Here is a 70,315-nt window from a genome sequence, read left to right on the forward strand (position 1 = left end):
TTTCTGCTTGGTTGAAGGCAGTCCACTTCTTTGTGCCTCATGCAAAAAGTGACTCTTAGATTTTTTTGGTGGGTGGTGAGAGGAAGAGGAAGAACGGGGAAAGTTGGTACAAAAGAAAGCCTTATGGGAGGGATGGACCCAAAAGCTGCGTCCATCCTGAGGAATGGCTCTTTTCAACATCTGCAGGAGGAAAGCCCACACTGTGTGGGTTGGAACTGAGGGTGGATACCCCCTCTCTGCTCATCAAACACTACCAAGCATCATATAAAAATGTGTATACTAGAAGCAGGATAAGCAATCAGACAACTTACTCCTTGTAAGGCTGGGATTTGTTTTGTTTAAAGGATTTTGGAGAAGAAAAGTAGAGAGAGTGTAAGTTGAAGGAAGCCTGTACTCCCCGCAGTGATGCTTTGGGCCCTTGGGTGGAAGCTGGGCTGTGAGCTGTGAGGCCAGAGGGGTCGGGGCATCTGGGGGGCTGAGGGTCTGATTGCAGGGCTGCTAGGTCCAGAAGACCCGCTGTAACCATGTGCAATGAAGTTTTCTTCTGATTGCTTCCTATTGCTGTAGACTTCCTGTGTGAAGTAGGATGTTCTTAAACGTTGAAATGCTTAAATGCAGATCCACATGTGAACGCTTTGCTGGTGAGGTGTTTACTCAGCAATCTCTAAAGGCAGCATGGGACCATATCTGAAGTTTTCTGTGCTTTGTGCATTCCTGTAGCATAAAATGCTCTCTCTCCACTGGACCAGAAACCTCGCTCCAAACCCATCGGTGACAAGTATGGCAGTTGGTGCAGCTGAGCAGCAGTGCTTCTAAATGCAAGACCAGGAATGAGTCCCTCTGCATCCAGCGTTAGAGAGCTGGAAAACCTGGTAGAACTGCACTGGAGAAACTGTGTAAAACCCACTTTTTGTCTAAATAATGAGCAGCAGAGCAGGAACTGGGCTCTTTGTGTCAGTTCTGCTGTAGATTTCCTGCATGGGAACAAAATGCTGTTGAACAAAGATTGAAGGAATGGGCTCCTGGAGTACCGCGGCCTCTTGGTTGTGTGTCTTGTGAGCTCCATTGCTTTGGGTTGAGAGCTTGAAAGCATTTCTGAGCATAAAACTTGAAAGGGAGACAGGCAGCTGCCAGCCCAGGCAGGGCTCAGCTCTTACAACAAGATGCTCGAGTGCACTCTGTGGGTTAGCAGTGCTGGTGGCTCACTGCCACGATTCCGTGTTTATTGGGAAGGGCAGGGAAGGGAAGTGCTCCTACGTGCCCATCTCCACATCCCCTGCCCTGGGAGAGGGATTTGGCCGAGGGAAGCTGAGCTCTGACGCCATTCCTGGGGGGCAGAGGAAAGATGTGGAGATGTTTATTGGAGTCAGGCTGGTCCCACCTTCAGACGCTGGGATGAGTGCTGTCTGCAGCGCACAGTGGTGGCTGCTTTGAAATCCAGGCAAGCAAACAGGCTGTTTCCAGAGATGTTAGTGATTAAAAAGAGAAAGCTACATCCACAGGAAGTGTTTGTTTGGAGGCTGTCTTGTTTATCGCCTTGCTGAGGCTTCTCTCCTGCTGTCCCTTACCTTCGCTCCTGATTTCCAGAGCCGTGATTCTGCCTTTTTGTTTTTGAGACAGCAGAGCACTTCAAACGCGTGTTTTGGTAACGGTTCTTACAAATGCATTTATTCAAAATAAACACAGAGGGAAGCAGCAACTAAGCATCCTGTTGGGCAGCAGGTGCTCGGCTGTTTGTTGGGCGCTCAGGATAGGGCAGTCCTGCAGCATGGCAGGGAGCTGGCTGACTGCTGCATCTGTCAGCACCTTTCTGTGCATTGGGACTCCACAGCCTTCTTGAGGGGCCTTTTCTGCCTTAACCTTGCAAAAACAAACTCCTGCAAGACTTCTTTGAAAGTTGAATGCTGAGGTCACTCAGCCTTTCCTCACACAGAAGATGCTCCAGGCTCTTCATCACCTTTGTGGCCCTCCGCTGGACTCCTCGTAGGAGATCCGTATCTTGTTTCAGCTGGGGAGCCCAGAACTGGACACAGTATTCTAAACGTGGCCTTGGCAGGGCAGAGCAGAGGGGGGGGGGATCGCCTCCCTCAACCTGCTGGCCACACTCTTGAATTTCAATGCATCCCAGGATCCCACTGACCTTCTTGGCCACTGATATCTCGTGGCCAACCTGTTGGCCACCAGCTCACTGCGTGGGCAGCTCTGCATATGGTCTGGTGCTGCAAAACCAGGCTCAAACGAGCCCCGTGGCTCATTCCCAGAGTTGGCTGCTGTGGTTGGGTGAAGGGATGGGATTTGGGGGGTTTCAGAGATCCTTTCCCAAATGCAGCTTAACCCTGGGTTCCACTGCTGCATGGTCAGATCCCACGGTTGCATCTCTGCTGCCCGCAGTGCCCAGCAGGCTGCCAGGGGTCCCCTGTGGAAAAGCAGCATTGCTGAACTCAGGAATTGTGCATTACTGGGGAAGGAAAGTCAGAGCAGGTCCCTAATGCTGCTTTGTTATAAACCACAGCTTTAGCAATAACGTTAAGCTTTTGCATTAAATGCAAGGTTAGAGAGCTTTGGAAAGCTGGGGAGGCTTTTGTCTTTTAAGCACTCTGTTTATTTTGACAATTAGTTGGAGCTAAATTAAGATTGTTGGCTGCACCGATACGTAGGAAGGTGCCATCTCAACACGTTCCTTAAGTTTGTGCTCTGTGGCAATGTTTGTGTGCTGAGGTTTGGGCTGGGGGATTGGGAGGCATATTGGATTATATGCTATTTGCTCTGCGTAAGCAGTGGCAATTTATTGCTGCAGATACATGTGATGCAGTGCACAAAGATTAGTTCTATCCTCTCTAAAGCATGATTATTTTAGGGCCTCTTTATACCTTAAATAGATATTCCCCGCATGTGATTTCCATCTTTTTGTGTCAACAGCCCAGGCTAAAGTTGAAATAAACATTGCATCAGCTTAATAACACAGCTCTGAAGAAATCTGCTCTCCATTATGGAGATTGTTTGGAAGCCTTTTAGTCTTAAATTTTTCAGATGTTTGATGGTGCAACGCAGAGGTCTCATGAATCCCAAAGTGCTCTCAGCCTCTTTGGGTCTGCCTTGTGCTGGGCAGGGTGGTGTTTGTAAGTACAGCTCCGAGCACAGCAGTTGGTCCTATTTTTGCACCCCCCTTTTTAGATCGTTTTGAGGTTCTGCAGCCTGTTTCAGGCTCATGTAGATGTGAGGAACGCAGGTGGGTATGCAGCTCCTGACCTAACAACAGCTCCTGTTGGCTGGGTGGGCTCTGTGTCAAGCAGCAGATTTTCCCTTCCCATAGCAGCTGGGCAGGGGGATGCTGTGAGTGCTCTGAGCCCCTGTGGGCCGTGTGGGATTTTTGCATGGCTTGGTAGGAGGAAGAACAACTCATCACGTGTGTGTCCTCATCTGCTCCAATAATGTCCAGGCACTGTGCAAGAGGGGAAGGGGACTCATGAAGGAGTGAACCTCGGGACAGCCATGTGGGCTCTGCTTCCCCTTTGCCTTGTTCCCAGATTTTAACCATTCTTGCTTGCCCAGCTGTAGATGTGATGCCAGGGCATTAGCCAGCATTGTCCAAGTGGTGAAGGATGCATGGGCGAGCAGCCATAGAGCTGTTTTCTGTCAAAACAAGCAGAATGAGTTATTTGTTGCCTTAATTTGTAGACTGGAATCAGCAGGGCAGGGCGGTCATGTCCTGTCCCCAGAGGTGTTCAAGGCCAGGTTGGATGGGGCCCTGGGCAGCCTGGGCTGGTATGAAATGTGGAGGTTGGTGGCCCTGCGTGTGGCAGGGGGTTGGAGCTTCGTCATCCTTGAGGTCCCTTCCAACCCTGGCCATTCTGTGATTCTGTGTCTGCTTGTGCATGGAGCCGCTCGGCCCTCCTACCCGCAGTGTTTGACCTCTCACACCTCTCTTACAGCACCACCATGACAACAGAGAAGAGCCCAGCGGCAGACCCCGAAAACTCAGAGCAGCAGCAGGTGAAGGAGGAGGAAGGGGCTGCCAACACACAGAAGCAGGAGGCGTCCCCAGAGCAGGGGTCAGGGCCCAAGCAGAAGGCATCCAACGGCAACACACCCACGGCTGAGGAGCAGGGCCGGAAGGAGCGCCGTGCCTCCGAGGGTCGGGGTCTCTCCCGCCTCTTCTCCTCCTTTCTCAGGAGGCCCAAGTCCCAGGTGTCTGAGGAGGACAGAGACACCGATGTGCCCAAGGAGGGCGGAGGGGACCAGAAGGACTCAGGGGTAGGAGCCAACCCTGACGAGGAGGAGGAGATCCTGGTGAAGGCCCCGATTGCGGCTCCCGAACCGGAGCTGAAGACAGATCCATCTCTTGACCTCCACTCCTTAAGCAGTGCAGAAACGCAGGTAAAGCACTCCGCTCGGCCTGGCAGTGTGTGTGCTTAGGCAGAATTATAGAACAATTCTTATCCACTGATAGTAAGCTAGAGAAAAAAAACCCCTGAGATGCTGCAAAGTCTCTTTGTCATCTCCATGTATTGCAGAGCTTGCTCCGCTATCAAACCATACACAAAGTCTCTTTGTCATCTCCATGCATTGCAGAGCTTGCTCCACTATCAAACCATACTGCCAACCACCTGAGATTGTACTCACTCTTCAAAGCATATCTTAAAACACCCTGCACTGGCTCAGTGCTCTGCTGAGGCGTGGAAATTCCCTCAAGAATTTGGGTTTGAATTCATCGTTCTCAGCAGAGCAGTTTCTCATTTGGATGCCCTTGGTGTGTGCAGAATAAAGGCAGGTTAATGGTACAAGGAGGGAACTGCAAGAGAATGTGAACCTATGGGAGGGTTTCTTGGACTCCAGGAGGTGTAACTGTGGCATTTCAGGACTTTGTCATCTCTTAGTCTGGGCTGTTGCTGCAGTTGCTGAATACAAGTGTTTTCTACAAAAGCATCATGTAGATAGAGGTTTCTGCACAGCACACGTGCTGAGCCCAGCTCCTAGCAGCTAAAGCATGGTAGGAACCGAGGGAGAGATAGCCACAATGAGACATTCACTAAGCAGCAGCTCATTTAGGCTGTCAATTGGCCCCTCTTACTCCTTGGTGGGATCTTGGGGGGATATAGCCCTGTGGGCACCAATCTAGCTGCCTGGAGTTACAGAAAGGCAGGGACCGCAGCTCCTGGGACCTCCTAAAGCCCAACCAACCTGTGTGTGTCGATGGAGACACAGCAAGTTAATGGTAAAATCTGAACTATGTGTGCTGCTGCTGTTGGGTTTTGAGTGGTCTCCAGTGATGTGTGACGTTTGAACTGCAAACTCTGGGTTTTTAGAGACTTTTTGAGAAATACTGTCTGAGTTGGAGTGTTCCCAGCCGTAGGCAATAGTTGTAAATCCAACTCCTTAAGTTTACAGCGTTGCAAAGAAGGCAGCAGGTAATGTGGTTTTATTTTTCCAAATTCCCGAGCTTGTAAAAAATACGGGATGATCCCTGCTTTGTACCTACCAGGGCTGGGACATGCTGAGCAGCTGGAGGTTTACATTCAGTTTCAGCCCTGAAGTTGCTTTTTTGGGAGGAAATGCATGATTTCTTTCTCTGTTTAACTTCGCTTTGCACGTGAGTGTGCGCAGAGAGCAAACCCACAGCCTTCCTTCAGCAAGCGCCGTTTCAGACGAAGCATTCAGGGCTTTTTTCATTTTTTTTAGTTCTTATTTCAGATTGACGTTGGTGGCTTTTTGAACTGTGACACTCTGCAGATATTTCTGCCGTGAAAGCATTTGCGCGAGGTGCTGCCTGTTTGATAAATGCTGACCGACGGGCATTACGAGCTTTGATTCTCTGCTCCCTATTATCCCAGCCCTGCTGGGACAGAAGTCAGCGGCTTGTGGACGTTATTGAGTTCCTAAATACCACAGCCAGCAGTGCCTGCGTGCGGCTGTGCCTGGCTGTGATTTCATGAGAGGCGATGGGCTGAATTAACAGCTCACCACCGGCTCAGACCAGCGTTTGGCTTTCCCTTCCTCTGCCACATTGGGGCACTTCCAGCACTTGTTCGAGCCTGCTGTGGACTCATTTAACCTGCTGAAATGGCTGTTTAAGAAAAAAACACCACTTCCTTCCTTCTTCTGTTCCCAAACTGTGTCGTTTTCTGCTACTTGAGTGAGTTAAGCTGGCTCCTGAAGTGCTTCAGTGGGCAAAGGGAGAGGTTGTCAGGGCCAAAAGGTGACTTCCCCTTTTGGTGACCTGAAAATTGGCACGATCTAACCTGCCCCAATTTCTCTAATCAACCCCTTTTTGGTTTTTTTTTTGCATCATTTATTAAATGAAGAGAATGACTTGAAGCACTGTGCAGATTACCATTGCTCAGTGTGCTTATTGCACTCCTTTGTGGGTTATGCATCTGGGCTGATAACAAACATTGGGGTGCAGAGCTTGTTTCATGGGCTGGGTTTTTGTTTGCCCCATCTAACTGGCTGTGTGGATGTGCTGGGGTTTTCAGCCTGCACAGGAGGAGAGGAGGGAAGAGCAGGAATCGGACAGCAAAGACCTCGAGGGCAAGGAAGGAGGTGAAGGGAAGGAGGAGAGCGCTGAGGCAGAGCTGAAGCCAGAGGTTGCAGAGCCCAAAGCAGACAAGGATCTGAAAGCTGCCCAGAGATCCATAAGAAGACACAGAAACATGTACTGCAAAGTTGTCTTGCTGGATGACACCATCTTTGAGTGTTCTGTGGATGTAAGTACATGGAGAGTTTGTTTCTTCTCTTTTCACTTCTCCTCCAACTACCACCACCACTATTTAATGGGGATCTAATTTGCTGCCAGTGATTTACACAACAGCCTTTACTGCACAGCCATCTTGCTGTAAGCTGCCATAACTTATTCAGTGTGTTGTGAAAATCTCCGCATTTCAGCCCAGCAGTTGGTCTTGTTTCTTGTTCTGTGATTTCCAGGCACCTTGTTTTTAAAGGTGGGTGGAAGTTTAGAAGAATGTTACCCCTCTTGCTGCTCATCTTCTCTCTCATTTTCATACCAGACGAGAGTTGGGTTTATTGTGCCGTGTTGGGATTGTCTAAATATCTTCTGCCTCTTTCATCTGAATAAAATGTGTTGTCATGTTAATCTGTGCTTTTCTGTTCACCCACAGTGCCTTTGACTGTCAGGCTGCTGGCCATCTCCCGTAGCTTGGATGTAAAGAAAAACAAGCTGCATTTAGCTCAGGGTTTGAATATGTTTGCAGTAAACAATTTAAAATTATTATGTTGCCTTACAGCACTGCAAAGGGCTTTTATTCTGCTTTATTTTGTGCGTTCTCTCGCTGGGCTGCCTTGCTGTCAGGGCAATAAAAAGCGAGCAGAAATGCCTATTTCAGTATTGAAGTGCTTGCCCGGAATATTAATAATCAGGCACTCACCACACATCCACCAGCTTGTTTTCCTCGTCCCACTAGCTAAAAGGTATCTGGGCACAGGGCTCCTTGCAGGAGCGTCACCTCGGGTGATCCTGGGCAAGTAGGTCAGTGCTGGCAGTTTGTGTAACAGCACAGCCGTTGTTGCTGAGCAGGATCAGCACTGAGCCTTGCTGCAGCACTGGGTGTTTGTTGGGAATTTTGTGTGTAGCCCCCCAAAAAAGCCAGCTGCTGTGTGCCAGGGTGGTGCTGGCAGCCCCTCTGCTGTGCTGGACTGGCACAGCCATCCTGCATGTGCACAGCATGGCAGTGGGCTCAGAGCAGCGGAGAGGCAGCGGCTGCTATTGATGAGCAGCTCTTAACTGCACGAGTACCCTTGGCTTCGATGCCAGTATCATCTTATAGAGGGCTGGAGCATCTCTCCTTCGAAGACAACAGGCTGAGGGAGCTGGGCTTGTTTGGAGAACACTCTGGGGAGACCTCATTGCAGCATTCGGGTACTTAAAGGGAGCTTATAATGAGGGGAGAGACCATTTGCACAGGCAGACAATGATAGGACGAGGAGAAATGGCTTTTGACTAAAAGAGGGGAGATTTGGCTTAGATGGGAGGATAAATTCTTTATCCACAGGCAGTGATGCCCTGACCCTGTGGTGCCCCATCTCTGGAGCTGCTCGGTGCTGGGTTGGATGGGCTCTGCTCAGCCTGAGCTTTTGGGGGGCAGCCAGCCCATGGCAGGGGTTGGGGTGTGGGGGGCTGTAAAGTGCCTTCCAACCCAACCATTCTGCAATTCTAATCTAGAATTTTGAGAATTCAGGTCTTAATTAAGAAGGATTTGCAAAAGTGTAGGCAAAGACCAGCACCAGTGCCTTTATTCAAAGAGAATAAGTGCTTTCAGACGATCCTTCCAGCTGACAGCCATAGAAAGCTCTTAATTCCTACATGTCTTCAAGTGCCAGTTCCTTGAGAAATATCCCAGGCTAACACATGAAGTGCATTAGCTGTAGAGCTGCAGTGTGTGCTAACAGCCTCACAGGGCTGGAATAAAACACGGCTGTGGGCTTTGATCAATTGCCATGCAAATATGGCTAAAAGGAGAGATGCCAGCACAAGTGATGCATTAGTAAAGCTTATTTGGCGTCACTGGAACTGCACTTCTTTTACCAAACCCTCCAATAGAATTCGCTGCTTTTGGTTACCATAGTTTTGTGCCTTTAGGGATGTTTTTCTTCATGCTTTGGACTAAAAGGGTATCAGTTCCTAGGGCCAGCTCATTCACATCACTTCTGCAGCGTTTTGGAAAAAGAAAAGAAGAAGGAGTAGATGGAGATACTCAGAGAGTATTTCTGGAGGCAAGAAGTTGAGTGCTAAGCAGCTTTCAGTGTATAAGGCAAAAATAGGGAAGCTAGGTTTAATCAGCAGATGGGGTTGGGGAAATGGCTGTGGAAATGATGGCCTTTTGTTCTGAGCCCCTGGGTCTTTCATGAAGCTGCTGGGCCTCCAAAGGGGGGCTGTCATGGAGGGCTGCAGCAGCTTCATGTCTCACATTGGCTGTCGTTTAATCAGCACTCGGTTGTCTGAGAACCTGATTTCAAGCTAGTCGACGCTTTTCACCTTTCTTTGTAGTGTCTACTGCTTGATTCTGTTGCTGTTCTGCAGACAAAAAGCAGCCTATCCTCTGGAATCTCTTCTGTGTCTTTGCAGAAACATGCCAAGGGGCAGGATCTACTTAAGAAAGTCTGTGACCACCTTAATCTCCTGGAAGAAGACTATTTTGGTTTGGCCATATGGGACATGCCAACCTCCAGGGTAAGAAGTTGCTCTTTTATGGGTGGATTCAGCTCTGTGCACAGCTGTCCTCCGTGGAGATGGCGATGCATAAGTTGCTGATGCTCTTCTTAAAACTACTTTTGATCTCCTCACTGAGAAAGAACTAAAAGGGCTTTTTGTATTGCGACTTGAAGGGGAGGTTAGCTCCCTTAGGTGATGTGAGATGGACCTGAATGCTGACACGCTGCAGGGGCACTTCAGTCCTTGAGCCTGTGTTCATGGAAGGCACACAGCTGTCAGCAGGAGAAGCACTGCGATGCTTTGGGCACGGAGGAGTCATTGCATGGAGGTTTACTTAAAGTAGGGGCTGTGGTGCTCAGGGAGGCTTTGGGTTTGCTTTCCCGTTCCTCCTCTGACTCGTGACTCCCCTTCCTCTTGTTTCAGTAACAAATCCTGGGCTTTGAATTCATGCTGGATTTATTTTACCCTTGGTGTCCTCCTCCTCCTCCAGAGCAGTGCCAGCAAATGTAGCCATTCTTAATAACAAGTGGTTCAGTGCATTCTTTGAACAATAACACTGAGCTGTGCTGGTAGCTTTATCACCTTTGTGATGGGAACACGGGCAGGGAAGTGGGAGTGAATCAAGGCTTAAAATGTGCAGCGGGTGAGCTTGTAGCAGCTGCTGGCTCCCAGCACAGATTCAGCTTCTGCTACCTACGTGCCAGCCTAAAACACACCCTTGGTGGTGCCTGGGAGGATTCCTGGCTAAGATTTGAGGCTTGGGATTTTTGTGTTTGTTTTTTTTAATTGTTTCAGTATATTTCCAGCAGGAAGTCACAAATCCCTAAAAGCTGTTAGGAGTTTCAGCAGCAGAGTGTATGTATGTCCCTTTGCCATGAGTATTGTGCCTTTGAAAAGGGAAAACATGGCTGGGTTACAGAGCACCAGCTGCTGCCTTGGCACTGCTGGTGGGTTTGAATTGAGGCCTTTTCATACCAAAAATTCTTACTCAAATGGTTTTGGTTTAAGGTCTCTGGTTGGTTGGACCAGAGCAGTGCCTTATCTTTTAAACCCCTGGTTACACTTTAACTTGAGCAATTACTCAAACTCTGTTTGATGAAGCTAGCCAAAAGCGTTCCACATTGAAAACAAGGGGCCACTTTTATGTCCTTCAGACCAGTTTCGTCAGTCCACACTCTGGCTGCTCCCTTGCTTCACCTATAGCTTCCATGTTGGGCCACTTTCCAACGGCCACAGGATGTATTTGTTGTTAAAGGACTAAATAATTAAAAGTGTGTGTTTTTAATACGCAGGCGAAACAAAGCTCTGTTTGTGCCACAGGCAGCAAGCTGCCCTGCTGGCTTTGGGTGCTGCCTGACCTGAGCTCAGGGGCTTTTTAACCATAGAGACAGAAAACAGATAGCTGTGTCAGATCCGTGTGTCAGGGCTGAGAGTGCAGGAAGGTAAAGTTGCTGTAGTGCAGAGGAAGCTGCTCTCTTGAAGCCTGGTTTGTCCTGATGGGGGACCTGGCACCAGGTGACTGATTCACTGCTAGAACTGATCTCAATGGGAAGTCTGTAGCTGTGCTTCTTCACCTCCTGGCAACTTGCAGAGCAGCAGGGAGATGCAGGCCTCCTGTTCAAGGGCAGTCAGAAGGCCGTGTGCAGGTTCTCCCATACATAGGCAAGAAACCTTCCTGGTGATGGGTGTTTTCAGAATAGGAATTACAGAGGGTACAGGTGGACAGGGCACTGCTTAGCACCAAAGCAGCCCCAATGCCATTGTATACATAGGGGTGCTCTGCTTAAAACAGCAGGTGTAAAGAGAAAACAAGTGCAGGAGCAGCATGCCTATTTCTCAGATGGATTTCCTATCCCTAGCTTAGGTTAGGGAGGCCAGCATGTAGAAAGATAAGATTACACATAGGCATTGCTGTCTCCCTGCCACAAAGCTAACAGTCTTTCTAGTCAAGAGAAATTGCTGCGGGGGTTGCAGTGTGTCACTTCTTGCACCTCAGGAGATCCAGATGTGCAAATCTTCCTCAGTCCTCAGCACTGCAAAGAGCCAGGAGTGCTGGGAGCTGCTCCCACTGTGCTTGGCAAAAGCAGGAGTGTTGTTCTGAGCCTTCTGTTGCACCATCATCCCACAAAACCCCAAATTACTGGGGGGGGAAGGATATATTTCTAAATTTGTAGCTGAGATAATTACTAGAAACTTGAGTCATACTTTAAAGAGACTGAGTTTATGTCACGTTCTCCAGCTGCTGGATGTTTTCTCTCCCATTTTAGTGATTAGGTCATTAAAGAACACAGCTAATAATAGAAGGTCTTTCCATCTTTGTTCTCAGGAGGGTCAGTATGCAGATAAGGGGCATAACAAGAAGGCAGACACACAATTTGTCTGTTTCCAAAGGTCTTTGAGGAAAAATGTGTTGCACAAGTGCTCCCCTTGGCTGGGCTTGCCTGAGACCATACCTGCTGGGATGGGGTTGCAGCCTTTTCTAATATGCTGCTTTTAAAAAGGACAGTGAAAATAGGATCTGACAGTGCAGGATGTGCTGTGCTGAGTTCCCTCAGATGCTGCTGCCGTGTTTTCGGGAGCCAGCATAAATTCATTCATTTAAACCCTTTTCTGTAAAGGCTGCCTGTGGTGTAGGGTGCTCATCGGCTGTGTGTGCTGAGCCTCTGAGGTGATGGGGTCATCTCACAGGAGACAGAACAGCTTCATATTGGAAACTGTTCATTCATATTCGTTGTCGGATTGGAAATTCACATGCTGAGGCTTCAGGCTGGAGTAAAACTTCTGAAACATGCTCTCCATCTTCAGTTTCCATGGTTGCAACCGTGCCTGGTGTTGTCTTTTTGCTGCGCTGTTCATGACTTGCAGTTTGCTGTGGTGTTTCTGTAACGTCTGTTATATTGTGAATGCTTTTATTCCCTTACAGACGTGGCTGGATCCTACCAAAGAAATAAAAAAACAAGTTCATGGTAAGTGGATGGGATTTATCAGGTGGCTGTGTGTGTATCCTCTCCCCTTCCTTGCACACATGTGGCTTTGGCGTGTGGCCCTGAGTGCTGGGCAGGTGCTTGGGCAGGATCAGCACGAGTTCAAGCTATCTGTGCTTTCTTTCTCTTCTTCTTAAGTATTTAGTTACGCTCTACATGGAGGAAAAGTGTCATTTCCTTGCGAAAACATAGCTTGGAGTGTGTTTGCCCTGTGCAAGCCATGCTCTCCTTACTACTACTAAATAGGGTGGAGAGGGAGATGTCAGCAGTTGCCATGTAAAATCTAAGAGGCGGCTGTTGGAGCTGAGCCCAGCTGTGTGCTGGAGTGAAGCAATGTGGGCTCCAAGGTGATTTTAGGGTCCAAATAGGGATACTGGAATGATAAACAGAGGCCTCAAGCAGGATCAGCACAAATGCCACTTGATTTCTGAAAGGTTTTAAGCTCTTCTAGCGCCGAGTTCATTCAAGATGAGGGCAGTGTCAAAGCTGAGTAAACTTGTGAGGCTTTTGTTTTCTTTCAGGGGCAGCATAGGTGTGACTGCTTCACGAGTAAACGCTGTTCTGTGGGTGTGCTTGGGGGGCACAGAATGAAGTGTGTCACTGCATGACTGAGGTTTGCATCTATCTTAGCAAGTTAGCAGCAAGCACGTATTGTCTTCCTGCAGCAAAGTGTTTTTTGGAACTACGGTGCTAAAAGGCACAGGAGAAGGGAATTCCAGGGTTGCTCTGGGATGTGATCAGGAGTTGCATTGTGTGTGCATTGGGCTGCACACACAGGTGACCTGCTCAGCTGTGTCACTGAGCCAGGCAGGCTAATTGTACCACAAATAATGCCACTTCTCAACACAATTACAGGGGTCCTGGCTGTAATGTGTGCAGCAGTGCTGTTTGCAGCAAGCTTTATTGCCACAGCTGGCTCCTGAGTTGTAAAGCTCTTCTTGCCTTGGTGCTTGCTGCTCCTTCCAGATTGATGCCTGTGCTGTGTTGAAGTGTGCTCTGCCCACATGGCCGCAGCACATGAGGCTGCTGAGTGAATTAGCACATCTGTTCCTTATGAGACATTTGAAAATTGGGTTGAGTGATGAAGCACTAATTCATTAACCTACAGCACGTCTGACCTCTCTTCATGAATCTGTTTTTTTTTTTATCAGTGAAGTATTTGAGTAATTTAGCCTCTTGGGATTGAATTTAATTGTTTTTTTCCACCAGTTGTGGCATCTTTCACATGTATTCATCTGCCCTGCTTTGTTTTCTCATGTGTGTATCTTAGCTCTTGCAAATGGGATTGTATCTTTTGCCATCTGCCTCAGCAGCAGTGAGCTGTGTGAGCAGCAGTATGGAGCTCATGTTTGGGTCCGATAGCTGGCTGTTGCAAAGCTCTTCTGCTGGGTTCATTTTTCTAAAACTTCTCTTTGTATTTTCAGGAGGCCCCTGGGATTTTACTTTCAATGTCAAGTTTTATCCTCCGGATCCTGCTCAGCTGACAGAGGATATAACGAGGTGAGTGCCCCATCCATCTTGCTAGCAGAAAGCTTGCTGAGCAGCGCTGGGAGCACCTTCAGGAAGCAGCTGGAATCAGATTAGCAGTGGATGGATGGATGCCCCATCCCTGGAGGTGTTCAAGACCAGGTTGGATGGAGCTCTGGGCAGGCTGCTCTTGTACCAGATCTGGAGGTTGTTGGCCCTGCCTATGGCAGGGGTTGGAACTTAGTGATCCTTAGAGTGCCTTCCAACCCAAGCCATTCTGTGATTATAAGATCCCATGATCCTCTGAAACAGAAGTTTTTAATACTGAAGCATCGCTCCATCCTTGAGGACATCCTGAAGAACTGTTTGGAGGGGTTCTGTTTGTTTGGATTGAATGTTTGTGTGTCTGGGGATGCTTCCTCCCTTCACCAAAGTGCACGTGCTGAAAGCAGTGTCTTTATAGCCATGTTTTTGTATGGGAAAATGCACTTTTCTTTTAAAAGAAACTTTTCTGATGATAGAAAGCTCCTCTGTTTTTTTTCCGGAGTGGAGGTGACCAGAAATCCTCTTGTCTTCCAACTGTGGAGTGCTGTGACGATCATCCCATAATTAAAAATACACATGAGAAAAAACACTCTGCTTAATTCATAGTGCTGCCAAATAATGACTTTGTTCAGTGCTCCGAAGCAGATTTCCTCAGGTCTCTGCGGTCTCTGTAAATTGCATTGTTTTTTTTCTGCCAAAGGTATTACTTGTGTCTTCAGCTTCGACAAGACATCATCTCAGGGCGGCTGCCTTGTTCCTTTGCCACTTTGGCTCTGCTGGGTTCCTACACAGTGCAGTCAGAGCTGGGGGACTACGATCCTGACCTACACAGCACAGATTACATCACTGAATTCAAACTGGCTCCAAACCAGACCAAAGAGCTTGAAGAGAAGGTTGTGGAACTTCATAAAACATACAGGTAAAGAGCACTGGCACCTAAGAACTGGCTTTTTAGATTGCTCTTTTTTGACAGGTGCCTCATATGAGTGCTCCTTTTCAACAATATCGCTGTGAAAGTGGGTTTTATTTCATATAAAAGCGCAGATTTCGTTGCTGTAACCTTGTTGTTTCTCTTTTCATGTGTTTGTTTTTGGATTTACACGAGTTTTGGGCTGTGATCTGGTTGGAACAGATCCCAGGTCGTTATGTATGTGCTGTAGTCTGCAGCGTGCTTGGAGTTTTCTGCTGCCACACATAACAAGTAATGTGTTACGGTGTGGAATCATTCCAGTTAATGCTTGAGGGACAAAAATGCATTATGCTGTCATCGTGTCCACAAATGCATAGTGACCTGGGCAGATGTGTGTTGTTCTGGTGGGGCTGGAGGGCTCTGATGTCAGATCTGAGGGTCACAGTGGCAGACCCTCCTCCTCATCTCATCTTGACCTTATTTTCATAGATGCTCTCAAGTGCTTTGGTTGCAAAAGCTCCATGGAGCGGTGTGCTCCCAGGGGGGTGACATGGAGAGCATCCATAGCTGCTCAGTTCCAGTGATACTTCTGGATTTTTGAGGGAAAAAAGCCCATAGAAGTGCTCCAAGGTACCAAGGTGTTGTGGAGGTGTTGCTCTAGCAGCCCTCTGAGCTGTGGGAAGCTGCTGGCTATGATGCACTGATGGTTGAGAGCAGAGCACATGGAAACCAATAACCAAAGTGCAGCCGTGGGGGTGGGCATAGAGCCCTGGCTATCACCAGAGCCACGATTAATGCCTCACTCAACCATGCAAATCAATACTTGATCTTGATTCCCCTCCGTTTACTCTAAGAGGAAAGAGGGACAATAAGTACTGGGCCACTGACAGGCTTCATGACTGGGAGTCAAAGGCCGTGGGCTGTGCCAGAAGCAGCAGATCACATTGCTGAATTATTCATGCCTTTGTTACAAGATTACTTGGCTGTGTGGGACATAGATTTTTTTTTAAATGCACTCGTGTGTGCAGTAGGAAGTATGTAATATGTGTGCATCTCATCTCTGCTCCGTGTTCTGTGAACTGTCAGAGGGTTTCCAGTGGAAAAGCTCCATCTCTCACTGCTTTATTTGGAGAGCAAAGGTGTGGGTTGGAAACAGTCACTGCTCTCAGGTCCTGTGCAGGACACTGTCCTTGCAGTGCTCTTTGTCCTACACACTGCTAAGTACTACCATTTACATTGCACACTGCATGGATGTGTGTGCTCAGCAAGAAAGACATCAGAGCTGTGAACAAAATGAACAAAATGGAGTGTTTGCAACTGAATACTCTTCCAGCTGAGCTGCTGAATGTACCTTGCTCCACTGAAACTTATTAACAGGGGCGCTTCAGTAACGTTGATAATAGCCTCCATTATCAGGATGTTGCTGTTAAGCAAAGTTCTGTTGTGTTGCCTTTCCTGCAGATGGTACCATCTGTTCCCAGAAAATGTCTCATTCATCTCGTCTGCCCCATCAGGAATATCTGCCACCTGGTTTCAGCTGTCCTCAAACAATGGCTGGGTTTGGGAAGGTCTCAGGCCGTGTGCTTACCATGCACAGTACCTGTCACTCCTTGCCTTCAGCTGAATTGGAGCGTTCTCCACCTCGAGTTTTGAACCCTGTGCCACACTTTTTTCACAGATCAGTTACTTTCTAGTCTGGTGTCAGTAGCACTCAACTGAAGAACGATGCTTCTGTTTTATGAGGGTGTCTCAGAATGCAAACTTGTGCATTCAGAGCAACTTAGTAGTTCATCACCTGGGCACAGAGTTGGTTGTGCTCAAAGCAGAAGATCTAACAAGTAAATGGTTTTGTGAGATCTGATGTGTTTCATAAAAACAGCATTTATGGAAACGCCAAACCCTTTCTCTCTTTCTCCAGATCCATGACTCCAGCCCAAGCAGACCTGGAATTCCTTGAGAATGCAAAGAAGCTGTCTATGTATGGAGTTGACCTTCACCACGCCAAGGTGAGAATCAGAATCAGTGGGAGGTGTGGTGATTAATTAAGAGCTTCAGGGAAAGACTAAAGGAGTAATTTGGAGGACACCCTGGAACCCAGTACAGCTCTGACTCTGGTCTCTGCTTAAATGTACTTTCTCAGGACTTGGAAGGGGTGGATATCACTCTGGGAGTCTGTTCCAGTGGCCTTCTTGTTTACAAAGATAAGCTGAGAATCAACCGCTTCCCTTGGCCCAAAGTCCTGAAGATTTCCTACAAACGCAGCAGCTTCTTTATTAAGATTCGCCCAGGGGAGGTACGTTATGGCTCCTTTGGGGGGTTTTGTTAAATTACCTTCTGATACCTTTGGGAAGGAAGCAAGCTTCCTACTGAGTTGGCATTTTATACCCTTGTGCTTCTGATATTGGCTTGACCCTAAGTTCAGCTCTTCAAGCAGAGCCCAGTGACCTTGCTGAAGTGCTGAGAGAGACGAGGAAAACTTTAGTGTGTCATCCAGCACCACCTCCTGGCACAGTCTGGTATTCTCACATCCAGGCTGAAAGCAATTCACAGCTGAAATTGTTGGAGAGCCTCCTCCTTTTCTGGAAATGTGGCAAAATATGGGGCAGATGGTTACTGTTCTCACACCTGAGCTCCTCCTGCACATCCATGGAGTGAGCTTAGTGCTCCTGGGCAGGGCAGGTAGATGGGCTGGAGCTGCACTTCTGTAACAGTTGCTTCTTGCCAAACCTAAATCACTTATGTTTCCAACAGCAAGAGCAGTATGAAAGTACAATTGGATTCAAGCTACCAAGTTACCGGGCAGCAAAGAAGCTGTGGAAAGTATGTGTTGAACATCACACATTTTTCAGGTGAGTTTCCTAAATGATAGGCTCCCTTTGACTGATTAATGCTGAAGATGAAGGGCTGAAGATGAGCACACCTTCAGCGTTCCTTAGGTTCCAACAAAAATCAGAGTGAAACGATTGCAGGGAAATGAAATGCTTGTATTGCAGTACATTTCCATGCAGCTTCCGTGCGAGGTTTTCTTTCTCATGCAGATGTGTGTCACTTCCTAGATCCAGAGTCGTGCTTTTAACTTGCATGTCTGCTTTCCAGGCTGACTTCCACTGAGGCCATCCCCAAGAGCAGATTCCTGGCTCTGGGCTCCAAGTTCCGTTACAGTGGGCGGACGCAGGCGCAGACCAGGCAGGCGAGTGCCATGATTGACAGACCTGCACCCCAGTTTGAGCGCACAGCGAGCAAGAGAGCCTCCAGGAGCCTCGATGGAGGTTAGTGGGCAGCTCTGCTTTGTGCCCCTGCAGCATCCTGCCTGGGTTCAGCTCGTTGGCTGTGTCTGATTTTGCTTTGATTTGGTGAGCTTAGGGTTTTGATCCCTTTGAAAACTTCTGAGTATTCCCTGAATGCTATTAGAATTTGTGAAAAAGCAGCTTATTTAACTTCTCACTTCAATGCAAGACCTGGATGTAAAAGATAAACCCTACAGCAGTGTCACCAAGAACTGACTGTCAAAAACCAACTGTGGGTGTTGGTGCTGAAGGCTCCTTGCAAAGTTCTGGTGTAACCACATTCAGCCTCAGGACATACTCCTTTTGGGAGATGAAGAATTGTAGGATGTTGATGTATTACACGATGGGGTTGAAACTAGATGGTCATTATGATCCTTTTCAACCTAGGCCGTTCTATGATTCTATGTTTATTTAACGTAGATTCTTAAGTTACATTGCTTTCCTTGAGGGGGAGAGATTTGCCACTAGTGCTTGAATCTTGGTCAGTGTCTGCTAAGGGGATGGCAATACTGAAGTTTGTGGCACATGCATCAGAAGGGCTCTTTCCTGGCAGTTTTAAAAGGTCCTGCTAACAGCAGACAGAGCACGAGAGGTGAAGTGTGAAAGGGGGAGTGGTGAGGGTCCTGGATCTGAGTCAGCGGGTGCTTGTAAAATTAGGACTCCAGCTGCAATGCTGTAACCCAATGTCAGGGCATGGAAAGAGCATCCCGTGAGCGTAACGCTTCCGTCCCCGTTGAGGTCTGCTGCCTTTTTCCATCTGCTGTGTGGGCAGTTGTTAACATGTGCACCATTTCTTCAGCTAAACGTGCGACTCAAAAAGTTGAGTTCAGAGCCGTAGAGGAAGAGAAGCAGGAGGAGGTGGTGGTGGTTGAGGTTCCCGAACCAAAACCCGTGGATCAGTTCCGAGAGAAGCCAGGTATAGCTGTGGTGGCTACAACTCTCTGCAGTGCGTTTGCTGTCCTTTCCCCACTCAGATGCCTTTACATGCTTGTTCCTGACAACTCTGACCAGTTTCACTGAGCCTGGCGGCTTGCTTTCTTGCTTCTTTTCAAGGAGAGTTTTGCAGATGGAGGACAGGCAGCCTGGAAGAGCCCCAGTTCTCATTCAGTTCCTGCTTTGCACCCCGCTAGGCAGCAACCTGGGGAGGTGGGGAAGCAGGCGGGATGGCTGGCACTTCAGAACTGTCTCCTTATTAAGTTTGGGTGTGTTTTAAAATATGGATTAGAAAACTCTCCAAGTTCTTTTCCTGTGGTCCTCATACTTTTTATAAAGCTTCTGGAAGACTTCATTCATGGAACAGCTTGCAGGTTTTTTTGAGCCTGTTTTGGTGGTGTGAGAAATGCCTTGCATTTTAGTACATGGAGCCTAGATTTCTCTTTACTGCTAATAAATATTAACATCCTCTTATGTATATTTAAATACTACTGATGATGGCAGCAGTGGTGATGTCAGATGTTGACTTTCTTCTTCACTTAAATAGGCAGTGCTTGCAGTACATTACGACTGAGCATAATTCATATGCATTGTGTGCTGTTCCATTTCCCTTCTTCTACCGTGCATTTCTACAGTGAGTGCTTGACATCACTCGTTTTCAGGTCTGAAATCCAGCTCAAGGTTTCACAAAGTGACGTGGCAGATTTTCCCCCCCTGTTGCTGACTCCCCTCTGTTCCTGCAGTCAGCACAGCGCTCTGCTGTAAGAGCAGAAGATGGAGTTAGCATGTAGCACAGCAGGATGGATGATGGATGTTCTTACAAAGTGCTCGAGAATAGTTTTCATGTCCCCCCCAAAGTGCTTTCGATGGGAAAGAACCCAAAGAGCTGATTAGTTTTGGTTTTAACTCTTCCCCAGTATCCTGTTGGGACTGTCAGATCTAGGAGGACTGACAGGCAACTGCAGCGTGGAAAATCATTGCTGAGCGATGTTGGTTTAGAAACTCTGCTGTTCTGAGGCTGCCTTGGCGAGGAACCTGCGCTCCCTGTCTCTGTGCTGCCGTGTGCCAGTGGGTGCCCAAATGCTCCATTAATGCATGCAAACCTCTTTCTAGCCAAGCACGCGCTTGAAAGTTTTGAAATGAAACCCATTGCAGAGGAGGAAGAGGAGGAGGAGGAGAAGGTAGAGGTGGCTCAGGTTCCCATTGCTGAGCCAAAGCTGCCGGACCTGGTGCAGCAGCAGTCAGGTATCGCCACGGCTGTGCATGGCACCTCAGGTGCCCACTGCAGTCACCTGTGCTGGGGCTGCTGGGTTGCAGTGGTGCTGCAGGGCAGGCTGCCTTGTTTGCAGTGGTGTTCATCGCTGGTGAAATCACCGCCAGCTTTGCCAACGTGTTGTTGTGTGAGTGGAGTGCCTTGACGTGGCTTGGCTGTGTGCTGCTGCAGTGGAACTAATGCCAGCTGGGTGTGACAGCCTTCTAACACTTCTGTGCCGCTGTGCCTTTCTGTAGGATTAGTTTCTGTGGGCAGTGTGCCGTGCCTCAGACCTGGAGGTGTTCTCTGGGCCCGTGGAGGTCACCTCTCCCTCTTCTTGACACTTTTGCTCCCAGTAGATACCGTCTGCTTGGCCAAGGTGGTGATGATTGCTGTTTTAAACCTTGGATTTTGGAGGAGCGTTTTTGATTGTGTTTAAATCTAGAATAGTATATCAAAATAGTTAAAAGGTCATTAACTGAGCAAACCTGAAGTACCACAGTTCTGGATGGAATGCAACCTCATCACTGAGAGGCAGAGGAAGAGCTCAGTGTCTTTTTGTCATTTTTTGCTGTGTGTCCTGGAGCTCTGAGGCACTGTGCGAGGAGCACCAGTCCTTAAGGAGAGCTGGCCTTGTAGCTTTACAGGTGGCACTGCTTCCTTTTCTGTTTAATCTTTGAGGTGGCATTTAACACACGCATAACTTTTTTAGCCACACATGCCTCTGGCACTCTTGAGATAAGCCCAGTAGAAGAAGAGGAGGAGGAGGAAGAAAAATTGGTGGTGATGGGAGAGCTAAAGCCAGCCCTGAAGGAGCCAGGTACGACTGTGACAGCTTTTTCCCCCCTGCCTGCCATGTCACAACCCCACATACAACTCCTCGGGCAGCTGTCACCGCTTCTGAGGCACCAGTGCCACCCTGGAGCAGATGCACCCCTGGAAGGACAGCAGCATGCCTGACTCACTGCTGTGCTGGAGGGTGGGAGGGGGAATGCAGACAGCAGTGGTAACTGGGGGGCTCTAGTGTGGGTTTCAGCGAGACCCTGTGTCAAGGACTCCAACTTAAAGATATCACCTCAGTGATCAAGGTCTTGCTTTTTTGCCCATCTGCATTCTGTGTTGCTGACCCGTGGATACTCTGTTCCATACACTTTTTGGGCACGTATGAAATGCTGTTTAGCTCCTTGGTGAATGGTGTGACGTGAATTCTCACTGAGGAGCCACTTAAAACTGCATTCCTTCTTGAATTCCAGAAAGATGGTGTCTTTGATTAGCTGGGTGGGCTCGGAAGAAATCCATGCAATGTGACTCTTCCTGACCACCTGTATATGATATCTTTAGTGAAATAGCAATCAAAAGGCAACACTGGGAGAACGAAATAGTTTGTTGTGCCTGTAGATAAAGACCATGAATTAATTGGGGCTTGCTTTGTTGCACAGCATTAGCTTTTGAATGTTTGTGGAAGTTTCGGGCTTACAGAGCTCAGGGGTTGTCTGGGAAGTCAGAACTCAATGGAAGAAGCAGGCAGTTGTTTTTGTGCACACGTAGTGCTTTTATTTCAGGCTCATCCTCTCAAAAGACGATTTTTTTTCCAAGCATGTTATTCATTGTGCACTTGCACGGAGTTGGAGATGCTGGATATCTCCTTGCAGCCGTGCCTTGTGCTGCAGCAGGAGATACCCATCTCAGCACACTGCGTGAGTCTGCTTTGGAAGCCACCTGAAAGTTGCTGTAAAGTTTTATTGGGAAGTGCTTGTCGGGGTATTTCCTTTTAATTCTTCTTTGCATTGCTGAAGACATCAGGGCTCTGTGGGAAAACTTTGGTTCCTCTTCCAGAAACCACCCATTTCTGATTGAGGGCGTGCAAAGGAGATCCAGAATTCACCGCAGCTCTAAGTGTTGCTATTTTAAAGGTTGTGTTCTGATGGAGTTCTGTATGAAGGACCCAGAAATCAATGGCACAACATCAAAAACAGATTAGCCTTTCTGCTGTGGCTTCTCTGCGGAGTGCAAGCTTGCTTTTTGTAAACCATCTCTTGTGGGATTTTATTTTGTTCCAGCCATCAGAAAAACAATCTCGACTTCCCCATACTAAATGCAAAAGCCGCTTTGCTCGACATCTTGATTTCTTCTTCCCTTTTTGCCTCCTTCTCCCTCCTCCCTTACAACTACGGCGCTGTAATTTGGAAACCCTTTGTGTGGAGCTGCGGAAGCGCTGCCCGCTCTGACCCTTGTGCTGCCTGTCTGTCCCTCAGCTGTGGCAGTGATAACACCTGAGAGGAGCCCCCGGCCCACCTCTGCTCCTGCCATCGCCCAGAGCCACGTGGCTGAGGCAGCCCCAGCTAAGCCTGATGCCAAGGAAGCCCTCGCTGCATCAAAAGTAGAAAAGGAAGCACTGAAAGCTGAGGCGAAGCATGAGGAGGTCCTCCCAGAGAGAGCCAAAGCAGAGCAAGCTGAGGCATCTAAGGTATGTTAGTCCACATCACTTGGGGAGAGACTGGTGCCAGGCTGGAGCTGTGGCTCTGGGCATCTTCCCTGCCTGGGCAACGGGTGGGAGGGAGCAGTAGGACCTGGATAGCAGGGAAATGCCAGCCCTGACCACAGTGCAAGGAGGGGGTGGCCAGGTGGAGGCAGAAGGGCTGGCTGGTGGGAGCTCTGGTGCAACTAAACAGCGGGCTGACACATTTAAAAAGTCAGTGAGAATTGCACACAAACAGATATTTCAGTTTGTGTTAACTTGAATTCGGGGCTCACTCTTTGCTAAGCTCTATCTGCTGTTTCCTCATAGGGCAGGTGAGCAGTTCTGGTGCAATTAGTGACCCAGATATGGTCCACAGCCCAATATCTGAATGCATGTGCTTTTAATTTATATACTTCCTCTGGATGTTTCTAAAAACCAGACTGAAATTCTAGTAGTGAACGGTGCTGTTCAGACCTTGGGGGCATTTATTGTTTAAATGGAGGTTTTTTCAAGAATATTCACACTCTCCACAGATGTCTGAGGCTTCTGCTGGTGTTGATGTGATAAAGACATTAATGGGTTGGTATTTTAAGTCAAAATAATGTGTGAAAACGTTGTTCATAGCAGAGTGTCCTTAACATTCTGCAAATCCCTGAAAGCTCTCAGTGATGCAGCATTGGTGCACGCCTTGAGTCACCATTTCCATGTCAGCCCGAATGTTTAGTTGCTCCCAGCTGTTCCTGGAGCCAATTTTTGGTGTGACATGGGATGTGTGTGGTCTGGTGTGCACAACAGACATGAGACCTGTGGTCTCATCTGACACATTCACCAGAGATCATGGTCAGTTACACCTGGGAGGTGGAGGTGCAGAAAGAACGGTTGAGCAGGAAATTTCTTGACCTGTGTGGATGATAATTTCTAAATGAAAATAGCAAAGGAAATCTTCAGGAGGGTGTATTTGAGAATCACTCTTCTTGTTACACCACTCAGGCCCAATAATCAGCTGTAAAGTAAGGATCAGTAGATTTTATTTATTCCATTACACTTATTGCAGATTTGTTGGCTTGTTTGTTTGTTATTGTTTGTTTTTTTTTCCCCTAAATGCTTGAATATTCCTTTTTTTTCCCCTTTAAACGTAGTTGTGGGGGGAAATGGTGGATTTGAAGACATCAAATGTGCCGTTTCTCACATGTAGAACACCTTCTCACACTTCTTTTAACACCAACTGATGCTTTCACCTTCAGAGCATTCAGCATCCCAGTTTCCCTGAATTGCTTTCCTTAAAACATTAAGACAATCTGGGCTCTCTGCTCATGTAAATACCCTAATTTGTGATATTAGGTCCCTTTTTATGGGTAGGTCTCTTCTTACTGGCTGTGCAAACACAATACCACAGCATCCCACCTGTTCTCATGTGAACGTGTTGCTTTTGGTCATGATTTCATGGGAAGATCCAGTGAAAACATGGGCTGACAAGTATAATCCAGCAGGAAGGCAGCCTGCAGCAGCACTAGAGAGCACTATTGCAAATGCACATGACTCTCAAGCTGAAAGAATGACCTGAAATGAACTAACAGACTGCAAGAGAGCTGCGGTGTCATTAACTCCTTGTGGAAGGCTGCATCTTGGTTTTTGCATGTGCATTTCAAAACCAGCATTTCAAAACCAACCCGATGCAGCTGTGTTTGGAAACTAAATTGTCTCTCGAGAAAAAGGCTACTAACAAGAAATGTTTTTACCCGTTTATTTCTTAAATGTAGGTGAGGAAAACGCACACTGAGGTCACAGCACCCACTGCGGCTGGTGACCGACCCCAGGTTTGTGCCAATATCTCAGTTAGGACACTCACTGTTTTTTATGGCTACACGGGGAGGTTTGACGCAGTGAAATGAACCAACCATTTTTGTGGTTTTGTTTTTTCTCCCTTCTTATCACGGCCCAAACAGAAGCAGCCTGCAGAAAAAGAGGAAGAGCTGATAAGAATGAGGAAGGTCAGCCGTTTTACGCTTTCACAAAACAAATTTGCTGTATCACTCACGCATACTTGACCTGTTTAAAAAGACAGTGCTCCAATTCCTTCCTGTGCTTTGGGTTGGGTTTTTATTTTCTTCTTTTTTTTTCTAAACCAGAGCTGTCACACACTTGATTTGGAAGCGTGGTGGCTGAAATGACCCACGTTGAATGTCACAGAGGCACCACCGATCAAAGCAAAAGCCAATGAAACCCTGGGAGCTGTCTCTTTAAAGCACTCATTGCACTCATTGCATTTTCCCATCCCCATGAGCCAGACCTTCCATTCACTGGTGGTGACTGTGGCCCATCCCTCACCGGCGCAGCGCTGCGCTCCACTCACTAACTTTTTAATTTGCCAATTTGTCGATCCTGCAAGAACAACCTTTTAATTTTTTGTGCTTTTCTTTTTTTTGTTCCCCCTTTTCTTTCATTTTCACAGAAGAGATCAAAGAGACTAGATGGTGAAAACATTTATATCAGGCATAGCAATTTAATGTTGGAGGTTTGTATGAACTCAAAGCTTTTTTCAGTTGCGTTTGCCTAGATCTGTGTTCTGTGCTCAACTTTTTCTTCCTCTTCTGCTGCTGCCTTTCTTTTTGCATGCTACTGCATGAAATGGTTTTTTTTTAAGTACGCTTTTGCATGTTGACAGTAAACATGACGATGTGCAGGCATTCTTCCTTCTACCCCTTCTGACTTTCATTCTCTCATACTCCCCAGGATATATGATTGGCAGAGCCATGTGCTCAGCCTGCTCTGTTCTTGGACCACGGCACACATTGTGGGAAAAACTCATAGAGGCTCCTCTATGAGTTCCTGGTAGCTGGAAATAAATTAATTCTGGTGGGCGAGGGCAGCCCAGTGGAATCAAGGAAACACATCCTGGGACAGCCTGCATTGCAGTCCATCCCCTCGGGGCTGGCGGTGACCCATGGCAATGGATGCCCATCCATCCATCCATCCATCCATTCCCGTTGGCTCTGGGAGCCCTTCCCTTGGCTTCACCCAGCACAATCTCAGAACAGAACTTGCCAATCATATATTTACCCTTACACCATGTTACAGAAGACTTTGTGGCTTCTGATATTCTGTTCCTGTGTTATGTGTTTCTACTCCAACTTGCAGCACCAGCAGCTGGTAGTAGGGTTTTCCTCTTGGTATCTCTTGAAAGCGAAGTGTACTAACTGCCTTCTCCTAATCTGAATTTTAAAAGTTCTGCAGCTTTTGGGGATTTTCTTTCTTCTTTTTTTTTTTTTTTTTTTAAACGACTGCTACGATTTAAGCTTTTGGACATGAGCACCCACCAGGCAGAGTTTGGCCACCACTGCGAGGACAGTGCCTTGTCGCTTCCTTTAGACCAATTGAGCAGCTCCTCCTCCCCAACTTCAAGCACAGCTCTTACCCACACCCTGCTTCCAAACAGCTTTTTCCTGTTCATGAGGGACCAGGCTCTGCTCCCCCCACCCTCCCGCTGGTTCTGTTGCAGGTGCTCCAGTGGCTCACCCCTCTGCTCCTCTTCACTCTGTGTGCGTGGCAAAGCTGGTGGTTTCTAGCAGACCTCACAACTGCTGGCACAGAAATGCTCCAGGAGCTGCTGTTTAATTGCACTGAGCTGTTCAGTGCTCAGTGCTCCATATGCTGCTCTCTGCGGACTTAGAAAAAGGCAGAACGTGAGGGAAAGCTTGGTGGTCGTAGCATGTTCCTTAAGGTGTTTCAAGAACAGCTGTGATCTCCTGGGTTGCTCTGTGGCTGCAGCCTCTCTGCAGGCTCAGATCAACTCTTAGGAGTGGCAGCAGGGATTTGGGTGCTCTTTCTCTTTTCTCCAAGCCAGTGGCAGCCGTAGGGCTCCTGACCCCATGCCCAGATGCAGTTTGCATGGAGTCCTCAGCCCGCCTCTCCGTGCCACTTCCCATAAGCAAATGCTGTGCTTTATGTGGGACTGATGGCAGAGCTTTTATTTCCCCAGAACTGTGCCAAAAAGAGCAAATTTACTCATTGGGCGTTGGGGGCCTGTCGCCCTGTGTGCTGCAGGGATGCAGGTAGCAGAGTGGGACGTCTTCCTCTGGGGAGGTGTTTGCTTCAGGAAGTGCTTGCTTTCCCATCTTCTTAGGTCTATGGGCTGGCTGCCAACTCAAAGCATAAAAGGAGTGAATTTTGCCAATGATGCTTTTCCTGACCTTACTTTCTCCTTCTCTATAGAGTGAGGCTTGCTGTTTTCTGGCACTGTCCAGAAAAGCTGTTTGGCTTAAGCCTATTTTATGCAAAAGCTTTGTGTTAAACTAACTGTTTGCTTGCAAGGGGAGGCTATTTCTAAACGTATTAGTTGAACAGAGCTGACTTGCCTCAAAGTCTGTTCATTTATGCTGTAAACTGGCATTGCAGAGAAGAAATCTGGCCCTTTCCAGATTAATAATCTAAGCAGGAGTTTCCTGCTTGATCCAGCATGAAGTAAATGCTCAGTTAAGTTTTAGAGGTCTGCATCTCATCTTCAGCTCTGAAGTCTAAAGCTCCTATGGTGGCTCCTGGAGGGAGGAAATGAGATGAGAGGAAAAAAAGATAGTGGGGTATTCTGGAACCAAAGATAACTTTTGTTAAGACAACAGAGAATAGGTATAAAGAGAAGAAATGAAACTGGAGAGAAGCCTTCTTAAACATTAACTACCCTTATATCCTTGAACATTCAGACTAGCAGAGGGAAAAGAAAGCAAATTCAAAAGCATGAAAGAACCCAAGCAAACTTAGACTTGCAATTTGAAAGCCCCATGTGCAGCAAGGCCATGAGGTGACACCTCAGCAGTCACAGCTGGAGATGAGCTGATGGCAGGTTTGGGTCCTGCAGGAGACACTGCGTGGTTCTGAGTGTGGTTTGCTCAGTGCAAGGCCAGAAAGAAGGGAGAGGTACATTCACAGTGTGAGCACCACTGATGGAAGTTGGCAACAACTCTGCTGAGTGCAGCTTTGTTTTGTGGCAGCATAGGCAAACTGTAGGTCGCCCATCTCCGTGTCTCTTCATTTATTCTGTCTTTCCGCCACTAGGATCTAGATAAGACCCAAGAAGAAATAAAGAAGCATCATGCCAACATCAGTGAGCTGAAGAAGAACTTCATGGAGTCTGTCCCCGAGCCTCGCCCGAGTGAATGGGACAAACGTTTGTCCACTCACTCCCCGTTCCGAACGCTCAATGTCAACGGGCAGATTCCGTCGGGAGCGGATGGAGTGAGTACCTGGGGTCAGGAGGGTGCCCAGCGACAGCCCTGCCAGCCCAGTTAAGCCCCAGCTGCTCCTGGGTTGGGTGCACTCAGTGCGACTGTTAGATGGGCTCTGCGAGAATCGGTGCTTTTGTTTTAGTGCCCTAAAACTGTGGGTTTTTATTTAGCTGGGTGAAGGAACATGGGTGTTGTTCACCTGGTTTTGGTACTGCGTTTTGTAGTGCTGTCCGTGCTGACAGTGCACTTCACGTGGCTGCTTTGGGGTTTGGTTTATTCTTAGTACCAAAGAATGCATCTCCCCAAAATATTAAACAAACAAAAAACCAACTACCCAACAACCCAGCCCTAAATCGAAAGAAGTTGTCGCTATGGAGATGGTATTGCAGGAATCCAGTGGACAAACACTAGCATGGCATCAATTGCAGATGTCACTGCAGTCCCCATTTAATGCAGTCCCTGGGTTTAGTGTCACACTGGGCTCTGCTAGTGCATGTAGGTGTGCTGTGGTGAGAGCAGGGCTGTCTGAGACGGCGGCCTCTGTCCTTGCAGAAGCTGTGTCTGCACGTTGGGGGCTGCAGGCATTCCGAATCTCCCTGCTCATTCCCTCAAAAAAAAGGGACTTTTTAGAGAAACCGAGATGGAGCAGCAAAGTCTGCCAGCTTGCTTCTCCTTTGATCATGGACAGCTTCTCCCTTTGTATTAATGCTGGCACTGTCTGGCTCAGATTTGAAGGTTGTGAGTGAAACTGGTCATCAGTCCCTTCAGTAACGAATGAGATTTTCTTTAAAAGTGAAGAAGTTGAATGCTGGCTGCAGTGAAGGCAGCCACAGAATCTCTCCTGGCTTAACCTCAGCTTCTGCCCTTCCTGCCCACTGCTCTGCAGAGAGGCTTCTGGTGGCTTTTCATGCCATTGCAAGGCTGGTGGTACTCCATAAACAGAAGTAATTCTGCAATGGGTGGAGGGTTATCAGCAGAAGCACAGGGCTTCACTGGACAGAAGTTCACTGCAGGCTCCTCAAAGCGTGAACAAAGGCCAGTGCAGGGCTTTTTTCCTGTTAGAAAAGCAAAACAAGCCCACCAAAACGAGTCTGTTGTCGTGCTTGGAATTACCCTGTTTAAGGCATGGATGAGGTTTACACTTTGGTTGCTGTCTCTTAGTGTAAATTCTGCCGGAGTTTGCAGAGCACAGCAGAGCTCAGCCTGCTGCTTTGTGCACGTGCAGGTGGAATAGAGCAGGGGCCCTGCAGCTCAGCAGCTGCAGTGCAGAAATGCAATTCTTAGTTACTCAGAAATTATGTTGTGGTGGCTGCACTTGGAGTGCTTGGGGGGCTGCTGTGCACAGCAACTGGGTGGAGTGCATTTACCCACTGAAGGCTGCAGTGGTCCACAGTGATGTGAAGATTGGTGTCAGCTCTTGATTTGCATTTCTGGAAATTCATTTTAGTTTGCGTTCTGCTGTGGATTTCTAGAAATGCATCTTTGCCTCATACAGAGAAGGCACCTCCTAGGGCTGTGTTTCACTTGATCTGCACATCAGTGTAAAAAGCTCGGGGATGGTGAACATAATGCAGATAATTCATAATGCAAAGTAGCCCTGTTTCGTGGTGGTATCTTAACCCCGTGGTGGTGGCAAAAGGATATGAATCTGCCAGGGGCTGTTTTTTGCTCTTCCCATATTGCTGCAAGACAACTGAACCTTACGTGCTTTGTGTGTCCAGGTAAAGAAAGTCACTGTCCTATCTTCTGAGAGACAGGTTGGTTGGTGGGCTCGAGGTAAAGCTGCTGTTCTGATACGTGCTTCTGAAAAGGAATTCTGCTATCGCAATGGCACCAAGCAAAAACTCAACAGCAGCTGCTAAATAGCATTTTTCTTTTGGCTACGTGAAGTAGATTCATAACTCACAACACCCAGAGGACTTTGTGCACCGCTGCAGCTTTTGCAGCTTGCGGTTTGCTTGCGTTGGTGCATGGCTGGTTGGAAAGAGCTGCATGAGCGATGTGACGGTGTATTCGGAGAGAAAAGCAATGATGAAAGTTTAACTGTACCCTGTTCTTTTCATGTTGTCTTTCTTTCCGTTTTTCTTTTGATGATCATGTTACTCTTGCATTTTATCTTTTCTTTTGCTGCCCAGTCTCCCAGCTACTTTCTCCCTGATACTCATCACTTAGGGGTGTGCAAAGAGCCGGTCCCCAAATACCACACTGATCAGAGGAGGCTGGCTCAGCTGAGGGAGCTCAGAGCCAAGTTCTTCCTTTCATAGCCTCACCACGGCTGAGCAGAAGGGATGGAGAGCTGCCTGGATGGGTCACAGCAGCATTCCCACAGTCCTATTTACTTCAGTGAACACACCAGAGCCCTTGCATGATCCTGTGTGACGATTGACTCCTTCTGTTTTACATTCTTGAGAATCCAGGAGCAAAAGTACTGAAATGCAGAGCAAAGTTTAAGGAGTTTGGAACCGTTCCACGCTCAGCATTTCTAAGGTGTAAAGATTTTTCACTTCTTCCAGCAGAATTTTCAAAGCGATGGAAATTTTGATACCGTTGTCTGAATTTTAAAGAAAAAAAAAAAAAAACAAAAAGTTTTCTATCTGCACTGAAGTATAAATGCTCTCCGTTATTTAACAGATGCTATTTTTAAGGGCACTGTAGAATAGGGAATTGTAAACAAAGTGTGGTCTTTGTCTGCACTGTTTCTATTTGTAATGCCACAAAAGCAGACTGTTGTCCTGGCCCGCTCCAATTCCAAACACTTTGTAACAGGCTTTGACCTTGCACTTGGAAGGCAGGCACAGAACACACGTGGATCATGACTCAGAGACCCACAAGCTCTGTCAGCTAGAGCTGTGCTTTGTAGCTCAGCCAGGGGTGTGAGCTGAGCTCCCTGGGGCTCTGCTTTCATAGCAGTGCATTTCCACGCTGACATTTGGACTGGCCAAACGCTTTGCACACCTCCAAGTATCGTTTTGGGCACTTCCCATCTGTCATTTTTGTTCATCTCTCTCTGTCTTTCTTGATCTTCTACCACGAAAGCAGACACAGGAACGTCCTCTGTTAGTGCAGGATGAAGACAAACTAAAAAAGCAGCAGATCCCTACTGAGACAACATTTCCCCAGCAAGCAAGCGAAGAAACTCTTCCAAAGGTTTCTATTCCGATTCCTGAAGAGCATAAATCACTCAAAAAGTGCCAGCTGTACTCTAGAATTTTTCCATCTCCACGTATCCCCTTTATGATGTCTTTTCTTGTGGTGGTAGCACTGACTGTTTGGTGGCTGCTGTTTCTCTGAGCGGGAACAGGGTCATGCAGAAACCTCAAGACCAAAGCTCCTGAATCTCTTGGCCGTGGCATCAGCTGCATCCTCCTTGTCCTGGGCTCTGATCTGCGCAGCTCGTTGCCCCTGGGGGGGGCACCCTGTGACATTTGCTTTAATCCTGCTGTTCTCTGTGTGGCTGTGATCTGAGGCCTGGCAGGAGTGGTAATGGATTGCCGCGGATGTCGGGATGCCTCGGAAATACGTGTTCCCAATTGCAGATGCTTGGGCTGTAAGAGGGCAGGCTGTGTGGCAGGAGGTCTCCCTCCATGCAGCCACTGCTGAAGATTTGCTGTTAGGCTTGTTTCGAACATAAGGTGTTCACAAGCAGGACGTCTGATGGTGATCCAGAAACCCAAAGAGGCTCTTCAGCAACCCACTGAATCCAATCCATGACCACTCCTTCTCCAGGAAACTAAGTCTGGCATTGAGATAAGTAGCATTGATCATCAGTGCTGCTGTTACTGTTAACTTAGAGACAGGGACAGGCAGCTTCTCATTCTCCCAGTGGGAAGCCCTTGGCAAAGCATCACAGCTTCCATCTTGTGCCCGTATTCTCATTTCAAAGCAACTGCATCGTTTTGCAGGAGAAAATGCATTAGAAGGAAATATTTATTGTAAGCATAGGTCGATTATTTTTCTCTCTCTGGTGGTCTTGGTATGCCCCAGCTGTGTTCTTTTTAATTTGTGTTGAACTAACTGTAGCATGTTTGCTTAAGTGACAGGAATGGGAAAACCCACTGTTACACGCGTCGCCTTTGGTAGCATGTTGATGTTCCAACTCTTCCATTTACCTGAACTGTGATAAGACCACTGTGCTCAAGCCATAACTCCAATGTTAAAGCCATCTATTGTTTTGACTTCTCTAACAGCAACAAAAGAAACCCGTTGCATGCTGCTTGTTGTTTATTGCCTACCTGTGTGATTGTCTGGGTGATGCTCCTATTTATCCAAGTTAACTCAATAATGAACGTGGTCGAGCTGTGTAGGATGGGCAGAGCCAGGTCTGCAAGCTGGAGGGAGGATGGGGCTTTGTGTCCATGGGGTTTCTTTGTGTACATAGTAATTCTGTGAGTGAACTGAGCCACCTGCTTCTCCTTCAGCAGCAATATGCTTTCTGTTGCTTTCTGTATAGTGTTGGTGTAGGAAGAGTTACTTCTGAGAACAGCCTCCAATGCCATCAGTGTTGGCAGCTGCTCCAACAGCGTAGAAGAGAAAGGAGGACAACTCTATCACAGGGGCCAAAATATGTGACTATATATAAATACCTGTATTTATAACCCTTCGTAGATCCGTATCTGTGCGAGCAGTGTTATTTAAGAAGTTAGCAAATGTGCTTACAGGAAAAAAGCGCAAGGCAAACTAGGTATGTGCACAACTTGGCATGTGCTGGCTCATCCTAAGGATCCCTGTGTGTGTAGAGGCTGAGGCTCCCTAAATGCTGTCTCAGAAATGTAGGCTACCAGTGAAACCCTCCATCTGATCTCCTGGAATCCTTCTGATCTGTCTGCTCTCTTGTAACACGCTCCTATTAGTTCACCAGTTTGTGCCTTTAGGACTTAAGTTTTCTGCTGAATTCCTTGGAAAGTATTCTTCCCGTTACAATACACTGCCTTTAATACACAGTCTTCCTCTTTCAGCAGTAGGGATGGCAGATGGAAATCTGTTCAGGTGTACCACAGCCCGAAGGAGAGCTGTCAGCCCCAAGGAGGACAGCTGAAATTCAGGGGCACTGTGTTAAGTTGGAGAGGAGAGGAGAGGTGGGAGAGCCTGGACGTGGAGTGCTCCTGCAGTGCAGAAGATGACGGAGGGAAGAAGCTTTCCAAAAAGCTCTCTGAAACTGGAGCATGAATAACGAGATGTGGGAAGCATTGATCCTCCACAGCAAGAAGGGACAGGGAATGTTTTGTTCTTCCTCTGTGTGTTCTGTCCATTTTTCATGGAGAAGAATTAACCACGCACCTCCTGCTTCCTTCCAAAAGCCGTTGCTTGGAGTAGCGGTCACTGAGAGCTGCTTGGGTTGTTGCCCACTGTCTGTCTGAACTGATGATAAATACTCTGAAGCTGTAGCAGTGGCTTTTGGTTGCTGTCTGTCTGCCATTTCCAAAGGACCTGAAGTCTGAAAGCTTTGCCTGGTGCAGTGTTTGAACTCCAGAGTGCTGAGAGATGCCCTCTGTTGGCCATTGCAGCTCAGTTCTTTAATTAAGATGATTTCTCTCTCTCACACTTTGTTGCTGAACCTTGAGATATGGCTGGATATTATCAGCATAGAAAACAACTCCTTAAACTGTATGTTCAGAGAATGCTCAGCTACGTTTTTGGAGCTTATTGAACAGTTATCATTGAAGAGCTTAAAGAAACTGAACCGATGCTTTGTATTTCTAGGGCAGTGCAGGGGCCAGTTGTCTGTATTCATTCAGGTGGATATGGTCTTTTGTGGCAGGGAAGGATGGGAGCTTATCAAGAGCAGAAACACCCCTTGGCTGATGCTGAGGTGTGTTTTGGGAATGTCTGCAGTCCATTGGGCTCCAGTTTGCTCTTCCAGCCGCTTCTTCCTCTTCTCTGTTTGCTTGTATGGCAGATGGAGCTACAGCAGTGCCCTGAAGCAACCTGCCAGGGTCTTGTTTTCATGTGTTATGTGTATGGTGTGCATTGTGCTGTGCTGGGTGATTCCTGCTCTTGCTGCATTTGCTGGATGCCCGTTTGAGGCATGGCACTGCAGGAGAACTGCAGGGCTCCAGACCATCTGGCTTAGTGCAAGGGCAGAGGTCTCAGGTTTTCATTAAGGAACTTACGTGTGCTGAGCTCACTTCTTCCTCAGGAACAAACATGCTGCAAAGTACTGACAGCCCATGTGATTCTTACTTCCAAAAGGAAGCTGCAGATATCTGCAGGTAACCTCATCCCTGTTTGCATGGGAAATGCTGATTCTTCAGCATGAGGTGCTGCAGAAAGTGACATCTCAGTGACTCTGACACGCCAGAAACATGGCTGCCATGGCACTGCCAGCAGTGTTGCTGTTCAATAGACTTTCCCAGTGCTGTGCAGCCTGCCTTGCTGCAATGGGACTCGTTGGTGCTCACATGTGGGTCCCAGTGGCTGCACTAAGGGACCAGCTGAGGTTCAGCCCCTTCGTCTTGTTCCATCCTGGAGCTGGTGGTTTGCTCTGTGCTGACTTTCTGAGTCTTACCCTGATACCAGCTTTTCTGATCTCTGGATAAAAGGCAGAATAGTTTCTTGGGCTTTCACGCTTTAGCATGGAGTGGCCATGTTTTCTTTTCCATTACGAGAAGGGACAGCTGGTATTGTCTGTACCTCCTGCTGTGTGCTGCTTTGCCCCGTGGGATAATGGGCAACGAACTGAGGGTTCTCTATGAGAAGATGTGTTGGGACTTGGAGTTAAGGATAGGAGCAGTTTCCCTTCCAGTTTATAAAGCAACTGGCAAGGATCCTACGGGGCAGCTGCTCAGTATTTCCTCCAGTCCTGGAATAAAGGGGAGAGGTTGGTTTCCTTGGCATTCCTCCTTCGTAGGAATGAGGTCAGACTGCCCTTGCCATATCTGTACCTTGGGGTTCCTCAGGAAGTTTCTAGATGAAGCATCTTTCAGTTTCCTTAAGTGTTGGTGATTCATCGCTCTGAGATGATTCCCCTGTTTCATTGGGTTTTCTTTTCACTGGCTGTGAGCTGATGGTGCAGGCTGAGGTAGGATGCCTTCCAGAAAAGTGTATCCCAAAGCAGGGGGGTTACTGATTCATTTGGAAATGTTGGGTCTCTGCTTACTCGTGCTGGTGACGTGGGAGACCCCGATGTGGTGCTTTCTCATGTGTCCCTATTGGCATCTCTTGGTTTATAACACTGGAGGGAAGGGCTGCAGGCTCTGGGTAAAGGCTTCCTGTCCTTGGGGCAGTGATTTGTGCCCCTCTGACCTGGCAGTGGTACGTGGTAGCGTTGGATCAGTTTGTGGGGACTGAGATTACTTTCTTTTTAACTACAATGCTCTCTTTTGGAACACTTTTTTGGCTTTGTATTTTTTCTCAGATTTTTCTTTGTAAATATGTACATTTATCATTAATAAATATTATTGCAAATCAGATTCTACTTTCCACTGCTTATTAACACCAAAAGGCCTATGACCTGTGCTGAGACTCCTGGGGTAACCCTCACTATTGCCAAGCACCAGCAGCCCCTGCACCAAGCAAGCTCATGCAGTGGGATCCAGGTGGGGGTCCATGAGCTGTGCCCGGTTGCAGCTGCAGACATCTGGTGCAGCTTCATGCTGCTGTGCAGAGGGGCACGAGGGCTGTTGCTGCTAGCTATGCATGCTTACAGAGTGGTCAGAGTAATTTTATTTGGGGTTAAATCCAGCATGATGCAGAATAACTTTGTTTGGAGAGGAGCCACAAGCTTCAGCCCTCTTGAAAATACGTAATGTGTCTCCAAAACTTCTCACTTCTGAGTCTGAAAGATAGGTTCAGTTGTTTGCTGGAAACCTTTGGAGTGCAGAAGCATCACAGGTCGTGTGTCACTGCTCTGCCCCTCCAGCACCTTCACTGCTCTGCTCTGAGGTGAGGATTGTGTTGCACCATTGCTGTGGCTGTGGACTCCCTGGGCTGGCACAGTGCATCTCTGGGAGTCTTTCCCCTGATGTTGTGTTAATTTGAGGAGAAAAACGTTCCCTTCTTTTTCTGTAAGTGAAGCAGCCACATTTGTAATGAACCAGCGTCGTTCTGCTTGGCAGTGTAAGCCTTCACTTGGCTTCTAGCTGTGTCCATGACCAGAGGTCACGCAGTCATTTTAACGTTACCTCCCAGCTTGTGCTCTGTGAGGTTATTTCCTTTTGGAGAAATTTGGCTTTTGCTCTGTCAGTGAGCAGTGTCAGAACAGGGCCTGGGCACAGCAGATGGAGCAGGCAAAGTGCAGCAGCACAGAGCTGATGTGTGTTGGTCATAAACCCTGACAGTATCCACCTTCTGTCTTCTGCTGCTGCTAAACTGAATCTAATGCAGTGTTTGTATTGCCACACGTGGCTTTCTTTTTTCTCTTTTTTTTTTGCTGCAGAGGAGACTTGAAATAAGAAATGCACAGCAGTGAAGAGGAGCTGGAGCCTGAAGGAGATGGGGGGGAGCAGAATGTGGGGGGAGGAAATGCTTTTGGAACCGTCTCCCTCAGCAGCCTGAGATTGGTAACGCAGTGCTGATCTCAGGCTTGTTTCACGTTACAGGGTTGATGCAGTGCATTGGAAGTGGCTGCTGTGTGTCTGGTAATAACTTGGGATTCTGCTTCACAACAGCAATTTGATCTTTTTCTTCAGCTTAAAGCATGCTGTGTATTTTCTTGCTCTGCCTTTCACTTGGGTCAAATTCTCTTTCCCCTTTCTGTTGTCTGACCAGGGCATTGTGATCACAGCAATGGCAGAAAAAAACAGTGGTCCAAAAACTGAAATCCATAGGGAATGGCAGTCACTTTCACATGCCAAGCTTTTCTGAACAGCTTCTAAACTTTCTACGTTCTGTCTTTAAGGCAGAGCAGTTCTGTAAGATGCAGGAGGTGTTGTAAGAGAAGGATGTCTTGTTTTCTGCTTAATACTGTTTACTCATAGCGCTTTGACAGCTGTGGGATTGACCATTCACCATTTGATCTGGGAGTTCTTCCTGGTGAGTGTGGTTCTCTGCAAAAGCACCATTATCTGCTCGTGCCTCTGTAGCCATCACCCACACCAGTGGCCTGCGTGCGTCTGTTTGGGGATAACCTAATAACAAGCACCTGGTAACTGCTGCAGTGCCAGGGTGAGCAGGGAGGTGATGAAATAGGCGCTGGGACTGAGAGCATGAAATGTTGTTATGGGGAGTTAGCAGACACTGCTAAATTGTTTCTTCATGCAGGAGTTTTTTCCAGTAGAGGAAAGGTGCAGACAGCAACCAGTGCTTGTCCCAGGCAGTGCAAGGACAGCTGCTGTACGTGGCTGTGTCCTGAGCCAGAACTGCAGGTCCTCTGACAAACACAGGCAAGAAGAACACTTCAGAAATAATCCTTTCTGCCTCTGGTGTCAAAGCCTGTTATTAATTTATCCCCAGTCTGAGTTACTCTGTGTCACTTCTTACACTGCGGCTTTCAGAATCATCTCTGTCCTCCGTTTCTGCCAACGTCGGGTGTGCAGAGGTCTGTATTCAGCAGGGTGACGTTTCAGCTGCGTCCGTGTGTGCCTGAATTTGTTTCTTCTGGGGCACTGCATCCCTCCTTGTATCATCTTTATGCTGTGCATGGCTGCAAGCACTCCATGTAGCGGGGTTGGAGCAGTCTGTGGGGGTTGGAGCAGTCTGTGGGGCTCCGTGAGAACGTGCAAATCAGAGCCCTCAAAGTAGGAATGCTTTTGCATTTGCAAAGTGAAGCAAAATCATGATAAGATCAGAATGTGTAACAGATGGCCAAATTCCGAGTGAGGTGGATTGCTGGGTTTGGTTTGGTATGAAGGTAATGTTTTCTTGCCTACATGCAAACTTCATTTATAAACACAGGAACAAACATCGTCATATTGGAAAAAATTGTGCACAAATAGATAATTGTGTGTAGAAAGAGGGAGCTCCTAATTAGCCTGGCTTCTTGATGGCGCAGGAAGGCAAGAATAAAAGAACTTCTGTTTAGTTGATCTTATCAGGATTTCAGTCTGCATGTCTGTAGCTGCGCTGTGCTCTGTTGCAGATGTGTGTGGCCACACCATGCAGATCATTGCAGCTTTTCTGCCCTCCTGTGCTTTTCACTATGCGAGATGCTTCTAAAATGCAAATGGTTTTTCTGGATGTGAAGGGGAGCGGTGGAGTTGTGCTTGTTGTGTGCAGCTGCTTGTCTCTTCAGTCGGTCTGTGTTTGTGTGGCTGCTTGATCTGCTTTGTTTTAACTGTGGATTACATTCCTCCTTTTGGCTGACCGGGTGCCCTGGCTGCTATGGAAGGAATCTTGCTTCTAAGGCACTTCCCATTAAAATCCAGAAGATGCACTGCATCATCTCAAGATGCTGTGATTATTTTGCAAGCTTTGAAATGTAAAATTAGGATGTCAGCATATGAATCCAGGTTTTAAAGCAAGATTAAGTAATTAGCATTCAAATCTGCTAACCTAAGATTGTATTCTGTTTTGTGAAGCATTGCAGTATAATATCTTCTGTTACGCAGCATGAGGATGGGGCCTTTAAAGGTCCCCTTCAACTCAAATGATTCTGTGATTCTGTGATCTGTACCTTCTGGAAAAGCACGTACAGAAGAGGTTTGTAATCAGAAACAGCACTTCCACATTTATGCAGCCTGATCTGCCCCATCACAGCACTGATCACCATCACTTCTCTCCTGTTAAGTGGATTTCCCTAAGCAGTAACCCAAGAACTTAACAGAAGCCCAAGAGGCTGGAAATGGGAATGGACAGAATCTTACAGGTAATCTGTCTGTTCCATAAAGAAGCTGGGCACTGAAAAACACCCGAGAGGAATGGGAGAAGAATCCTTTCTGGGAGTTCTACTAAAACAAGCTTCTATTTGTTCTACACAAAGCAGTTTTGCTTCTTAAAATACTACTGAGCTGTGCCATTAGATGATGTCAGTCAGGCTGAAAGCTTCTGATGGATCACAGATGCATTGTACCAAATAACGCACGGCCTTCAGACGTCACTTTTAAGTGCAAGTTACAGTTTGTTGGTTGTCCAGTCTTCGTAACAGAAAGTGATGCAGTGCTTTCATCTCCATGCCATCGCCAAAATTAGAATTAAAGGTGACAACAGCGGACGAGCCACACTTGAATGAAGATGTAATCACTGTTGTTGGATATAGAGATATGTGCCTGTTTTTATAGCTTACAGAAGTCATCTGTGAGGCTGTCAGTTATGGGTAAGAAGTAGCAGTAGCATTGATTTCAGTGGCATCTCATTCTTTTTTTCTCCTTGTTGCCTGATGCTCAATGAGGCACATGTCTCAAATTGTACTTGCAGATTATTCTGCCCTTCCTCGAAGGCATCCTAGCATGTCCACAAGAGGAACACCATTTCTGGGGCATGGCTGGGTTGCAGCCATCGCTGGCACTGATGATGATGCTCTCCTAAGCATAAGTGTGTATAATCACTTGGGCATTTGGAAAAACAGCCCATTTGTGCTACAGCTCTGTTTTGCTCACGTTGTAACTCTTGTCTTTTTGTCACTGTTGCTTTCCTGCTGGCTAGAGGGCTCCTGGAGAGAAGACCTAGTTGGGAACTTGCTAATGAGCTGAATGGAAGGCAGAGCAGCACCAGCTTTAGCCAGCTTCTCTGGCTTCTGACAGTCTCCTGAAATATCCCAGGTGCCATAGATGTGCTTGCTTGCTCCTTGGAGGGCTGCATTGCTTTATTCTGTTCTTCTCAACTGCACGCCATCACCGATGCCAGTGATGCTGTACCTGCAGGAGGTTTAGCTATTGCAAAGGTTTCTGTTATCCCAGAGGCCAGCAGCAAACTGGTTGCAGGGAGGTGCATTCCCAGGTGCTAGGAGCCCAGCAAAGCAGGGGCTCTGCACGCTGGTGATGCATGATCCTTCTGGTTTTTATTCCCTTAAACTCCACGTGCACATTTAAACAGCGTAAAATATTGCAAGGAGTTAAAAGCAGAATTGATGCATGGCTGCAGTGTTGCTGGTGGTTTTGTCTGTGTGCAGAGGTCTCCACTTGGTACATTGAAATTATTCCTGTTTCCAAACTGGACAAAGAGTGCAAAGCGGTGGTTCTTCATTTAGTTTTGTTTTAATGTTAATGCATTACACCATCATTGCATGGATTGCTGACCTACCAGGAGGCCTGTGTCAGTGAGTCCATCACATTTCAAAGGTTTTCAAGCTCTTAAATGTTCAGAATCCACTGCTGCTGCACTCACTGATGGAGATGCTGTAAGAGACCAATGTTTTGCTTCATGTCTTCCTGTTCTTCCTAACCCTCTTTCTCTCTCTCTCTCTGGCCTTTTTGTGTATCCCTTTCTTTGTAGAATATGAATGACTTTCTCTGCAGAGAGGATGTGGCTGAAGAGCCAAAGTGGAAAAGTGTTAACCCTGGCTTTGAATGGGAGGGCCCAAAGCAGTCGGTAGCTTTTAGCGAGACCCCAGTGCCGCTCACCTGCGAGCCTCCTCCACGTGGTGCATCCCCAGCCAGCAGCCAGGACCACGAGGAGGAGCTGAGCCGTGCCCAGGGCCTGTGTGCAGCTGCGGAAGAGCTGGTGGCTGGCTCTGAGCTGCCTGAGCCCGCCGCAGTCCCTGCTGCCCCTCTGCTGCAGCCCCAGGGAAGAGCGGAGGTGGCGGAGGCCGGTGAAGACAGCTTGGTGGCAGAGCTGGATGGCAAATGTCACGGCTCGAGCAGTGCGAGCGAGCTGCCCGTGGTCATTCGCTGCTTCCAGGTAGCCCTGCTCTCCCCTCACCTCCCTGATTGGCTTGGGAGTGGAACCCCAAACACTGCAGCAAGCAGGTGCTCCAGACCCACGAGGAGGAGTTGTGCTTCCTCGGCTTGGGCGCTGTCTTGGCGCTGAGGACCTGGTCCGCGTCCTGCAGTCGGTGTGCGCCAGCCCCTCTCAATTGATCTCTGCACTAAACACAAGCTGTGCTTCAGCACAATGCCATTTGCCTTTCTGCAATGAAAGCGTCCTCTGACATGCCCCAAAAGAGGAGCATTTAGGCTTAAGGTTTTTGCCATCTCCTGGACTGCAAGGCTGAGCCTTAGTGCAGCACAGCGAATTGGATGCGTTGTCAAGCGTGCTTCCATGAGACGTAGGCACTGACATCCTTTTCTCCTCCCCACCTTGAGAGGCATTTTTGCCTGCTTCAGTGTTCCTGAACGTGAATTGCTTCCATTCCAATAGATGTCTGCTTCCCCTCTAACAACTGGTGGCAGCGGTCAGATTTGGGACTGCAAACAGCCGTGGAGTGATGGGGGCAAACACTGCGGGGCTGAACTAACTCTCCTTTGGGATGATTATCATCAGGTGGCGGACAGCTGATTTCTTTCCTCCCCGTTTCTCTTCCAAGATGCCACGTTTCTGTTTTGTCTGACATTGATTTAATAAAAGTTGAAGGTCTAGGATGAGATGAGGGTTTTTAATGAAATGTTCCACTTGTCGTCAGGATGAAACTTCTCAGCTGTGAGCAAGTCTCCATTTGTCCAGGGGCTGTGTTAATCGTATCAGTAAACGAGGGTCATCTCTTACTGGCAGCTGGCCGGGGAGCTACTAGTAATTAGAAAGTTCATAATCAGGTGAGATGTTCCTTATGGCGTGGTGACACTGCTTGGAGCCTCACTGCCTTTGTTGGGCTGAGTTGGTGCCATGGTATCCGGGGATGTGGAGGATTTCTGTCTGTTAAATCCTTACATGGAGCTTTGACTTGTTGAGAAGTGTGTTGGAGCAGAGGCTTAGCAGTGGAGGTTCCAGGCTGACCTTGGTTCCCACAGAGCTTTTATCAGATCAGTGTCAGAACATTTGCAGACCACAGTTGTGATGTGGAAATACTGAAGGGCATTGACTGAGCTCTTTCACACCTGTCTCACAGCCACCCCTAGTGAAGACACAGACTGTCACCATCTCAGACGTGTCCAATGCTGTCAAAAGTGAAATTCCAACAAAAGAAGTTCCCATTGTTCACACGGAGACGAAGACCATCACCTACGAAGCTGCACAGGTAAGGTGTGTTCTGATTAATTTTCCAGGAGCTTAATTAAACCCATCCTAACATGCAGCTCCTTGGGGTGATCCTGCAGCACCACCTGGTGCTGCCTGCCTTCCTCTGAAAACAGCTGAGCCACAGCACGGGTTATGGTCAATACTTGCAGGCACGCAGTGATTTTGGAGTAGCAGCATTTTTAGCATCCCTGCAGAATAATTACCTTCTCAAGATGTGCAATTCCTTTTCAAGATGTGCATGCAAACAGAATTTATCTTCAGCTCTGGGATGCAGATCAGGCTGTGCACATTTGGCTAGAGCTGGCTTTTTTTTTGTGCAGCGGCTGGCTTGGCTTGGTTCCCCCAGTTCTCTTTGCTGTTTATGCCTCTTCAAAACTCCATAAACGTTTTTGGAAACATTTGAAGATTCTCCTTTAGTCCTCAGTACTGAAACAGGTGTTGAGGTGATGGATCTGTATGTTTCCAGTGCTGGGGTTTTGTGCTGAGCCTCCTGGGATCTACAAAGTCCTTGTTGTGCAGGTGAGAGTCCTTCAGCCAGCTGCAGAGGGGATCACTTCATCTCTTAATTCCTGCTTCTGCTTCTGAGGTGGGATTTGTACTCAGATTGCAGCCTGCTCTGTGGAGGTGGAGCCCGTTTCCGTCACTGCTGACAGAGGCTGATGGTGTTTGTTTTTGTCTCCCACAGACAGATGGTGGCAGTGGAGATTTGGACCCTGGCATCCTGCTCACTGCTCAGACCATCACATCAGAGACCACCAGCAGCACCACCACCACACAGATCACCAAGGTAATGAGATGAAGCAGTGACAACAGAAACAACAAAGTAAAGCAACAACACAATAAAGAGACGGGCAGAATTGAATAGCAGAAAGAAAAAAAAAAGCTTACATTCCTGTTCCTTTCCCAAAAAATTGAACACCTGAAACAAAGCTTGGGGGTCCCAGAACTGCCTGTGCTGTATTAAAACTGTAGATGATGTATTCCATGGAGTCAGGATGTTGGCTGTAGCTGCCCTGTGAGACAACAGGAGAGAAATGCACTGTGAGTCAAAGCTCTTCATTGGCACAGTTACAAGAAAAGATCACTGAATGCTTGACAGTGTTTGTCTATGAGCAGTGGCAGTTTTCCTCTTTGATTTTGATACTCTGGTATGACAGCAGTACTTGGTAATCCTATTTTTGGATGCCATCTTTAGGCAGGCAGCCCCAGTGCACTCGAATGCCTTTTTGCTTCTCAGCTAACAGCAGTTTTCCCTTTGTGGCAGACTGTGAAAGGTGGCATTTCAGAGACACGGATTGAGAAGAGGATTGTCATCACAGGAGATGCAGATGTGGACCATGACCAGGTAGGAGTCTGGATGCAGTTCAGAAGAGCTTCTCAGCATTGGCACAGGCTGCAGCCATGCTGTCTTTCTGAAGATAATTTAAACAGAAAATAACCTACGGATTGTTTTCTGGGTAAAAATAAAGCTCTAAAGCTGATTTTAATAATAAATTCCTTTTTGACAGTAGGCAGTTTCATAACTGGGACAGCAAAGCTTAATTCTGCTATGAAACTGGTATTGGCAGCAGGGTTTTGATAGAATTGCTTTGGAAAATTGCGATTTAAAAAAAATCTGCAAGAAAATGAAAGAAGTTTTCTGTGGTATCTGGATGATCTGCATTAATTTTCTCAAACCTTACAAGAGAGATTGCTGCAGTGCAGTGCCAGAAGTTGTTTCGTAGCTCTCAGCACCACTGGAGAAGAGATGCCTGCATTAAATCTCACAGGCTTTATATGAGAGCCTTTCTGATGAGTCAGCCTCACTGGCCTGCAGCTCGTGTTGGAAGTGATGGTTTTGTCATCAGAGAATCATACGTTAAATTTAATTTTAGTTGCAGCTATCACGGGCCTGGAAAACACTTGTACAGCAAGAACTAGTTAGTTAATTCTGACAGCAGATGTCTGAGAACGTCTGCAACTTGCTGGTCACGCTTGCTGGAAGAATAAACAGAGTTTGCTTAATTGCTCCTATCCGTCTTCTAACAGGGGCAGCTGGGAGATGTGATGTGTTCTTAGAAAGCCATCTTGCCTTTAACAAATAGGCCAGTGCCACTGAAAGCTGTGCTCTGCCCAGCTCCCAGAAACGTGTGCATTTGCTCTGCGTGGGGCTCGTGGCCAAGCAGTGTGAACAGATCCAAGGAGGCCTAATGATTCCAGCACCTTGTGCTCCCGTTGGGATCGGGAGCCTTCAGGACATGAGAATTCTCTGCTTGGTGTAAGGTGCACCATTGATTCCTGCCTTGCCTTTAAACCAGTCTTCCTTCTAAACTGCAGGCAGGAGGCTTTGCTTTCCTTTCTTTCTGCCCAGAGTTAGAAATAGGCTCTTGTTACCTCGAGCTCCCCCTGGCCCTTGTCTGAGATGTGCTCTCTTGCAGGTCCTAGCTCAGGCCATAAAGGCAGCGAAGGAGCAGCACCCGGACATGTCGGTGACCAAAGTGGTTGTGCACCAGGAGACTGAGATTGCAGAGGAGTAGCAGGGCTGAGTAAGTAGGGAGACCACGTGCCATAAAGGACAGAGCTGTTCCTCTTCAGGGCAGGCAGCTGATGTCAGTGCAAGGGATGTTCAGCTCAGCATGGTCAGAACGTAAGGAAAATTACTGCTGTTCACCAAGCAGTCCTGCTCAGACTGTTCCTGTTGAATCTTTTAAGGCTGGTGCAGCAGTCGCAAACACAGACTTATTCTGAAGGGGAAGTGAGCCCCCCAAAAAGGTGTAAAAGAAGCGAGATGGGTGATGGGGCTGCTCCGTCATACCTCTCATCCCCAGCTCCTCGAGAGCATCCTGAACTGCAGGTTCCACAGATCCCTGCCTCTGTCATCGCTGGGCAGTGGGCTCCTGCTGCTCCTGACCTGCCTGAAGCATCACTTCTTTGGTGGCTCTTGGAATTGGTGCTTTGGGGACAGGCACAGGGCATTGCTGGGACAGGTGCCCAGCAGTGCAGAGCTCAGGCTCACCCACAGCACTGCCAGCAGCTCGTCTCATCTCTCCCGTGACTTCAGGGAAGCACATTCCTTTTTACAGACAGATGACTGTCAATATCACAGAATCACAGAATTCTAGGGGTTGGAAGGGACCTCCAGAGATCATCGAGTCCAACCCCCCTGCCAAAGCAGCTTCCCTGCACCAGGTGATATTCAATACTCATAGCTTACCCTGTTTCTCTTTCTAGGAAGTGTTCTTTCCAGATGATACCAGGAAATAAAACGGAGCAAAACTACAAAACAACTACCTGGAGCACAGAGACCTCAGAGCTACACGACTTTATCCTCACAGACTGAACATTCATATCACTTAGCAGGATTTACGCTTCAGCATTTTACTTGGGATTGTCCAGAATGCACTGGATCCTATTGGATATAGTTTGTTGGTTGTTTTTTATATATATATATACATATATATATATAGTGACAAACAGTATGCCATATTTCTAACTGTACTAAATATTTTTACAGGTTTTCAATTTTGCATTCCCTCTCACAGCTTCTTCAGATGCAGGCTCAGACACAACCCGCAGGGCTCTTAGGGTTGCTTGGTGGGTTTTTCTTGGTAGTTTTGTTGTTGTTGTTGCTGTTGTTGTTGTTTTAAAGTCTCATTCCCTCAGCCTGGCTAGGCATCATGGAGGTGCAGCCACATCAGAGCTTATCCTGACTGCAGGATTTGTACACACCTTCAGAAAGCAGTGGGTCCTTCTGAGCCACTTGAAAAGGTCAGACTTGAGTCTGTGCAGCATTTCCAATTAATTACCTCTGTTTGTAGCTGTAGGCAGTGTGAGACTCCTGCAAAACACCCGGGCACAGAGCAGGGCTTCTACCTTCACCGTGAGCTGCAAAGAACCATTCAGGTTGGGAATCTCAGATCACCATCCCAGCCCCCCCAATGCCCACCCAGCCCTCATCCTTTGGACTTTCCCCACCTTTGGGTGTTGGACCCCCAATGTCTGAATGCAGGAGGGTTGTGTGGTGTAACATATGCACACATCTGTGGTTGGCTAGCTTAAGGAATACTGGAAGTTGCTTCGAGTACCTTATACTGTGAATTCCAGAGCTTTGAGAGGACTGTGGCAGATACTTCCCCTCTTTCCATGCATCCCTGCTGAGTGCTCACTGCCTGGTTGTGTTTTCTAGATGTCATTAAATTGAAAAGCCCTTAGAAGTGTGCATTTAGTACATTTGGACTCTGAATGCTGTTAAGATGGTCTTATGCAGCATTCACAGAACTGATTTTTTTTTCTGTGTCATAGGTTTTCACTTGTTGGTGTTCTGAATTTTTAAATGAGTTTTTTTTTTCTCCCCTGTTGTGGGTTGTTTTTGTTTTTTTTTCCCCCCTCCTGGTGCTATTTAAAGCTGAACACGTTACCCACATATCAGGGCAAGGTGTTGCATCCTGCTTTCATTTAACTTAAACTCCTATAGCCAGTCCTTCCCCAGGCCCGCAGGCTGCATTGGGAGAGGGAACCTTGGGAGGTGTCACACTGCTGGTTGCAATAAAGCCAATTGTGGAAAGCAGTGCAGCACTTTGGGGGTGCTGCCTCCCCTCCTGCATGCTGGGGAAGGATCTGTCCTTCGTGGCTGCCTTGCTGGAACGAAACACCAGGGCTCTTATCTGCATCTTTGGGCTGAGCTTACAGACCACATAGAAAATATCTTCAAAATATGTATTTAAAAAGAAAGAAAGAAAGAAAGAAAGAAAGAAAGAAAGAAAGAAAAGCACACAATGTGAAGTTTGTTTGTGGAAGCCCCAGCCTCCTCACAGCCATTCCCAAAGCCTTGGCCATCCCCACTCAGTGCATGTGATCCAGGTCTCACTGCTGGTCCCTCCATTGGCTCCCAGTGCTGAGCTCCATGGGGATGCTGTCACCATGCCCTGGTTTCTCCTTCCAGCATTTAAACACGAAAAAATCAAGCTGTGTATACTCTGCCTAACGCTTGTGAGCAGTAAGACTTGGAAGATGCAATTTTCTATTATTTTTTATTTAGTGTAGTGTGGCACATAAGTAGCTGAAGGCGTGGAGTGCTCTGCTGCCGCCCCCCAGTCAAGGACGGAGGAAAATGGCAATAAAACCCCCCTGCTCTCTGCTCTTTTAAACTTGAATGATTTGTTTCTGAAGTCACTGGAGTTAGCTGAGGCTGCAGGGACAGCAAACAGCCCTCAGACTGCATTGTGGCTCCGTGTCACTTCTCCCATTCAGGTGTCGTTAAGCTGTCAGTATTGATCAGAGCCCACGCTGAGAACACTGGGGCTGCTGGATGTTGCTGTGAGCCTCATGGATGGCTGAGCTGCAGCCTCCCCTCCGGCTGCTCCAGGGCTCCCTGCCCTCCTGGAGCATCCTGTGCTGCCCATTAGCTCACACCTTCCTACATCCACCTGAGCAGCCCCCTGCAGCACAGCCCTTCCATAACGCAGCATCTCTGCTCCCTGTCCCTTTTCCAGGAGCTGAGTTCTTTGCTCCTGCCTTGTCAGCCAGGAGCTGGGTGCACATTAAGAGAATTTCAGAGCTTTACAGTGGCGAATTGAGCACTTAGAGGCACTCAGCACTCACAAGAGTTGAGGGGAGCGCCGTGCAAGGCTGGGCGACCTGCAGTCGTGAGAGGCGTTACCCAAGAGGCTGCACAAGTGTGCACAAGCACAGCTGCAACTGCCAATGCTAAGAGGTCACAGAATAGAATAGCTCTTTTTTTGTTCCTATTTTTTTTTTTTCTATTTTTTTCCTGCATTTTAGGTGGTTCTTTTCAAGCTGTTCATCTTCACGCTTCCCCTCTTTTCACCTCTCGCTTTCCTCGAGCGCTTCAGACAAGACAGAGTTCCTCCCCATGGTGAGAGCTCTTGCTGGGGTGGCTTTGGGCAGCAAAGTGCTGCTGGGCACCAGGCAGCTCCTGCCTGTGGGGTTGAAGGCAGCAGCAGGCAGCACTTCTCTGTGCAGCACTGCTCTGTGCATTGCTGTGCTGTGTGCACTGCTGTGTGCACTGCTCTGTGCATTGCTCTGTGCATTGCTGTGTGCAGCACTGCTCTGTGCACTGCTCTGTGCATTGCTCTGTGCAGCACTGCTCCAGCTGGCAGCCCCGGTGTGCATCCTGCACCCCTTCCTGCACCAGGTTGTTAAAGCTCGCTGTGTCAGGGACAAAGCAACTAAGGTCTATTTTTATGAATGTTCCCAGCTCTTCCCACTCCACAAATTCACCCAGAGACTGTCTTGATTGTATAATAGACATTATATGGAAGCTATTTATATATGAATGAATGTTTTTATAGAAGGAGCGGAGCTCGTGACCCGTGCTCATCCATTAAACCTGGCTCCAGTCAGCAAACAGCCATTTCTGGGGTGTTACCCACAGACTGTCTGATTTCTGGTTTAAAGAACTGTGGTTTGCCGATTTCCTAATTGTAAATTGCCTGAAGAGGTGGTAGTGCCCTGACCTTAGAGATTAAACTTGTAAAAAAACACACAAAAAAAAGTTAGCTGAGATATGAAGGAGCTTTGTAAAGTCTTTAAGGCAATGGTGAATTGTCTAGGCTAGCTGTTTACACCCTTCTTTATAAAAATAGAGACTTATTGGCAGATCTTTATAGATTGACTAGTGATGGGAGCTGTTATTTTGGACTTTCATAGTAAATCAAAGGGAAAGTTGCCGTAGCGTTTAGACAGACCTAAGTGTTGGTATTGCTTCTTGTATTGCATTTTTCAATAAATTTTCAAACAAAACCACATCCCTGCCTCCCAAGCCGTTTCCTTGCCAGCTCTCTCCCAGCACCGCTCCCTGCAGTTCCCTCCATGCCCTCTGCAGCCCCGGGTTGGGATGGGATCCCCGCAGCAGAGCCTGAGCGCCCAGCTTCCCCCACAGCATCCCATGAACAGGTGAGCGCTTCTGCAGAGCGACCGCTGCCAAACAGGAATGGCTGTGACCAAACAGAGCAGAGATGTTGTCTGACACCGCTTTCAGCTGCTTTTGTTTGGCAGGGAAGCATCCATCCCATCCACAGCGTCCTTAAGAGCAGCAGGAATACCAACAGGAGTGCTGACACGGCGCGCTTGGCGGTGCTGCAGGGGGGCTGGGGGCCAATTGGCTCCCGAACCGCTCCGTGCTTCCAGTTGCAACCCGCTGCGGGCAGAACTTAAAAGAGGGCCATAGAAATCAGCCACAAATAGTTGGGAAACGGCCGCTGCTGGAGCTGCCTCTTCCATCGGTCCTCAGCGCGGTGTGACTGACCCAGCGCAAAGATGAAGCTGAAAAGCGCATCGGGTCGCTGAGCCAGCGCTGCCCCGGGCTCTGAGGTTTGTCCAACCCCATTAGGATCACCGTGTGCGCCTGTGAGCCCCAAACGCTCCTTAAATAACCCTGCCCTGGGGTTGGGGAGGGCTGCTGAAGTCCCCAGTGCACGGCCCAGGCAGAACCCTGTCCCTGCAGGAGCAGCCCTGTGCCATAGAGGGAAATGGAGAAGGGTCAGAAACACGAGTTTGGGGCAGAAAGAGCAAAACTTGGCACGACGTTCAGCTGGTGAGGTGAGGAGTTGGCCCTGCATCCTTTTAACCCCTGCCTCAGTTTCCCCCCTCCCCCCATGCAGAGCCTGCCTGCAAGGGAAATAAGAACAGGCAAACAAACACCATGGAAATGTAAAGGAATTCCAATAAAAAGGAAATCCCCCAAACCCAAAGGAAAACCAGCGATCCCAAAGCACACCTCCTAAAGGCCCCACACCCAGGCTGTGTCTCACAGCTCCCATCCATTTAGAGGAGCCAAAGCCACTGCTCCCCCATTCCCACCCTTTTCCTGATCCCACTTGGAGCAGAACGTTCCCATCCGCATCCTATGGGGATATTTTTAGGCTGTTGATGCCATTCTGGGAGCCAGAACGTAGCTGCTGTGGGCAGGGTCAGTGCTGTCACTTGTGACACCCAGCACCCACAGCTCCTCTCCCTGCCCAGGAGGCACGAGGGGCACTGGAGCAGCCCTGCACCCCAACCCCTGCATCCCAGTGATGGGGATGGGGCTGGAGCTGGAGACTCCCCCCTACTGCATCAGCCCCACTGAGATCTGTGGGCTCCATGCACTGCAGCATCAGCACCTAAGGGTGCTGCAACTCCAGTGCCCCAGCACCAGCAGAGTGCTTTCCTTTGCATAGACTTTAAATCTTCGGGGGGTGGGGGAGAAACAGACACGACTGCAGGCAGCATCACAGCTCTGAGTTTGCTCAGTGCAGGGTGGGAAATGCTGCAAATGAGCCCAGGGCTGAGCAGCTGGAAACCCTCTGCAAAATAGCAGAGATTCCCTCCATCTCTTTCCCATACCTGGTTATTATATATATGTATTTTTTTATTTTTCATTTTTTGCCCCAGCTTAAGGCATTGCATTACAGCTGCACGGCACTGAGATGCTTTTGGGCTGCTTGAACTTTGTGGTGGGATGGAAGCACCGCCACAGCAGTGCTGCTTCCAACGCTGTGTCCCAGGGCAGCAGCAGAGCTGGGGGATGTGTGGGTGCAAAGGAGAAGTTACTTTTGATCTCAAATAGCCTCCAGGTGCATTCCTGCCCCAGGAGCCCTTTGGTGGCTTTTTGGCTGGTTGGGTTATGCACTCACTGAGTGCTGCATCACCTGGAGGTTAAGCAGGAAGCCAACCGCAGCCCGTCTGCTTGCTGGGCTGCTTTGTAGCAAAGTGGAGGCAAAAAAGCATGAAGCAGACACTGAAAAGAAACATACAATGCCAAATTTCCCAAGAGGGAAAGAAAAAGAAGCCCTGACTGCTCTAAATTCAGTGCTTTGAGCCTCGTAGGCGTTCACCTGCCTATTCCCAGCCCTGATGCCGTGTGCCGTCACCACTGCTAATCAGGGTAGAGATGCAAGCTGGTGGTGAGCCATGGCAGCTCCTGCCCTCCCCCTGTCCCCAGCACAGCTCTGCTCGAGGACAGAAGGGGCTTTGGCAGTGACAGTGTGGTGTGTTTGTGCCAGAGCACATGGCTGCCAAGTCAAAATGTTCTGCAGAATGGTTCGGGCTGAAAAAAGACATTGTCCTGCAGCTTCCAAGGTCCAAAACTCTGTGCTTGTTTCGTGGGGATGGGAACAAAAGAGAAAACAAAACCATTTCACGCAGCAAAGACATATTTCAGCAGCTGACACTCAGCCCCACACCACAACTTTGCTCTTGGGATAGGAGAGGCAGGGATCCAGCCCGTGCAGCCATGCCATGCTGCTGTGCCTCCCGGGTCGCTGGCAAGAGCAGCAGCTCTGAGTGAGGATCCACTGCAGCCTGCAGAGGAGCTGGGAGGTTTGGGGACGTGTCCCCAGCTGCTGCTGCTGGAAAGAATTTGGGGAGGGAGGGCCCTGCTGAGCACCGGAGCAGCAGCAGGATCAGGCATGGACCGCAGTGCTGCAAAACAACCTTCTCTGGTTTGTCCAGCACCAAGTAACACAAGAGCAGCCAGCAGCACCATAAAACCAAAGCCAGCCCTTTCCTCTCCCCCACTGCATCCTCCTGTTGCTTGCATCCAAACAAAACTATCATCTCCACCCCTAAACCAGCTTCGGAAACAATTACACTCCAGGAACTTTTCCATTTTGTTGCTTGAACTTTGCAGCTGCCTGGGCAGCGTGAAGTGGGCAGCAGCACCAACATCTGCAGCTCCCTGAGCTCCTTTTGCATCCCCCTGAGCTCACCACCTCTCTGCACACACACAGCAGCAGGGCACACAGCATTCCTGCTGCCATACCTGCACAGAGGGGCTGTGAAGGAGCTGAGCCCCATTGCAGGCAGTTGGACCCCATATGGCACAAACCCCACAGGACCGGCGCAATGAACACCTCTGCTTTCAGGACAGCAGCATCCACGCTTCCTCCCTTGGCATTCCCTATGGGAAACCGAGTCCTCTGAGCACAGAGGCTGAAGGAACAAGGGATGAGATGGGTCTGTACCCAGGTTTGAGGCAATTTCAGGGAAAGCAGAGGTTTGGTGGGGCTGGTGATCGGCTCCAGTGAAGTGGTGATGTTTTTCCAGGAAAAGCTCTCCCATCCACCTTCCTCACACGCTTTCCCACACTGCCCAGAGCCCAGAGTGGTGGGGATGCCCCACTCCCACCCTGCGTATGAGACAAGGGAGCACTGCGTGGCATCAAGGTAACATTTAATGGCCCTGTCAGGCTCTGCTCAAGCAAATTTCCCTTTGGGTTGGACAAAGGGACCCATCTGTGCTTTGCTCACCCCGACCCCATGCCATGGTCCACCGCGGGTCTACAAGTGAGGGCTCCTCCAGGAAGGCTGCCAGCAGAAGGGCTTTGTAAGACTGAGAGCATCCCAGGGAAGGTGGTGAGGAAGAGGAGGCAGGCGAGGAGGAGCAAAAGTCCCAACCTGGGAGCCCTCCCCAGGCTCGGGGATCTCTCAGCATCCGAAGTCTGCTTCAAACCCTCAACCCCGGGGCCGTCAGACCCGCGAGCCCCCCTCCATGCCCACCACCCAGGAGCTGGGCCGGGGCTCAGCATGGTGTGGTGTCCCGCTGGTCTCCAGTAGCCGGTCCAAGGACTCCCCCCAGTTCTCCAGTTTGGCATAAGCCACCGCGTTGACGTGATCGAGCCGGGGCCAACTCCGGTTTTTACGGTCCTTGATGGGAGCCACCAGCAGCACCCCCGGCCGGCCCAGGTCCAGGGACTTGGAGTGCCCCGGGTTGTGGGGCTGAGCGTCGGGGCCCGCATGCACCGTGGGGGCACCGTCCTCCACGTTGATGACGACGTGGCCGCCGTGGTTCTCCAGGCCCCGAGCTGCGATGCTGCCGCCGCTGGGGGACAGCAGGGCACAGGAGGGCGCCGGGCCTTCGGCGGGGAGCTGGGCTCCCTCTGTCATCCCGTTGGCCGCCCGTGAGGCGGCATCCAGCAAGCGGTTGTTGAGCTTGATGATGGGCAACGCCAAGGCCCCGACGGTGGCGGAGAGCCCAAGGTTTGCCTCCGAGTGGAGGCTGAGGAGGGAGGCTGCCGGCGATGCCCCCGGGCACTGCATGAGCTCAGCTGTGGTCTGCAGCCTGTTGGGGCCAAAGCCATCAGCCCACTTGCTGCCCAAGGACAGGTCCACTTCATAGCAGCCCTCCAAGCACTCAGGGTTGGCTTTGGGTGCCAGCCGGGTGTCCTCATCCTTGGGGCTGGTCTCCTTGGGGAGATCCGTGGCCATGCAGTAGAGGCCTTTCTGCATCAGCATGCGGGTCTCCATGTCCCTGTTCTCGTAGAGCATGGTGTTGGCACAGATGAAGATGAAGAGCCCGATGCCCATGATGACAGGGCCGATCAGCTTCAGCTTCTCATTGTGGGGCGCGGGACGCCCAGCAACCACCTCCCTCCTCATGTCCCCCGCCGTGCTGGCGTTCCTCGCTCCAGCCCCAGCACCTCCATGCCCCCGGTGGGGCCAGTAGCCCACCACGGCAATGGTCATGCCTACCAAGACCACCGAGATGCCCACCATGACGAAGGCTCCCGATGGTGAGCGCATGCGAAGCTGTCCCTTCACCGCCACCTCCGGCAGTGACTTCCGTCGCAGCCTTCGGCCTCGGCGCCGCGGTGGGGCAGGGGGGGCTGACGGCTTTGTGCCCCCCACCGTCGGCTCCCGCATGGGGCCATTGGGTTCGGTGCTCTCGGCAGTCATCGTCGATGCCTTGGCTGCTCTTCCTGCAGGGAGAAAGGTGTTACGAGCTTCACGTGGTGATCTGGGGGTCCGGGTGTGTGGGATGGAGGGGATGCGAGGACAGTGGGACCACACTGGGAGCACGGGGATGGTGAGAACACGAGGATCATAAGGACGTTGGGACCAAAAGGACACTGGCAGCATGGGGATGCTGAGAACCTGGGGACCAGAGACAACAGGGGTGTTGGGAACATGAGAAGAAAAGGGACATTAGGAGCATGGGGACACCAGGAGGATGGGGACCGCAGGGACGCTCAGCCCACAGGCTGTGCCAAGCCAGAGTCCAGCAGTTTTGATCTCCTATCTCACTGCCCGCTTTCCTCTGCTTCTTTCTCCCTCCCTGCTCAGGATCTTGGTGGTGGTAGAAAAGCTGAGGGCTCCTTCGGACCCACCAAAGCCCTACAAAGCTCAAGCTGTGCAGGGCAGCCACAATCCTGCTGCGTCCCGTGCTGCACCAGCACACAGATGAGAGAAAATGAGCCACCCGTGTCTCCTGCAACCAGGTGGCAGCAGGCAGCTCTGCCTGGTGGCACGGAGAGCGAGGGGCTCTTTATTCATGGGGAAACTGAGGCACGGAGACGGGAGGCTGTAGAATGGCTTTCAACAAGCTGTCAGAACTCCAAATGCGCTCCAAAGGTGACACAGCAGCAGAGGGAAGCTGTGCATCACACAAAGCAGCCCGACAGCACCCTGATGAGAAGCCAAAAGTAAAACTGATTGGGAACACAGTGGCACAGGGCAGGGGGGGGAGGTGGGCAGTCTCATTTACTCCCTGAGATGAATGAAGTGGCAAGAGCCAGCAAACAGCATCACCAACGGGAGGAGAAAAACAAAACACGAGGGCTTTTTCCAGCCTTAATCATCTTAAGGTGCGATTAGCATCCCGAGGAAGGAATTAAAGATATGAGTTTCAGGATGACAGCGCGTTCCCAGCACGAGGCTGTCAAGCTGTGACCATTTCAATGGGAGAGATTTAAAGGGGGGAAAAAAAAGCCCCAAACAAAACAAAACAACAAAAACCAAAGCCAACCTACAGCTGACAGCTGAGTGAGATCTCAGTGTTTCTTTGGAACCAGCTGGTAATCCCACGTCACGAGGCAGAAAGCAAAACAGACACTGATATGGAGGAGACCAAATGCAACGGTCACCCAAAAGGAAAAGTGAGCCGTGCTTCTTGCAGCTCTGAGCGCTCTTGCTTAGGTTCCCTCCTGAGTTTTGTTGCTTACGGCCCTAAATTCGACCTCTCAAATGTTACATTAAACCCTTTAAACACCTTGCAGGCATCTTAGGGATCAAACAACGGCAAAAAAAAACCCCTAAACCCAGAGCCAGGCAAAAGCTGCAGGTCCCTGCCCAGCTCCTGCCATGGCTGAGAAACAGCTCCTAATTTTGGCACTGAGCCCTTTATACCAAATTCCTTCACTATCTCCCTTACCACCCCCCTCCCCTCCCCTTTGCATCCCTTTAAGGTACCACCGTGGGGCCGGGATGCTCTTCCCACGATTTCCCATCGGAAATGGCTGTCAGCCAAAGCACGGGCTGGCGGATGCCTGGCACACAACGAGGCACAAGCACGGCCTGCTCCGGGTGCTGCCCAATCCCTGGAGGCGGGCTCCTCGTTGGAAGCCCCCGTTTATCCCTCTGCCTTCCCCCCCCCGGAGCCGCTGCCCTTTATCTCTGTGCCACCCAACAGCTGCCCGCATCCAGAAGTTGCGGCATCGCTGGAGATGGTTGTTCCCAGAGTTCAAAACCATTACTTTTATTAATAGAATCCCCAAGGTTATATAAGCTCAAAGAGGGGGGGTGTGTGGGGGGGGGGGATATGTGGAGGGGGAACATAAAAATTCAGCCTTGCCATCAAATTCAGGAGCTGGCAGACACCGACGCGCCCGCAGTCGTGTCAATGCAGCGGAGGCAGCTGAGCCAGGCAAAGTTTGGGTGCAGCAATGGGGGTCGTGGTGGCACCGCCGGGGGGAGCACAGCCTGGGGATGTGGGGCAGCCCCACTCCCTGCCACCTCATCCCCCCCCCTTGGCCAAACCTGCCTGGTGCTGAGGGCTCCGGTTTCCTCGGGGAGAGGTATAGAAATGTAAATGCCTTTAGCATCGTCACGGAGCGCTGCCAGGTTCGAAGTTAAGCTTCCAATCCCAGCAATGAGGCTGTCGTGAAAATAAACGCAAATCTTTTTCTAATCCACCTCACCGCGAAGGCGCATCGCCGTCCTCCCACCCCGATCCTCTGCTCCCTCCTTTGCGTGGAGATGCTTTGAAAATTGGGCACCCAACTGCAGTGCATCCAATGCACAGACAATAAGGGACGGCCCCTGGAGGACCTGGGTGCCCCGGGATGCTCTGCCCTGAGACGACGCTGTCCGTGTGAATTTGCAGCATGCCACAGTCTATCAAAAGTCATATTTAGTCCTCAAACCTCCCTCTGGACAAGGGGTGTGCAAAAGGGGATGGCAGTGTGCATACAATCAGCATCACCCCCAGCTCCTGGGAATGCACCACGGACCCTCAGCAGATGGGGAAGGTACAACCTGTGCCTTCACGGGGAGGAGAGATGCTGCTGCCTTTTGCAGGTGGGAGACATCAGGATCTGCCAAGCATCGCATCTGTCCTTTCTCCGTGGTCCTTCCTGGAGGCTGGCAGGCACAGCCCAGGTGTTCCCTATGGGCGTGGAGAGGGATGGAAGGGGCCCAGGTGGGAGCAGAAGCTCCACCTGGGAGAAGAAATCACCAACAAACTGAAAATGTATCCTTTTCCCATTTCTTTTTTAGAAACACTGTGGCACTTCCAACTCCTGACTTCTGCAACTTTAATGCTGCTTTCCTGATTTGCAGCAGCCGATGTTGGAACCCACCACCCCATCACCCAGAAAAGCCCATTTAAAGGCTGCTGGGATGGATGAGGTCTCCAACACATCCCAACGACTGCAGGGAGAGTTTGCCACCGCTCTGAGCCTCCCCAGGACCCTGAGCATCCTCTGTGGGCACAGCAGGGCCATCCTCCCAGAGCCTGCACCACACTGCTGGCCACGTGCCGCAATGAAAACAGCTCAGATCACTTCTCAGCTCCTGTGGTCCCAATGCCTGATGAGGCTGAGCTCCCCTCAAAGGCCCTCTGTGGAGAAAGGGGCAGCAGGGCGGCACAGACCCATGGGTGCAGGGATTCACAGCACAGCCCAGGGGCTTCCCACCCAGCAGTGGAAGTGAGGAGAGAGCAATCTGCTCTGAGAAACGATGGTTAAAAACAAAGCACATCAGCATAACCTCGACCCCAGCGCTGGGATCTGCCCTCCTCCCATCCTCACCTCCCTCCCAGCTCCCATTGACAGCCCTCGTCGTGGCTGCTGTGCCTGAGCAGCACCTGCAGGTGCCCAGAGCACTGCAGGGCCCCAGCCTCTGCTGGTTCCTCACCTCCAGCTGTCTCGAGGCAGAGCTGCTCTCCAGCAAAGCATCCCAGCTCTTCTGCTCCCAATTGCCAACTGTCTTTTTGTATTCCAGCAGGTTTGATGAACTCGCTCCCAGCCTGGCTACACCCCACAGCCACATCCCTCCCACTTCCTTGTTCTTCTTCCTCCAAATCTCTCTCCTTAGCTACACAGGTGTCCAGACAGCAGCAAAAAGATCAAAAGCAGCCCTGCATCTTTCTGGGGCTCTCTGAGCAGAAGAAATCCCTCCTCAGCCCTCACCCCCACTCACCATCCCACCAGCACGAAGTCCCCCTCCTGTGAGTAAATCTCTACACCCTGCCCACACGTTCCCAGCACGGTGACAAAATCCAGCTCCCCATCTCCAGCTGTTGCTGGGGCCACCCATTAATCAATCATCATTAATTAAGCTTCCCCGTGGAAGCTTTCTGTGATAATCACAGCTTGGAGTGAAGGTCCCAGCTCCAGCCCTGGGCTGGGGTCCCACCTTTAGGCGACGTCTTTGAGGTGCTGTCAGGACTCACAGCCCCCAGACGTGGCCATTCCCCCTCTGCCCATGGCCCAGAGGTGACAGTTCATCGGTTCCCGATGTCCCTGCAGGCACTGTGGTCACCAGTGTCACTTGGAAACAGAACATGGGACGGCAGTGAGCAGGCACACAGCTCTGTCCTCTTACCCATCCCAACCCCTTCACCTCGGCTTCCCTCCCTGCTCCCAAAACGGGGCCAGCTGCTCCATCCCTCCTTACCCTTAAGGCGAAGAAAGTGCGTGGAAACATCCCACTGATCACTAATTACCAGAGCTCGCCTTACCCAGATTTACTCTGCTAATTAGACTGATCTCCACAGCGGGGAAATGAGCGGCAGCCAACCGGAGCGAGGCGATGCTGCGGGGTGGATGGGCACTGTGCTCAGGGCAGGCCTGGGAAGGGACTCAGACCCGTTGTGTAACGAGGCAACGAAGGGCGAATTCCGTGCGACCCCTCCGAGCCGATGCTGAAATCAGGACATCTGCATTGCTCAACTTTTTGATAGGAACCAGATGCGAATAATTAGTAAATCCAAATTCGAGATCACGCAGGCGTCTAAATTTAAAACGGGGAACGGATTTCTAATGTCAGCTTTTCGCTACCTTGGAGAGGGAGGAGGCGTGGGGAGCTCAGGGGTTTCCTGGGAGAATTCCTGCCTGTGTGAAGCAGTGCAGGGTAGCAGGGTGCAGGAGAAGGGACGGCAGCCAGGCGCCTCGCACATCAGCCCAGAGAAGAGGAAGGGAATCCCCCAGCTCTGCGTCTCGCACGGAGTTGGGATCAAACTCAGAATTTGGCTCCTTTCCTTTTGTTCCTCCAACAATCCCTGCCAAAGTGGAGGCGGGGAGGGATGCGGGGGCTGCCAGGAGCTCAGTGCTCTCAGGCACAGTGTGAGGGGTCCGGCAGGGCACATCCCAGGGATCCCTGATGTGCAGAGCAGCGCTGGCAGTCGGCGTTCCCAATGTATTCCCAGCTGGGATCACTCTTCCCTCCAGCATCTGAACGCTCACATCTTCTCCGCTCTGTGCCCTGCTTTACTTTGCTCTGCCCTGCGGCCACGAATGCAAAGCTTCTGCTCATGAGCAGGAACTCAAACCTACTTGGGAGCAGAGGTGTGGGTCCACACTGCGCTGCTGCTGCAGAAAGGCCCTCCTGATCCTCACCACCAGGAGATCCACGGTTCATTTCCACCCATGGCTCCTCTCCGGAGTGCCTAAATCAATTCCTGTGTATTTGCTCTGCGACCACTCCTCGGGTCAACCCTCAGCGAGGAGAGGCTGCAAAAAGTACTGCAGTTTGGCTACACCAGCACCGATCCTTCCCTGGTCTTGGATCCCGGCTGTGCACGGCTGTGTGCCTGTGGATGTTTGCACACGCGTGGATGTGCAAGCGTGAGCGGCGTGCACGTGAATAGGTGCATGTAGATGAGCGCATGTGGATCTACGCGTGTGTGCCGTGCATCTGCTTTCGCTCCAAGCTCCCGGCTCCGACCTTCGTGCACACACGCACACGAGTGCGTGCAAACGCGTGTCCGTGGGAGCCCCGCGTGTGCGCACAGCGGTACAGCGCGAGCCCGGGGCTGATGTCCGTCCCTAAGTCCGAGCTCACAGCGCTGCCCCGACCCCGCTCTCCCTCCCATCTCCGGATCCGCTCCGCTCCCGTCCCGCTCCGATCCCCGCACTCACCGGCGGTCGCCTCCCGCCGGGGCCGCTTCCCCCGGGCCGCCGAGCTCTGGAGGTCGGGGCCATGGAGGGGCTGCGGAGCGGCGCGCCTCCCTTCGCTCCGGCTCGGCTCGGCTCGGCTCGGGGCGGCAGCGCGTCCCGCCCGGCGCCGGTTCCCCTCCCCGCCCTCCGCCCGCGGCCCCGCGGGGAGGCGGAGCGCGGGGCCCGGAGCATCGCCAGGGAGGAGGAGGAGGAGGAGGAGGGCGGAGGGAAGAGCGAGAAGAAGCCGTGCCCCGACCCGGCCGGAGGGGAACGAAAAGTTGCGGCCGCTTCGCGCAGCGCCGTTGCGGCACAGAGGGGATTTCGCGACCCCCGTCCAGCAGCGCGGACCCCAGGTCCGCAGGATGGGAGCCAAAGAAGAGCGAGCTCCGGGAAGGAGCCCCTCGTCCTGCTCGCATCCCACCAGATGCACAACGTCCCGGCCCTGTCGGGTCTGCCTGCGCCGGGCATTGGGTCTACAGCAGCTGGACCCTGTGCTTCACGCTTTGCTTTCTCCCTTCCAACCACGCAGTTGCGGAGCGCATCTGTTGGAATAAAAGCACCGCTCGAAGTTCACTTTCCAGCCACCCCCCTGCAGGCACTGCTTGAAGCCATGCACCCGATGTCACTCACGCACACCAACACCACAACTCAACCAGTGCCACAGAGATTCAGCTCCCTTCTGCTCCGGTGCCATTTGCATTTGTCAGGGTTTAATGCAAACGTACCCAACTCGCACTCCCCTTCTTCACCATGGTTGGGATAAAACTAAGAGCATCAAACGAGATCCCTGCTTAGTCCACAGAACACGGCTCCACAGTTCCCTGTGTGACTTCAAGCCACCAGCAGCATCCCACGGCCTGTGAGCAACGGCAAGCTGCATCCACGTGGTTTTATTGCATTGCCCAGCAAAAGGTTTTAGAGTTCAGGTCGTGCACCCATCTCCTGCACAGGAACATCACCCAGGGACCCAGCGACAAAGAAAGGGAACCCGCAGTCTGGGCTGTGCTGCAGGGCTGGTGATGTCCTTCCCAGCCCTGCTGCGATGCTCAGGTGAAGCAGCACCGGAGAAACTGGAGCAGGGAGGGCTGGGATGCGGCTGCAGCTGCAAGTTCACAGGTGTCCCACTGAGCTGGGGAGCTCATCCTGCACCCCACTACTGCAGCATCCCAGGGAGGATTACAGCCTGTTCTCCCTTTCCTATCACAGGAAAATATCCGGGCTCTCCTTGATCCAGGAGAAATTAATGCTTTTGAGCAAAATTCGACTTCCATCCTCAGCTGCCAGGTGGAGCCAGCCAAGGGACTGGAGCTGGAAGCGATGAGAGCTCAGCTCCAGGAGCACGAGCTGACAGAGAGGCACTGAGCTCCATCCCTCCCAACTGGAGCATTGGAGCCTGCTCCATTGCAATATTCCAAATCCAGATCACCTCCTGACACCCCAAGTGTCATTGCCACCATGAACATGACCGAGGATGGGGGAAGCAGGCACAGAGGACATTGGGAGGTGTTTCCCTTGTCCCAACACCTCCTCCTTCTCACTGAAAGTGAGACAACACCCGTAGGAGTGGAGAGAAGAGGAAAAAGTAATGCAGAGAGGGCAAAGGGGCACCAGGAATAGAGAAGAAGGATCTCGGGGAGGAGTTCACTGTGGAGTGGGAGATGAGCAGGACCAGAGCTTGGAGCACTGCTACAGAAACGGGGAGGAACAGCACAAAGACAATAAGAAAAGTGAATCAATGTTACTGTCTGAGAGGGGAAATAAAACCTAGATCTCGTGGTAATCGGGCACCTCGCTCTTGATACAGGAGAATGGGGAAGGGAACTGCAGCCTTTTTTCAGGTGCTGGGGGCTGTTGCTCCTGGCACAGCATCCTGGCTCTGTGCTGCCTCGGTTGGGCACAGGAACCGAATGGCCGGAGGAAGGAGAAGGAGACAGAGACTGATCACAGCCAGGATCTTAGATCAGAGAGAAGGAATGTTGTTATGGAGAGGCTGAGAGCTCAGGGTGGGATGACTCATGCTGGAGAACATACAGCTGTTGGAGAGGGATCTGGCACCGAGCGCTGAGGCTGCAGAGCCCTCCCTGAGAGCAAAGAGGGGAGAGAGGAACTGGGGCTGTTCATTGCTCCCTGCCTCAATGGATGGGATGGGATGGGATGGGATGGGATGGGATGGGATGGGATGGGGACAGCACCTCTGCACAGCACAGCGGCACCCATCCCATGGCCAAGGCCAGGCTTGGAGCCACAAGGATGCACTGAGCACAATGTGGACACACTGAGCAATGGGGAAACTGAGGCACAGAGAGATGCACTCCCTGCTGGTTGGCTGCGAAGAGCAGAACATGGCTGGTGATGGGCAGTACTCACTGCTGCAGCCCTGCCTGTGGATCTGCATGCCACACTTTGGGGGGAGGCAGGGAATTCCATGGCTGGAAGCCTGGGGGAGAATCCAGACTCCTATCTGCTACCAGGGTGGGATTCTGTGACTGTGGGGAGACCTGGGGAAGGCACTGGGAGCAACTCCAAGGCAGAGGAAGGAACCTGGGCCTTCCCAAAGCCCTTCCAGATGTATTCTGTGGTACACACCTGCAAACACAGTGCTGGATTCCCAGTGCGGGGATAAGAACTGCACCATCAGCTACAGAGGTGGCTCCATTTATATGGGGGTTACAGCCATTCTGGTGGCTGCAAATGCAAACAGGCACACAAACCCCTACCCTGTGCTCTGCAAATACAGTCTCGTTATCTTTGTGTCTCTGGAAAACAAATTACCTCCAATTTTTCAGCGAGAACTTGGAAAAGTCCAAAGATCTGAGCCCTGGAAATGCCATCGTTTCACATATAAGAAAATTGGTGTATCTTTGAAGGTTAAAAAAGTCCACCAAATTTACAAAACAATCACAGCCAATTCAATGCATTCCCAAGCTTTAACTCCAGGCCTCAACTCCCTGTGATTTACAACACTGTTTTGCCAACGCTGCCCCACGCTGCCCTGTGTTCTCACCCCCAGTGGTACCACACAGTGCTGATTTATGGGCTCCCTGCTCCACTGCCATGTAAAGCAATGCTGCCCATTGCAGCACTCCAACCCGTGCACAGCTCTGGGAATGGTTTCCTTCCTCCCAAACACCCAAACAACTTCAGGCACAGCGTGGTTCTGCTGAGCTTTACGCAGCTAAAGGTTCGCAAGAGCGCAGCCAGGTGCTGTGCTGGAATTATTTATGAGGGAGAACACAGTGGTTGCATTTACATGCCTGCTGTCCCAGCGCTGGGGCTGTGCATCGCTTTGGCTCCTGGCTCACATGGGATGCAGGCACAGCTCCTGGTGTAGGAGGGAACAACGCAGAGAAAATCATCCCCAGCCCCTCTCCATCCCAAAGTGCACATGGGGGCAGACGGAGGTTTCGGAGAAGCGCCCAACTTCTCAGCAAACTCATCAGAACGTTTTGGTTTGGCATTTAGGTTATGTTCTAAATTACCAAGCATTAGCGCTTGCTAATGTCGAGGTAAGGAAAATAAAAGCCGAAGCAAAGTGCTTCAGCCGAAGCTGGGATGGAATATTTCACAGAAAGGCAATATTCGGAGATTGCCGCTTCATTTAGAAACGAGCCATAACTGCTCCAGCTCCACGCAGCCGTTGTGGGAAGACAATTGTCATTTCCATTCGTCTCCTCCTCCCTCAGACGCCGCAGGGTCGGCCTCGGCTCTGGTGTGTTGGCAGCTGGGATGGGCGCAGCACAGCAGGGAGGATGCAGAGAGCTGCCCAGCGCTGCAGGGGACCCCAAAGCTGCACCGCCGCCTCCTTCTGTGCTCTGCAGTTGTTGTCACAGTGAGGTCAGAGGATGCTGAGCTGTGTCTCAGTGCTCACCCTGCCTTTATCCCCTTCTCGACCCATCGGCCACATCTCAGCATCTCTCCGATGTCCCTACACAACATTCCAGGGCACAGGCAGGGAGTTGTGGCCCCAGGGTTGGGCAGGAATTGGGCAAAAGCGCATGGAAAAGACACAAAAAGCTCCTGGTGTCCTTCTGCTGTTCCAAAGGGCCAATTGTGGGGATGGAAATCTAGAAACCTATTTCCAGGAAACAGTTGGGCTCCGGCATCTCCCCGTGCCTGACCTTGGCAGCAGATGGTGGGCAGGGAGTGGGGCGTGCTGCTGCACGAGGATGGAGCTGTTGGAGCTAATGTGTGGGAAGTGGCCATTAATAAATCAGCAGCAACTTCACAGCCATCAGAGCCTGAAATCCTCCGGGACCGAATATGGAGCAGTGGGATTTCAGGGTGATTTATTCTTGGGTTGAGATAGGGATCGTTTGATGCTGCTACCTACAAACTCAGAAACCTCATCCCTGTGCACTCTGGGGCAGGAATGTGGGAGCCCATCCTTTCCACGGCACATCCATCAACCATACAGCTCTCAGGAGCAGAGCAAGAAGAGGAGGCATGGGAAGGAGCAGCCAGCAGAAACCGCCCTATAACCGAGACGTCTCTCCCTCGAAGCATCCAGCCCAGCCTCAGTAATCCCAAATCCGAGGTATTAGGCATTTAATCTCACATTTTATCATGTCCTTTCTTGCCAGGGGGCTGAAATTAAACGGGAAGCAGGGAAGGGCTGAGCTTCGGCTGCTTTAATCGGTTCTCGCTGGCGGATGACAGGGAAGGAAGGAGGAAGAGGTGGAAGCTCCATCACTGCTCTCCTCCTTGCAGGGATGCAGCACCAAGAGAAGGAAGAGGGCAGGGGAGGAGCGGAGCCAGCGAGCGGCTGCATGGGGCTGTGCCAGAGAACGGGCGGAGGAGAGATTTGTTTCCATGATGCAAGCAGAGGGAGAGCAGCCGAGGCAGGACATGGGAAGAGCAGGGCTGGAGGCTTCTTTGGTGCCTCGTGCTGCTGGGGGAATCTCTGCTGGGGGCTGTGAGCAGGGCCGGGTCCTCCCCCATCCCAGGATGCAAAACCCCTCTTCCCCCTCTCCCTGTCACTGTTTCTGGATGTTCCTTCTTGCTGCAGAACGCAGATATCTCACCACTGAGCCACCTCGCTGGTCAGCCCCGCATCCTCACAATGCCACTCTCAAACAGAGCTGCCCTGGCTGATAAATGCACGTATGGAATTCTTATGGGCTGAATGAAGAACTCTTAATTGCACTTCCCTGCCACAGATGTGATGAGAGTCTGTACTGCAACCTCAGCAGAAATATCTATCAGCAACAGGCACGTACCTTCAATACACCATTTCCTAGATGAAACCAGGGACAACAGTCAAAGCACAAAACCAGAAGCTGCAATCAATGCTTTTCCTTCCTATCAAGCCTCAACTTGAGCCATTTTTACCCAGAAAAGCAACACAGGAGCTGCACGGGCAGCACCTGATGGAGGTCCCTGAGCTGCTGTGGGACACGAACACTGCCAGCTTGCAGGGAGCACCACACTGAGCAGAGAGATGGATTTCGGAAGAGCTGCACATGCTTAGAGAGTAATGCAATCTGTCTGCCACCTCACACAGCTCAGATGAACAGAGCTGGCAGCCACAGCTCAGCCAGGTACGAGAGCCAAAGCACTGCTCCGAGAGTCCCAGGATGGTGACAGCCTGCATAAAGGCAATGACAGCCGTGAGAGGCACCGTCACTAATCCCTCTGGAGATGCTGGTTTGGGGAACGGAGATGTTTTGTGGTCACCTGAAGGCTGAGCAGAGGAGGGGCAGCAGCGCAGAGCTGAGCAGGCTGTTGGAAATGAGCCTAAACTTAGGGGGGGTCCTGGAAAAAAAAAAAAAGGGGACAACTTCCACGTGTGCAACCTGACATTGTTTCCTCCTGAGTAAGTTTTCAGTTAGGGCCTGGCTAATGGAAAATCCTGTAATAATTATGTCGGCGTTGTGGTGTGATGGAAAATACTGTAATGAGATCAGGCACGCACCGGGCTGCTCTGCTGCAGCACGGCCACGAGCACAGCTCCCCCATCCCCTCCTCAGCCCTCAGCAGCATCTCAGGGCTTGGGAACCTTCCCCAGAGCCCCTCACGGTGTGAGCACACACTGGGGCCTTTCCCCCCATGGTAAACTGAGGGCTGGAGGGAATTAAACACGGCTCTCCAACCACAGCTCCCAGGGGCAGCTCTCCACGCTGATCATTTTCAGCTTTGCCATCGCCATCGGTGACTTCTCCCGGCGATATTTATGGTTCTGCCCGTGTTGATTCCCATGTCCCACTGAATATTGCATGTGCTGCCATTCCCCAAGGCCTGATAGTCTGAAGAACGCCGATGCTTTGCAAGAGCTGCTGAGCAGCACCTCTTCTCCTCCCCAGCATGACTCTATGTGTGCATTTACCACTGATTATATTTGCAGGCACACTCGAGTGTGATCATTAGCTGAAAGGTGTCAAGGAGTCAACCTGGGTGGTAGGAGCATCTCTGGAAGCTGTAGTAAAGGAAGAGCAGCATCGTCCCTGCTGATGGAGCATATCCAGAGCAATGCTTTTCCATGTCCTCCATTCAGGAGATCTCAACCATGAGAAGATGGAAGCAATGATGGGGGACTGAAAAGAGAGTAAAAAGTCAAGAAATGGGGAGGAGATACGCAGATCCAAAGGGGAGGTGGGGAATCCATGCAATGAGAGCAGTGACTCCTGGGAAGAAATGCTCCAGTAACGAGAGGGATCTCCAGCTCTGAGCTGTTCGCCCTACAGAAGTGATATGAAGTCTGGAATGATTTTCTGTTGAAGAAATAAATCAATAGGCTCAAGAAGACTGGGTTTCTTCCATGGCAGCAGCGCAAGCTCTCCTGGCATGAACTGCTGCAAAATGGGTTTCCTACCATCCCTGAGTGGTCCGGAAGGAGCGGACAATCTGATGAGCAAAGAGGTTCGACACCACATTAAGCAGAAAACTTGGATCAGCGCTTGGAGCAGCAGGGCCTGGATAACAATCAGGGGAATTGTTACAATTAGGGGAGGGGGGGGCCACGCAGGAGAGAAACTTGCTAATGGGCATCAGAGCAATTACACGTGCAGCTCTAATAGGCATGGAAATAATTAACATTCTGCCCAGGGCTCAAGCAGTGATTCCACGAGTCCTGCTGAACCTGAGCCCCCATTTGGGTGTGGGGGTTGGGTATGGAAGCAGAAAGCAATGGCTTTTGGTGGGAGCAGGCTCAGGACACAGCTCTTATCCTTATCAGCAGCTGGTGCTCCACGCAGCAGACAGCTCTACGCCTGCACCCATTCGAATGGCACTCACCATCCCCACGGAGCACTCTCCCCCAAGAAAGGCTCAGAACATCAGGCTCTTAAGTCCCCCAAAGCCCTTTGTGGGATGTTGTCTATCGCCACCTCTTGAAACTGGACAGGAGCCCCATGAGATGGGACAGGAGCCCTTATGGACCGAAGGGATTTGGCTGTGCCCTGGGAGGATGCTGCTGGGAGGCAGCAGGAGTGAAGATGCCGCTTCTGTGCCTCTACAGCGCTCACCCCACAGGATCAACGAGGCTTTGTTTTCTTTATCCCTTCCAGCAATTCATCAATTTTACTGCTAAACAATGCCACCTCTTTGAAGGGGAGGTATCCTATTCTAAATCTCTCTGGGGCGGAAGCAGCAGATGATCTTAACCAGACGTGGCTGCTTAAAGGAATGCAGATGCTACTGCCCTGGCGGAGCAATGCTGGGTCCCAAGGCACCCCGAGCACCCCCAGCATCCCCCCCACTGCTAATTTACCACCACCCCAATATTCTGCCAGCCTCTGAAGCTCCTCTGGTTGCTTCAGCAGAGATCCCACAGGCCCACCCATGGATGCAGAGCTGATGGGAGGTGGGGGTCGCACGCACCCAGCTCCAGCTGCACCCATGGGCATTGGGAACCACAGCCTCTGGATGAGAGAAAATGCTGAGGAGTGGCTCCTGCTGCGCTGAGAGCCTCCATCCTGCTGGAGATTCAGTTCTTATTTGGTAGATTTTTTAGCACACTGGTACACTACACTCCTCCTGGTAACCACTACAACTCTGTGCATACAACCAGGGCTGCTTTTATCACCTTTTGCGCAATCAAAAACTCTCTAATTTCTCCCTCACCTCAAAGAAAACAGCTCCATCACCAGAAGCTCCAACCTCATGATGATTTTCCACGTGTTCTGGATGCAGAAGCATCACGCTGGGCGCATCACTCCGGGTGCTTCGTGTCACTGACTGTAACTAGATGTGAACAAGCACTGGCTTCAGGGCAAGAGGAAAGCTTCGGCTGCTCTGGCGTGGAGATAATTGCGCAAGATTAAAACACAGAGCTTGCTCCCTGCCCTGCTTACATAAAGTCCTCATGCACATTTTATAAGAGAAACTGCCTGGATATAAAACACGTCTCGCACTAAAACTGACAGCATAGAACAGAGCTCTGACCCAAAGCCAACGTGCTCTGTAACCGAAGGCGTCATCAGTCCTTTTCCCATCACCCAGATCACCTTGGAGCCCCAAGAATGGTGCAGAAAGCTCCAACAAAGGCCAAGTTATATAAAGGAGGAGCTGAGTGCCACATCCTTGGGCACCCATTGGCACCCATCATCACCTGAGGCTGCAGTCTGTTGCTCCAAACAGGAGCAGAGCTGCCCCTCCAGTGCAAGGGGAGGCAGGAACCTCTGGTTCCCCCCAAGATCCCCTCCTCTGCTGCTGAGCTCCAGCCTCTCGTTAGGTGCATTCTTTCTGCACGTGGTGCACAGTGCGAGCCAAAGGAAAAATAAATCTGTTTCACGGAGGGAGAAAGGAAAAAAAAAAAAACAACAAAAAAAAAAACCGAAAAGAAGCTTCTAATTTTGTGCTGCCTCTTAAATGAAGATGCTTGGGGCATTCTGCATTGAAAACAGAGAGCAAGGCCCTCCCCAGCCAGCGGGCAGCAGCAGAGATGTGAGCAGAGATGTGCCTCGAAGAGGGGGTTTACATCAGAGCCTCTCCTCTGGTCCTTTTCAATCCCACCCCTAAGAGAGAGGAGTTTGAGGCAGTGTGAAAACCATCCAGGGAGACTCATTGAATAGTTGTGTGGTCCTGCTTGGTAACACAGAGACACAGCACAGCTTCCTGTGCTCCTGTCAGAGATAACACAAGGCAGAGCACATCCCTGTGTGCCCACAGAGAGGTGGAAACGCTGCTCGGGGCTGCAGGAACAGCTGGCACTTTGCACATGGGGTAACCTCTGTAATCAGTGACGCTGCAAAAGGGCACAGCACCAAAAAACATGGGTCTGAGCCCGGCAGTGGCATGAAATGGGTTTGGAGACACACAGCCTGAACAGGAGCTGCTCAGGTCTGCAGGGGACGGGGAGCTCCTGGTGGTGCATTGAAACCCTGTGTGCAGAAGTCCTCAGCACAAAGCCCAATGGTTGGAAATGCTCCAGCAGCAAACGTGTGCATCTCCAAACAGGAAAAAACATCTTGCTTACATGAGCAGTGTCTGGAGGGTCGACTACGTGCAGAGAAGAAAGAATTGGGGGGAAATTAGTAAGCTGACGATGTGCATGGCAGCAAGGATGTGAAAAAATATTAGGGGAAGTGACATGCAAAGCCAATAAACAACGGAGCCAGCAAACATGCGGGGAAGGACCAGTGGCCAAATGAGGAAGGAGTGCAAGAATGCAGAGCAGAGAGCTGCTTTGGGTTGAGGGGCTGAATCCACCCAGCTCTACGGGCATGAGTGGGAAGAGCTGGTGCTCTCAAATAAGCAATACAGGCAACTCCAACGCGAGTTAGTCTATTCAATGCAATCAATGCCAGAAATGAGCAGCTCACATCACTCACACCTTACACCACCAATCTGCTGCTGCCCTGCTTTGCCTCATCCCACCATGAACAGCAGCAGAACCCAGCCCAGTGGCACTGATGCTCACGGTTCAATTTGGAGCAAACAGCCCTGGCACCTGCTGCATGAGAGGTTAAAGCCACCTACATGGGAGGGAGCCAACCTAGCATTGCAAAGGCTGCACACTACATCAGTCAGGACGCCTGCTCAGAGCACAAACCCTGTAAGGGAGGCAGAGGAGGACTCACACACAGCGTGCAGGAACTGTGCTGTGCAGAGCTCAGGTCAGTAGGATGCTCCTTTTCCCCACTGCTGGCTCAAGGCACATCAGCCACGTTTGCTCCTTTGCAAATGTTAACACCGGCATAACAAGGAAGGAGCAGCTCAAAGGGAAACTCCCAACAACTCACCGACACAGCACAGACTGCAGGTCACACCTTCGCCTATGGGAAAACAGTGCACTTCCAGCAGAGAAATGACAAGTGAAGGTTCCAGCACTTACCTTGCTGCAGAGCTGGGCATCACAGAGCTCCTCCAGGGGCAGGGCTGTGCCAGGAGGGCAGAGGCATGCTGAGCTGCCCACCAGCATATGCAGACAGTGTGGAAATGCACTCAGTCACAGCTGCAGGGCACAGGGCAGCTAGGAGGGGTGCTGGGCTCAAAGGGCTGCATGGTGCTGATGAGAGAAGGGCAGCACATCCCTTTCAGGGCAGCTGTCTTCAATTTACAGCCAGGAGACACCTCGAAACCTTCCCAAGGATGCTCAGATCCCACGAGGGCAGGGGCTGCCTGCAGGACAACTCCAGCATCCAGAGAACAAACAGGTTTGGCTGCCCAACGAGAAACATGGCTCAGAACAAAAAAGTCCACGTCTGACCGAGCAGAACAACCTGCAAACGTGATCAGCCATGGGGGTGGTTAATGCACATTGCTCTCTTAAGACTTCCCCATCAAAATCTTGGTTAAAAAAAAACAAAAAACACAACCCTTCAGCTTCCATGGAGGAATTCAGGTATCAAAAGCAATGAGACAGACAAGCACGCATTCCAGCAGAACCCAAGGGTGACTAACAGAGTTTGGAGAAGCAAAACTCAGCGTTACTGAGCACACAACAAACATCCAAGCTAAGCAGACTGGGAACACGGTAACAAAAGCAAACAAGCTGGGTTTAAATAGAAGCAAAAAAAAAAAAAAAGAAGAAAACTTGGAAAGGAAAACCAGTGAGAGCAAATGTTTACCCTGATGAAGGATAGTTTAGAAATTATGGCTGGACGCCAGCTCTCCAATATTTTTAGTTTGGAAAGGTCTGCTAATCTCAGGCTGCAGCGCTGTGGGTCCGCATCCTCAGCCCCTTCTGCTGTTGGTTCAGTGGGGCACCAAGAACCATCACTGCATCAGGGTTGCTCTGTACAAAGCTGTCTGATCATCAGGGTGAAGGCTTCCACCACCTGATTTGGGGGGCAGGAAACCAGCCAACAGCACAG

The 70,315-nt window shown here is 50.1% G+C and overlaps 2 protein-coding genes across 3 annotated transcripts; one reads left to right on the plus strand and one right to left on the minus strand.

Moving 5' to 3' along the window:
- Positions 1–3,939: 3,939 nt before the first annotated feature.
- Positions 3,940–44,226, plus strand: EPB41 (erythrocyte membrane protein band 4.1; the record flags this gene model as incomplete). 2 transcript variants are annotated; one of them, XM_079546235.1, is made up of 22 exons in its annotated part: positions 3,940–4,377; positions 6,474–6,704; positions 9,080–9,184; positions 12,090–12,132; positions 13,575–13,650; positions 14,363–14,581; positions 16,491–16,578; positions 16,713–16,865; positions 17,324–17,421; positions 17,669–17,841; positions 18,659–18,775; positions 19,906–20,037; positions 20,757–20,864; positions 22,300–22,511; positions 24,266–24,322; positions 24,452–24,496; positions 24,958–25,020; positions 27,555–27,734; positions 41,580–41,708; positions 42,396–42,497; positions 42,975–43,055; positions 44,128–44,226. In XM_079546235.1, 22 exons carry the CDS (start codon positions 3,940–3,942, stop codon positions 44,224–44,226), a joined length of 2,949 nt encoding a protein of 982 aa, XP_079402361.1. The 2 variants fall into 2 exon arrangements, with proteins under 2 accessions (XP_079402361.1, XP_079402362.1); XM_079546236.1 differs by lacking the exons at positions 19,906–20,037; positions 20,757–20,864; positions 24,266–24,322; positions 24,452–24,496.
- Positions 44,227–52,158: 7,932 nt separating this feature from the next.
- TMEM200B (transmembrane protein 200B) lies at positions 52,159–53,364 on the minus strand (the record flags this gene model as incomplete). The annotated part of the gene is made up of 1 exon (XM_079546152.1): positions 52,159–53,364. The coding sequence occupies one exon, from the start codon at positions 53,362–53,364 to the stop codon at positions 52,159–52,161; it is 1,206 nt and encodes a 401-aa protein (XP_079402278.1).
- Between the last annotated feature and the right edge of the window lie 16,951 nt (positions 53,365–70,315).

This window comes from Tetrao urogallus (genome assembly GCF_951394365.1).
Source record: "Tetrao urogallus genome assembly, chromosome: 23".
Lineage (NCBI taxonomy): Eukaryota > Metazoa > Chordata > Aves > Galliformes > Phasianidae > Tetrao > Tetrao urogallus.